General features: G+C 35.5%; 4 protein-coding genes across 4 annotated transcripts; 1 reads left to right on the top strand and 3 right to left on the bottom strand.

The window, feature by feature from the left end:
• Positions 1–29,823: 29,823 nt before the first annotated feature.
• On the bottom strand, positions 29,824–35,252 carry LOC148624976 (uncharacterized). The gene is made up of 3 exons (XM_088568148.1): positions 33,633–35,252; positions 32,588–32,884; positions 29,824–32,248 (listed from the first exon to the last, which is right to left on the bottom strand). Exon 3 carries the CDS (start codon positions 32,047–32,049, stop codon positions 31,456–31,458), a length of 594 nt encoding a protein of 197 aa, XP_088424274.1. The 5' UTR covers positions 32,050–32,248; positions 32,588–32,884; positions 33,633–35,252; the 3' UTR covers positions 29,824–31,455.
• Positions 35,253–35,578: 326 nt separating this feature from the next.
• On the bottom strand, positions 35,579–39,308 carry LOC148624977 (uncharacterized). Its single transcript, XM_088568149.1, has 5 exons — positions 39,183–39,308; positions 38,436–38,510; positions 37,776–37,867; positions 37,182–37,484; positions 35,579–36,257 (listed from the first exon to the last, which is right to left on the bottom strand). The coding sequence occupies exons 1-5, from the start codon at positions 39,184–39,186 to the stop codon at positions 36,171–36,173; spliced, it is 561 nt and encodes a 186-aa protein (XP_088424275.1). The 5' UTR covers positions 39,187–39,308; the 3' UTR covers positions 35,579–36,170.
• Positions 39,309–42,602: 3,294 nt separating this feature from the next.
• Positions 42,603–49,277, bottom strand: LOC148624978 (uncharacterized). Its single transcript, XM_088568150.1, has 4 exons — positions 48,448–49,277; positions 44,409–44,448; positions 43,994–44,074; positions 42,603–43,438 (listed from the first exon to the last, which is right to left on the bottom strand). The coding sequence occupies exons 1-4, from the start codon at positions 49,057–49,059 to the stop codon at positions 43,071–43,073; spliced, it is 1,101 nt and encodes a 366-aa protein (XP_088424276.1). The 5' UTR covers positions 49,060–49,277; the 3' UTR covers positions 42,603–43,070.
• Positions 49,278–52,475: 3,198 nt separating this feature from the next.
• Positions 52,476–60,647, top strand: LOC148624979 (betaine--homocysteine S-methyltransferase 1-like). Its single transcript, XM_088568151.1, has 7 exons — positions 52,476–52,577; positions 53,013–53,203; positions 53,524–53,718; positions 55,598–55,709; positions 56,276–56,454; positions 59,715–59,796; positions 60,062–60,647. Exons 1-7 carry the CDS (start codon positions 52,565–52,567, stop codon positions 60,340–60,342), a joined length of 1,053 nt encoding a protein of 350 aa, XP_088424277.1. The 5' UTR covers positions 52,476–52,564; the 3' UTR covers positions 60,343–60,647.
• Positions 60,648–60,948: the final 301 nt, after the last annotated feature.

Below are 60,948 nucleotides of genomic sequence, written 5' to 3' on the forward strand. Positions count from 1 at the left end.
CTTTACGCGGTTAACGCGAACCTCGCCGAAGGCACCTCTTTGACATGAACGAATTCAGTTTAATATTCAATTACGAGCTTGGGTTGTGTTTGTTTGTCAATTTCAATATAATATAATTTCTTTCTTTCTAAATATTTTTTTATGTTCTTTATACCAAAATGTGCCAAAATTATTCCCCTTTTCGATTATCTATTCGAATACAACTTCTCTTCACAGATTTGTAAACTATTTACGTTTTCGTAGTAACAGCCAATGTCCGAACACATACCCCGTATATATTTCACTGATAAAACAGAGTTATTTGAAGTCTTGGAAAGAAAATATTTAGACAGTAGTGAAGCAGAACAATACAACAAGGGTATAAACGCATTTTGAAATAATAAACTTCAAAAAGATAGAGTTAAGAGAATGTTAAGATCGGTAACTTGTCATTCTTGAAAACTGACCACGGACTTGATTTATTCACAGTGAAGGAGAAAACAAGATAGAGAATTAATTTAGGAAAGAAAGAAAAGACGGAAATAGGCAAATCTATATGGGACTAGCTTATTTTAATATTGCATATCAACTTAAGAATCTTTTTGAATAGTTTTGGTAGCCCTTAAAAGGGCTGTTATAATATGCGACAGTACGCAACAGCTTATTTCTTCTTAGGGGTCTTAGTCTTCTTTGGTTTAGCTGCGGCCTTGGATTTCTTTGGTGATTTGGTAGCTTTTTTAGCTGCTGGTTTCTTTGCAGCGGCTGGCTTCTTTGCTTTAGGCTTGGCAGCCTTCTTTTCGCCGGCTGGTTTCTTTGCTGTTGCTGTTTTCTTAGTGGTAGTTTTCTTTTTAGGTGTCTTTGCCTTCTTGGGTTTTGCTGCCTTTGGTTTGACAGCTTTCTTTGCTGGCTTCTTCTTAGCGGGTTTAGGTAATTCGCCTACCTTGAATGAACCAGAGGCACCTGATCCCTTTGCTTGCTTCAGAGTCTTGCTCTTTACACCGCTCTTGAGCGCCATTTTTAAGTGAGTGTTGACTACTTTAGCATCGCTACCAACGTTAAAGTTGGCCAGGATATACTTCAGGATAGCCTGCCTTGACGAACCACCACGTTCCTTCAATGCAGTAATAGCCTTTATCACCATTTCTACATATTTAGGATGAGCCGCTGGTTTCTTGGGTTTAGCTGCTGCTTTTTTCTTTGGTGACTTGACGGGAGTCTTTGCTGTTGCATCTGCCATCTCGAATTATTCTCTTGCTTACGACTAGCAATAAGATAAATTTGATTATGCATATCCACAGACAAAACGGTGGCTTTACGCGGTTAACGCGAACCTCGCCGAAGGCACCTCTTTGACATGAACGAATTCAATTTAATATTCAATTACGAGCTTGGGTTGTGTTTGTTTGTCAATTTCAATATAATATAATTTCTTTCTTTCTAAATATTTTTTTATGTTCTATATACCAAAATGTGCCAAAATTATTCCCCTTTTCGATTATCTATTCGAATACAACTTCTCTTCACAGATTTGTAAACTATTTACGTTTTTGTAGTAACAGCCAATGTCCGAACACATACCCCGTATATATTTCACTGATAAAACAGAGTTATTTGAAGTCTTGGAAAGAAAATATTTAGACAGTAGTGAAGCAGAACAATACAACAAGGGTATAAACGCATTTTGAAATAATAAACTTCAAAAAGATAGAGTTAAGAGAATGTTAAGATCGGTAACTTGTCATTCTTGAAAACTGACCACGGACTTGATTTATTCACAGTGAAGGAGAAAACAAGATAGAGAATTAATTTAGGAAAGAAAGAAAAGACGGAAATAGGCAAATCTATATGGGACTAGCTTGTTTTAATATTGCATATCAACTTAAGAATCTTTTTGAATAGTTTTGGTAGCCCTTAAAAGGGCTGTTATAATATGCGACAGTACGCATCAGCTTATTTCTTCTTAGGGGTCTTGGTCTTCTTTGGTTTAGCTGCGGCCTTGGATTTCTTTGGTGATTTGGTAGCTTTTTTAGCTGCTGGTTTCTTTGCAGCGGCTGGCTTCTTTGCTTTAGGCTTGGCAGCCTTCTTTTCGCCGGCTGGTTTCTTTGCTGTTGCTGTTTTCTTTTTAGGTGTCTTTGCCTTCTTGGGTTTTGTTGCCTTTGGTTTGACAGCTTTCTTTGCTGGCTTCTTCTTAGCGGGTTTAGGTAATTCGCCTACCTTGAATGAACCAGAGGCACCTGATCCCTTTGCTTGCTTCAGAGTCTTGCTCTTTACACCGCTCTTGAGCGCCATTTTTAAGTGAGTGTTGACTACTTTAGCATCGCTACCAACGTTAAAGTTGGCCAGGATATACTTCAGGATAGCCTGCCTTGACGAACCACCACGTTCCTTCAATGCAGTAATAGCCTTTATCACCATTTCTACATATTTAGGATGAGCCGCTGGTTTCTTGGGTTTAGCTGCTGCTTTTTTCTTTGGTGACTTGACGGGAGTCTTTGCTGTTGCATCTGCCATCTCGAATTATTCTCTTGCTTACGACTAGCAATAAGATAAATTTGATTATGCATATCCACAGACAAAACGGTGGCTTTACGCGGTTAACGCGAACCTCGCCGAAGGCACCTCTTTGACATGAACGAATTCAATTTAATATTCAATTACGAGCTTGGGTTGTGTTTGTTTGTCAATTTCAATATAATATAATTTCTTTCTTTCTAAATATTTTTTTATGTTCTATATACCAAAATGTGCCAAAATTATTCCCCTTTTCGATTATCTATTCGAATACAACTTCTCTTCACAGATTTGTAAACTATTTACGTTTTTGTAGTAACAGCCAATGTCCGAACACATACCCCGTATATATTTCACTGATAAAACAGAGTTATTTGAAGTCTTGGAAAGAAAATATTTAGACAGTAGTGAAGCAGAACAATACAACAAGGGTATAAACGCATTTTGAAATAATAAACTTCAAAAAGATAGAGTTAAGAGAATGTTAAGATCGGTAACTTGTCATTCTTGAAAACTGACCACGGACTTGATTTATTCACAGTGAAGGAGAAAACAAGATAGAGAATTAATTTAGGAAAGAAAGAAAAGACGGAAATAGGCAAATCTATATGGGACTAGCTTGTTTTAATATTGCATATCAACTTAAGAATCTTTTTGAATAGTTTTGGTAGCCCTTAAAAGGGCTGTTATAATATGCGACAGTACGCATCAGCTTATTTCTTCTTAGGGGTCTTGGTCTTCTTTGGTTTAGCTGCGGCCTTGGATTTCTTTGGTGATTTGGTAGCTTTTTTAGCTGCTGGTTTCTTTGCAGCGGCTGGCTTCTTTGCTTTAGGCTTGGCAGCCTTCTTTTCGCCGGCTGGTTTCTTTGCTGTTGCTGTTTTCTTTTTAGGTGTCTTTGCCTTCTTGGGTTTTGTTGCCTTTGGTTTGACAGCTTTCTTTGCTGGCTTCTTCTTAGCGGGTTTAGGTAATTCGCCTACCTTGAATGAACCAGAGGCACCTGATCCCTTTGCTTGCTTCAGAGTCTTGCTCTTTACACCGCTCTTGAGCGCCATTTTTAAGTGAGTGTTGACTACTTTAGCATCGCTACCAACGTTAAAGTTGGCCAGGATATACTTCAGGATAGCCTGCCTTGACGAACCACCACGTTCCTTCAATGCAGTAATAGCCTTTATGACCATTTCTACATATTTAGGATGAGCCGCTGGTTTCTTGGGTTTAGCTGCTGCTTTTTTCTTTGGTGACTTGACGGGAGTCTTTGCTGTTGCATCTGCCATCTCGAATTATTCTCTTGCTTACGACTAGCAATAAGATAAATTTGATTATGCATATCCACAGACAAAACGGTGGCTTTACGCGGTTAACGCGAACCTCGCCGAAGGCACCTCTTTGACATGAACGAATTCAATTTAATATTCAATTACGAGCTTGGGTTGTGTTTGTTTGTCAATTTCAATATAATATAATTTCTTTCTTTCTAAATATTTTTTTATGTTCTATATACCAAAATGTGCCAAAATTATTCCCCTTTTCGATTATCTATTCGAATACAACTTCTCTTCACAGATTTGTAAACTATTTACGTTTTTGTAGTAACAGCCAATGTCCGAACACATACCCCGTATATATTTCACTGATAAAACAGAGTTATTTGAAGTCTTGGAAAGAAAATATTTAGACAGTAGTGAAGCAGAACAATACAACAAGGGTATAAACGCATTTTGAAATAATAAACTTCAAAAAGATAGAGTTAAGAGAATGTTAAGATCGGTAACTTGTCATTCTTGAAAACTGACCACGGACTTGATTTATTCACAGTGAAGGAGAAAACAAGATAGAGAATTAATTTAGGAAAGAAAGAAAAGACGGAAATAGGCAAATCTATATGGGACTAGCTTATTTTAATATTGCATATCAACTTAAGAATCTTTTTGAATAGTTTTGATAGCCCTTAAAAGGGCTGTTATAATATGCGACAGTACGCATCAGCTTATTTCTTCTTAGGGGTCTTGGTCTTCTTTGGTTTAGCTGCGGCCTTGGATTTCTTTGGTGATTTGGTAGCTTTTTTAGCTGCTGGTTTCTTTGCTTTAGGCTTGGCAGCCTTCTTTTCGCCGGCTGGTTTCTTTGCTGTTGCTGTTTTCTTAGTGGTAGTTTTCTTTTTAGGTGTCTTTGCCTTCTTGGGTTTTGCTGCCTTTGGTTTGACAGCTTTCTTTGCTGGCTTCTTCTTAGCGGGTTTAGGTAATTCGCCTACCTTGAATGAACCAGAGGCACCTGATCCCTTTGCTTGCTTCAGAGTCTTGCTCTTTACACCGCTCTTGAGCGCCATTTTTAAGTGAGTGTTGACTACTTTAGCATCGCTACCAACGTTAAAGTTGGCCAGGATATACTTCAGGATAGCCTGCCTTGACGAACCACCACGTTCCTTCAATGCAGTAATAGCCTTTATCACCATTTCTACATATTTAGGATGAGCCGCTGGTTTCTTGGGTTTAGCTGCTGCTTTTTTCTTTGGTGACTTGACGGGAGTCTTTGCTGTTGCATCTGCCATCTCGAATTATTCTCTTGCTTACGACTAGCAATAAGATAAATTTGATTATGCATATCCACAGACAAAACGGTGGCTTTACGCGGTTAACGCGAACCTCGCCGAAGGCACCTCTTTGACATGAACGAATTCAGTTTAATATTCAATTACGAGCTTGGGTTGTGTTTGTTTGTCAATTTCAATATAATATAATTTCTTTCTTTCTAAATATTTTTTTATGTTCTTTATACCAAAATGTGCCAAAATTATTCCCCTTTTCGATTATCTATTCGAATACAACTTCTCTTCACAGATTTGTAAACTATTTACGTTTTCGTAGTAACAGCCAATGTCCGAACACATACCCCGTATATATTTCACTGATAAAACAGAGTTATTTGAAGTCTTGGAAAGAAAATATTTAGACAGTAGTGAAGCAGAACAATACAACAAGGGTATAAACGCATTTTGAAATAATAAACTTCAAAAAGATAGAGTTAAGAGAATGTTAAGATCGGTAACTTGTCATTCTTGAAAACTGACCACGGACTTGATTTATTCACAGTGAAGGAGAAAACAAGATAGAGAATTAATTTAGGAAAGAAAGAAAAGACGGAAATAGGCAAATCTAAATGGGACTAGCTTATTTTAATATTGCATATCAACTTAAGAATCTTTTTGAATAGTTTTGGTAGCCCTTAAAAGGGCTGTTATAATATGCGACAGTACGCAACAGCTTATTTCTTCTTAGGGGTCTTAGTCTTCTTTGGTTTAGCTGCGGCCTTGGATTTCTTTGGTGATTTGGTAGCTTTTTTAGCTGCTGGTTTCTTTGCAGCGGCTGGCTTCTTTGCTTTAGGCTTGGCAGCCTTCTTTTCGCCGGCTGGTTTCTTTGCTGTTGCTGTTTTCTTAGTGGTAGTTTTCTTTTTAGGTGTCTTTGCCTTCTTGGGTTTTGCTGCCTTTGGTTTGACAGCTTTCTTTGCTGGCTTCTTCTTAGCGGGTTTAGGTAATTCGCCTACCTTGAATGAACCAGAGGCACCTGATCCCTTTGCTTGCTTCAGAGTCTTGCTTTTTACACCGCTCTTGAGCGCCATTTTTAAGTGAGTGTTGACTACTTTAGCATCGCTACCAACGTTAAAGTTGGCCAGGATATACTTCAGGATAGCCTGCCTTGACGAACCACCACGTTCCTTCAATGCAGTAATAGCCTTTATGACCATTTCTACATATTTAGGATGAGCCGCTGGTTTCTTGGGTTTAGCTGCTGCTTTTTTCTTTGGTGACTTGACGGGAGTCTTTGCTGTTGCATCTGCCATCTCGAATTATTCTCTTGCTTACGACTAGCAATAAGATAAATTTGATTATGCATATCCACAGACAAAACGGTGGCTTTACGCGGTTAACGCGAACCTCGCCGAAGGCACCTCTTTGACATGAACGAATTCAGTTTAATATTCAATTACGAGCTTGGGTTGTGTTTGTTTGTCAATTTCAATATAATATAATTTCTTTCTTTCTAAATATTTTTTTATGTTCTATATACCAAAATGTGCCAAAATTATTCCCCTTTTCGATTATCTATTCGAATACAACTTCTCTTCACAGATTTGTAAACTATTTACGTTTTCGTAGTAACAGCCAATGTCCGAACACATACCCCGTATATATTTCACTGATAAAACAGAGTTATTTGAAGTCTTGGAAAGAAAATATTTAGACAGTAGTGAAGCAGAACAATACAACAAGGGTATAAACGCATTTTGAAATAATAAACTTCAAAAAGATAGAGTTAAGAGAATGTTAAGATCGGTAACTTGTCATTCTTGAAAACTGACCACGGACTTGATTTATTCACAGTGAAGGAGAAAACAAGATAGAGAATTAATTTAGGAAAGAAAGAAAAGACGGAAATAGGCAAATCTATATGGGACTAGCTTATTTTAATATTGCATATCAACTTAAGAATCTTTTTGAATAGTTTTGGTAGCCCTTAAAAGGGCTGTTATAATATGCGACAGTACGCAACAGCTTATTTCTTCTTAGGGGTCTTAGTCTTCTTTGGTTTAGCTGCGGCCTTGGATTTCTTTGGTGATTTGGTAGCTTTTTTAGCTGCTGGTTTCTTTGCAGCGGCTGGCTTCTTTGCTTTAGGCTTGGCAGCCTTCTTTTCGCCGGCTGGTTTCTTTGCTGTTGCTGTTTTCTTAGTGGTAGTTTTCTTTTTAGGTGTCTTTGCCTTCTTGGGTTTTGCTGCCTTTGGTTTGACAGCTTTCTTTGCTGGCTTCTTCTTAGCGGGTTTAGGTAATTCGCCTACCTTGAATGAACCAGAGGCACCTGATCCCTTTGCTTGCTTCAGAGTCTTGCTTTTTACACCGCTCTTGAGCGCCATTTTTAAGTGAGTGTTGACTACTTTAGCATCGCTACCAACGTTAAAGTTGGCCAGGATATACTTCAGGATAGCCTGCCTTGACGAACCACCACGTTCCTTCAATGCAGTAATAGCCTTTATGACCATTTCTACATATTTAGGATGAGCCGCTGGTTTCTTGGGTTTAGCTGCTGCTTTTTTCTTTGGTGACTTGACGGGAGTCTTTGCTGTTGCATCTGCCATCTCGAATTATTCTCTTGCTTACGACTAGCAATAAGATAAATTTGATTATGCATATCCACAGACAAAACGGTGGCTTTACGCGGTTAACGCGAACCTCGCCGAAGGCACCTCTTTGACATGAACGAATTCAGTTTAATATTCAATTACGAGCTTGGGTTGTGTTTGTTTGTCAATTTCAATATAATATAATTTCTTTCTTTCTAAATATTTTTTTATGTTCTATATACCAAAATGTGCCAAAATTATTCCCCTTTTCGATTATCTATTCGAATACAACTTCTCTTCACAGATTTGTAAACTATTTACGTTTTCGTAGTAACAGCCAATGTCCGAACACATACCCCGTATATATTTCACTGATAAAACAGAGTTATTTGAAGTCTTGGAAAGAAAATATTTAGACAGTAGTGAAGCAGAACAATACAACAAGGGTATAAACGCATTTTGAAATAATAAACTTCAAAAAGATAGAGTTAAGAGAATGTTAAGATCGGTAACTTGTCATTCTTGAAAACTGACCACGGACTTGATTTATTCACAGTGAAGGAGAAAACAAGATAGAGAATTAATTTAGGAAAGAAAGAAAAGACGGAAATAGGCAAATCTATATGGGACTAGCTTATTTTAATATTGCATATCAACTTAAGAATCTTTTTGAATAGTTTTGGTAGCCCTTAAAAGGGCTGTTATAATATGCGACAGTACGCAACAGCTTATTTCTTCTTAGGGGTCTTAGTCTTCTTTGGTTTAGCTGCGGCCTTGGATTTCTTTGGTGATTTGGTAGCTTTTTTAGCTGCTGGTTTCTTTGCAGCGGCTGGCTTCTTTGCTTTAGGCTTGGCAGCCTTCTTTTCGCCGGCTGGTTTCTTTGCTGTTGCTGTTTTCTTAGTGGTAGTTTTCTTTTTAGGTGTCTTTGCCTTCTTGGGTTTTGCTGCCTTTGGTTTGACAGCTTTCTTTGCTGGCTTCTTCTTAGCGGGTTTAGGTAATTCGCCTACCTTGAATGAACCAGAGGCACCTGATCCCTTTGCTTGCTTCAGAGTCTTGCTCTTTACACCGCTCTTGAGCGCCATTTTTAAGTGAGTGTTGACTACTTTAGCATCGCTACCAACGTTAAAGTTGGCCAGGATATACTTCAGGATAGCCTGCCTTGACGAACCACCACGTTCCTTCAATGCAGTAATAGCCTTTATCACCATTTCTACATATTTAGGATGAGCCGCTGGTTTCTTGGGTTTAGCTGCTGCTTTTTTCTTTGGTGACTTGACGGGAGTCTTTGCTGTTGCATCTGCCATCTCGAATTATTCTCTTGCTTACGACTAGCAATAAGATAAATTTGATTATGCATATCCACAGACAAAACGGTGGCTTTACGCGGTTAACGCGAACCTCGCCGAAGGCACCTCTTTGACATGAACGAATTCAGTTTAATATTCAATTACGAGCTTGGGTTGTGTTTGTTTGTCAATTTCAATATAATATAATTTCTTTCTTTCTAAATATTTTTTTATGTTCTATATACCAAAATGTGCCAAAATTATTCCCCTTTTCGATTATCTATTCGAATACAACTTCTCTTCACAGATTTGTAAACTATTTACGTTTTTGTAGTAACAGCCAATGTCCGAACACATACCCCGTATATATTTCACTGATAAAACAGAGTTATTTGAAGTCTTGGAAAGAAAATATTTAGACAGTAGTGAAGCAGAACAATACAACAAGGGTATAAACGCATTTTGAAATAATAAACTTCAAAAAGATAGAGTTAAGAGAATGTTAAGATCGGTAACTTGTCATTCTTGAAAACTGACCACGGACTTGATTTATTCACAGTGAAGGAGAAAACAAGATAGAGAATTAATTTAGGAAAGAAAGAAAAGACGGAAATAGGCAAATCTATATGGGACTAGCTTGTTTTAATATTGCATATCAACTTAAGAATCTTTTTGAATAGTTTTGGTAGCCCTTAAAAGGGCTGTTATAATATGCGACAGTACGCATCAGCTTATTTCTTCTTAGGGGTCTTGGTCTTCTTTGGTTTAGCTGCGGCCTTGGATTTCTTTGGTGATTTGGTAGCTTTTTTAGCTGCTGGTTTCTTTGCAGCGGCTGGCTTCTTTGCTTTAGGCTTGGCAGCCTTCTTTTCGCCGGCTGGTTTCTTTGCTGTTGCTGTTTTCTTAGTGGTAGTTTTCTTTTTAGGTGTCTTTGCCTTCTTGGGTTTTGCTGCCTTTGGTTTGACAGCTTTCTTTGCTGGCTTCTTCTTAGCGGGTTTAGGTAATTCGCCTACCTTGAATGAACCAGAGGCACCTGATCCCTTTGCTTGCTTCAGAGTCTTGCTTTTTACACCGCTCTTGAGCGCCATTTTTAAGTGAGTGTTGACTACTTTAGCATCGCTACCAACGTGAAAGTTGGCCAGGATATACTTCAGGATAGCCTGCCTTGACGAACCACCACGTTCCTTCAATGCAGTAATAGCCTTTATCACCATTTCTACATATTTAGGATGAGCCGCTGGTTTCTTGGGTTTAGCTGCTGCTTTTTTCTTTGGTGACTTGACGGGAGTCTTTGCTGTTGCATCTGCCATCTCGAATTATTCTCTTGCTTACGACTAGCAATAAGATAAATTTGATTATGCATATCCACAGACAAAACGGTGGCTTTACGCGGTTAACGCGAACCTCGCCGAAGGCACCTCTTTGACATGAACGAATTCAGTTTAATATTCAATTACGAGCTTGGGTTGTGTTTGTTTGTCAATTTCAATATAATATAATTTCTTTCTTTCTAAATATTTTTTTATGTTCTATATACCAAAATTATTCCCCTTTTCGATTATCTATTCGAATACAACTTCTCTTCACAGATTTGTAAACTATTTACGTTTTCGTAGTAACAGCCAATGTCCGAACACATACCCCGTATATATTTCACTGATAAAACAGAGTTATTTGAAGTCTTGGAAAGAAAATATTTAGACAGTAGTGAAGCAGAACAATACAACAAGGGTATAAACGCATTTTGAAATAATAAACTTCAAAAAGATAGAGTTAAGAGAATGTTAAGATCGGTAACTTGTCATTCTTGAAAACTGACCACGGACTTGATTTATTCACAGTGAAGGAGAAAACAAGATAGAGAATTAATTTAGGAAAGAAAGAAAAGACGGAAATAGGCAAATCTATATGGGACTAGCTTATTTTAATATTGCATATCAACTTAAGAATCTTTTTGAATAGTTTTGGTAGCCCTTAAAAGGGCTGTTATAATATGCGACAGTACGCAACAGCTTATTTCTTCTTAGGGGTCTTAGTCTTCTTTGGTTTAGCTGCGGCCTTGGATTTCTTTGGTGATTTGGTAGCTTTTTTAGCTGCTGGTTTCTTTGCAGCGGCTGGCTTCTTTGCTTTAGGCTTGGCAGCCTTCTTTTCGCCAGCTGGTTTCTTTGCTGTTGCTGTTTTCTTAGTGGTAGTTTTCTTTTTAGGTGTCTTTGCCTTCTTGGGTTTTGCTGCCTTTGGTTTGACAGCTTTCTTTGCTGGCTTCTTCTTAGCGGGTTTAGGTAATTCGCCTACCTTGAATGAACCAGAGGCACCTGATCCCTTTGCTTGCTTCAGAGTCTTGCTTTTTACACCGCTCTTGAGCGCCATTTTTAAGTGAGTGTTGACTACTTTAGCATCGCTACCAACGTTAAAGTTGGCCAGGATATACTTCAGGATAGCCTGCCTTGACGAACCACCACGTTCCTTCAATGCAGTAATAGCCTTTATGACCATTTCTACATATTTAGGATGAGCCGCTGGTTTCTTGGGTTTAGCTGCTGCTTTTTTCTTTGGTGACTTGACGGGAGTCTTTGCTGTTGCATCTGCCATCTCGAATTATTCTCTTGCTTACGACTAGCAATAAGATAAATTTGATTATGCATATCCACAGACAAAACGGTGGCTTTACGCGGTTAACGCGAACCTCGCCGAAGGCACCTCTTTGACATGAACGAATTCAGTTTAATATTCAATTACGAGCTTGGGTTGTGTTTGTTTGTCAATTTCAATATAATATAATTTCTTTCTTTCTAAATATTTTTTTATGTTCTATATACCAAAATGTGCCAAAATTATTCCCCTTTTCGATTATCTATTCGAATACAACTTCTCTTCACAGATTTGTAAACTATTTACGTTTTTGTAGTAACAGCCAATGTCCGAACACATACCCCGTATATATTTCACTGATAAAACAGAGTTATTTGAAGTCTTGGAAAGAAAATATTTAGACAGTAGTGAAGCAGAACAATACAACAAGGGTATAAACGCATTTTGAAATAATAAACTTCAAAAAGATAGAGTTAAGAGAATGTTAAGATCGGTAACTTGTCATTCTTGAAAACTGACCACGGACTTGATTTATTCACAGTGAAGGAGAAAACAAGATAGAGAATTAATTTAGGAAAGAAAGAAAAGACGGAAATAGGCAAATCTATATGGGACTAGCTTGTTTTAATATTGCATATCAACTTAAGAATCTTTTTGAATAGTTTTGGTAGCCCTTAAAAGGGCTGTTATAATATGCGACAGTACGCATCAGCTTATTTCTTCTTAGGGGTCTTGGTCTTCTTTGGTTTAGCTGCGGCCTTGGATTTCTTTGGTGATTTGGTAGCTTTTTTAGCTGCTGGTTTCTTTGCAGCGGCTGGCTTCTTTGCTTTAGGCTTGGCAGCCTTCTTTTCGCCGGCTGGTTTCTTTGCTGTTGCTGTTTTCTTAGTGGTAGTTTTCTTTTTAGGTGTCTTTGCCTTCTTGGGTTTTGCTGCCTTTGGTTTGACAGCTTTCTTTGCTGGCTTCTTCTTAGCGGGTTTAGGTAATTCGCCACCTTGAATGAACCAGAGGCACCTGATCCCTTTGCTTGCTTCAGAGTCTTGCTCTTTACACCGCTCTTGAGCGCCATTTTTAAGTGAGTGTTGACTACTTTAGCATCGCTACCAACGTTAAAGTTGGCCAGGATATACTTCAGGATAGCCTGCCTTGACGAACCACCACGTTCCTTCAATGCAGTAATAGCCTTTATCACCATTTCTACATATTTAGGATGAGCCGCTGGTTTCTTGGGTTTAGCTGCTGCTTTTTTCTTTGGTGACTTGACGGGAGTCTTTGCTGTTGCATCTGCCATCTCGAATTATTCTCTTGCTTACGACTAGCAATAAGATAAATTTGATTATGCATATCCACAGACAAAACGGTGGCTTTACGCGGTTAACGCGAACCTCGCCGAAGGCACCTCTTTGACATGAACGAATTCAGTTTAATATTCAATTACGAGCTTGGGTTGTGTTTGTTTGTCAATTTCAATATAATATAATTTCTTTCTTTCTAAATATTTTTTTATGTTCTATATACCAAAATGTGCCAAAATTATTCCCCTTTTCGATTATCTATTCGAATACAACTTCTCTTCACAGATTTGTAAACTATTTACGTTTTTGTAGTAACAGCCAATGTCCGAACACATACCCCGTATATATTTCACTGATAAAACAGAGTTATTTGAAGTCTTGGAAAGAAAATATTTAGACAGTAGTGAAGCAGAACAATACAACAAGGGTATAAACGCATTTTGAAATAATAAACTTCAAAAAGATAGAGTTAAGAGAATGTTAAGATCGGTAACTTGTCATTCTTGAAAACTGACCACGGACTTGATTTATTCACAGTGAAGGAGAAAACAAGATAGAGAATTAATTTAGGAAAGAAAGAAAAGACGGAAATAGGCAAATCTATATGGGACTAGCTTGTTTTAATATTGCATATCAACTTAAGAATCTTTTTGAATAGTTTTGGTAGCCCTTAAAAGGGCTGTTATAATATGCGACAGTACGCATCAGCTTATTTCTTCTTAGGGGTCTTGGTCTTCTTTGGTTTAGCTGCGGCCTTGGATTTCTTTGGTGATTTGGTAGCTTTTTTAGCTGCTGGTTTCTTTGCAGCGGCTGGCTTCTTTGCTTTAGGCTTGGCAGCCTTCTTTTCGCCGGCTGGTTTCTTTGCTGTTGCTGTTTTCTTAGTGGTAGTTTTCTTTTTAGGTGTCTTTGCCTTCTTGGGTTTTGCTGCCTTTGGTTTGACAGCTTTCTTTGCTGGCTTCTTCTTAGCGGGTTTAGGTAATTCGCCTACCTTGAATGAACCAGAGGCACCTGATCCCTTTGCTTGCTTCAGAGTCTTGCTCTTTACACCGCTCTTGAGCGCCATTTTTAAGTGAGTGTTGACTACTTTAGCATCGCTACCAACGTTAAAGTTGGCCAGGATATACTTCAGGATAGCCTGCCTTGACGAACCACCACGTTCCTTCAATGCAGTAATAGCCTTTATCACCATTTCTACATATTTAGGATGAGCCGCTGGTTTCTTGGGTTTAGCTGCTGCTTTTTTCTTTGGTGACTTGACGGGAGTCTTTGCTGTTGCATCTGCCATCTCGAATTATTCTCTTGCTTACGACTAGCAATAAGATAAATTTGATTATGCATATCCACAGACAAAACGGTGGCTTTACGCGGTTAACGCGAACCTCGCCGAAGGCACCTCTTTGACATGAACGAATTCAGTTTAATATTCAATTACGAGCTTGGGTTGTGTTTGTTTGTCAATTTCAATATAATATAATTTCTTTCTTTCTAAATATTTTTTTATGTTCTATATACCAAAATGTGCCAAAATTATTCCCCTTTTCGATTATCTATTCGAATACAACTTCTCTTCACAGATTTGTAAACTATTTACGTTTTTGTAGTAACAGCCAATGTCCGAACACATACCCCGTATATATTTCACTGATAAAACAGAGTTATTTGAAGTCTTGGAAAGAAAATATTTAGACAGTAGTGAAGCAGAACAATACAACAAGGGTATAAACGCATTTTGAAATAATAAACTTCAAAAAGATAGAGTTAAGAGAATGTTAAGATCGGTAACTTGTCATTCTTGAAAACTGACCACGGACTTGATTTATTCACAGTGAAGGAGAAAACAAGATAGAGAATTAATTTAGGAAAGAAAGAAAAGACGGAAATAGGCAAATCTATATGGGACTAGCTTGTTTTAATATTGCATATCAACTTAAGAATCTTTTTGAATAGTTTTGGTAGCCCTTAAAAGGGCTGTTATAATATGCGACAGTACGCATCAGCTTATTTCTTCTTAGGGGTCTTGGTCTTCTTTGGTTTAGCTGCGGCCTTGGATTTCTTTGGTGATTTGGTAGCTTTTTTAGCTGCTGGTTTCTTTGCAGCGGCTGGCTTCTTTGCTTTAGGCTTGGCAGCCTTCTTTTCGCCGGCTGGTTTCTTTGCTGTTGCTGTTTTCTTAGTGGTAGTTTTCTTTTTAGGTGTCTTTGCCTTCTTGGGTTTTGCTGCCTTTGGTTTGACAGCTTTCTTTGCTGGCTTCTTCTTAGCGGGTTTAGGTAATTCGCCTACCTTGAATGAACCAGAGGCACCTGATCCCTTTGCTTGCTTCAGAGTCTTGCTCTTTACACCGCTCTTGAGCGCCATTTTTAAGTGAGTGTTGACTACTTTAGCATCGCTACCAACGTTAAAGTTGGCCAGGATATACTTCAGGATAGCCTGCCTTGACGAACCACCACGTTCCTTCAATGCAGTAATAGCCTTTATCACCATTTCTACATATTTAGGATGAGCCGCTGGTTTCTTGGGTTTAGCTGCTGCTTTTTTCTTTGGTGACTTGACGGGAGTCTTTGCTGTTGCATCTGCCATCTCGAATTATTCTCTTGCTTACGACTAGCAATAAGATAAATTTGATTATGCATATCCACAGACAAAACGGTGGCTTTACGCGGTTAACGCGAACCTCGCCGAAGGCACCTCTTTGACATGAACGAATTCAGTTTAATATTCAATTACGAGCTTGGGTTGTGTTTGTTTGTCAATTTCAATATAATATAATTTCTTTCTTTCTAAATATTTTTTTATGTTCTATATACCAAAATGTGCCAAAATTATTCCCCTTTTCGATTATCTATTCGAATACAACTTCTCTTCACAGATTTGTAAACTATTTACGTTTTTGTAGTAACAGCCAATGTCCGAACACATACCCCGTATATATTTCACTGATAAAACAGAGTTATTTGAAGTCTTGGAAAGAAAATATTTAGACAGTAGTGAAGCAGAACAATACAACAAGGGTATAAACGCATTTTGAAATAATAAACTTCAAAAAGATAGAGTTAAGAGAATGTTAAGATCGGTAACTTGTCATTCTTGAAAACTGACCACGGACTTGATTTATTCACAGTGAAGGAGAAAACAAGATAGAGAATTAATTTAGGAAAGAAAGAAAAGACGGAAATAGGCAAATCTATATGGGACTAGCTTGTTTTAATATTGCATATCAACTTAAGAATCTTTTTGAATAGTTTTGGTAGCCCTTAAAAGGGCTGTTATAATATGCGACAGTACGCATCAGCTTATTTCTTCTTAGGGGTCTTGGTCTTCTTTGGTTTAGCTGCGGCCTTGGATTTCTTTGGTGATTTGGTAGCTTTTTTAGCTGCTGGTTTCTTTGCAGCGGCTGGCTTCTTTGCTTTAGGCTTGGCAGCCTTCTTTTCGCCGGCTGGTTTCTTTGCTGTTGCTGTTTTCTTAGTGGTAGTTTTCTTTTTAGGTGTCTTTGCCTTCTTGGGTTTTGCTGCCTTTGGTTTGACAGCTTTCTTTGCTGGCTTCTTCTTAGCGGGTTTAGGTAATTCGCCTACCTTGAATGAACCAGAGGCACCTGATCCCTTTGCTTGCTTCAGAGTCTTGCTCTTTACACCGCTCTTGAGCGCCATTTTTAAGTGAGTGTTGACTACTTTAGCATCGCTACCAACGTTAAAGTTGGCCAGGATATACTTCAGGATAGCCTGCCTTGACGAACCACCACGTTCCTTCAATGCAGTAATAGCCTTTATCACCATTTCTACATATTTAGGATGAGCCGCTGGTTTCTTGGGTTTAGCTGCTGCTTTTTTCTTTGGTGACTTGACGGGAGTCTTTGCTGTTGCATCTGCCATCTCGAATTATTCTCTTGCTTACGACTAGCAATAAGATAAATTTGATTATGCATATCCACAGACAAAACGGTGGCTTTACGCGGTTAACGCGAACCTCGCCGAAGGCACCTCTTTGACATGAACGAATTCAGTTTAATATTCAATTACGAGCTTGGGTTGTGTTTGTTTGTCAATTTCAATATAATATAATTTCTTTCTTTCTAAATATTTTTTTATGTTCTATATACCAAAATGTGCCAAAATTATTCCCCTTTTCGATTATCTATTCGAATACAACTTCTCTTCACAGATTTGTAAACTATTTACGTTTTCGTAGTAACAGCCAATGTCCAAACACATACCCCGTATATATTTCACTGATAAAACAGAGTTATTTGAAGTCTTGGAAAGAAAATATTTAGACAGTAGTGAAGCAGAACAATACAACAAGGGTATAAACGCATTTTGAAATAATAAACTTCAAAAAGATAGAGTTAAGAGAATGTTAAGATCGGTAACTTGTCATTCTTGAAAACTGACCACGGACTTGATTTATTCACAGTGAAGGAGAAAACAAGATAGAGAATTAATTTAGGAAAGAAAGAAAAGACGGAAATAGGCAAATCTATATGGGACTAGCTTATTTTAATATTGCATATCAACTTAAGAATCTTTTTGAATAGTTTTGGTAGCCCTTAAAAGGGCTGTTATAATATGCGACAGTACGCATCAGCTTATTTCTTCTTAGGGGTCTTGGTCTTCTTTGGTTTAGCTGCGGCCTTGGATTTCTTTGGTGATTTGGTAGCTTTTTTAGCTGCTGGTTTCTTTGCTTTAGGCTTGGCAGCCTTCTTTTCGCCGGCTGGTTTCTTTGCTGTTGCTGTTTTCTTAGTGGTAGTTTTCTTTTTAGGTGTCTTTGCCTTCTTAGGTTTTGCTGCCTTTGGTTTGACAGCTTTCTTTGCTGGCTTCTTCTTAGCGGGTTTAGGTAATTCGCCTACCTTGAATGAACCAGAGGCACCTGATCCCTTTGCTTGCTTCAGAGTCTTGCTCTTTACACCGCTCTTGAGCGCCATTTTTAAGTGAGTGTTGACTACTTTAGCATCGCTACCAACGTTAAAGTTGGCCAGGATATACTTCAGGATAGCCTGCCTTGACGAACCACCACGTTCCTTCAATGCAGTAATAGCCTTTATCACCATTTCTACATATTTAGGATGAGCCGCTGGTTTCTTGGGTTTAGCTGCTGCTTTTTTCTTTGGTGACTTGACGGGAGTCTTTGCTGTTGCATCTGCCATCTCGAATTATTCTCTTGCTTACGACTAGCAATAAGATAAATTTGATTATGCATATCCACAGACAAAACGGTGGCTTTACGCGGTTAACGCGAACCTCGCCGAAGGCACCTCTTTGACATGAACGAATTCAATTTAATATTCAATTACGAGCTTGGGTTGTGTTGTGTTTGTTTGTCAATTTCAATATAATATAATTTCTTTCTTTCTAAATATTTTTTTATGTTCTATATACCAAAATGTGCCAAAATTATTCCCCTTTTCGATTATCTATTCGAATACAACTTCTCTTCACAGATTTGTAAACTATTTACGTTTTCGTAGTAACAGCCAATGTCCGAACACATACCCCGTATATATTTCACTGATAAAACAGAGTTATTTGAAGTCTTGGAAAGAAAATATTTAGACAGTAGTGAAGCAGAACAATACAACAAGGGTATAAACGCATTTTGAAATAATAAACTTCAAAAAGATAGAGTTAAGAGAATGTTAAGATCGGTAACTTGTCATTCTTGAAAACTGACCACGGACTTGATTTATTCACAGTGAAGGAGAAAACAAGATAGAGAATTAATTTAGGAAAGAAAGAAAAGACGGAAATAGGCAAATCTATATGGGACTAGCTTATTTTAATATTGCATATCAACTTAAGAATCTTTTTGAATAGTTTTGGTAGCCCTTAAAAGGGCTGTTATAATATGCGACAGTACGCAACAGCTTATTTCTTCTTAGGGGTCTTGGTCTTCTTTGGTTTAGCTGCGGCCTTGGATTTCTTTGGTGATTTGGTAGCTTTTTTAGCTGCTGGTTTCTTTGCAGCGGCTGGCTTCTTTGCTTTAGGCTTGGCAGCCTTCTTTTCGCCGGCTGGTTTCTTTGCTGTTGCTGTTTTCTTAGTGGTAGTTTTCGTTTTAGGTGTCTTTGCCTTCTTGGGTTTTGCTGCCTTTGGTTTGACAGCTTTCTTTGCTGGCTTCTTCTTAGCGGGTTTAGGTAATTCGCCTACCTTGAATGAACCAGAGGCACCTGATCCCTTTGCTTGCTTCAGAGTCTTGCTCTTTACACCGCTCTTGAGCGCCATTTTTAAGTGAGTGTTGACTACTTTAGCATCGCTACCAACGTTAAAGTTGGCCAGGATATACTTCAGGATAGCCTGCCTTGACGAACCACCACGTTCCTTCAATGCAGTAATAGCCTTTATCACCATTTCTACATATTTAGGATGAGCCGCTGGTTTCTTGGGTTTAGCTGCTGCTTTTTTCTTTGGTGACTTGACGGGAGTCTTTGCTGTTGCATCTGCCATCTCGAATTATTCTCTTGCTTACGACTAGCAATAAGATAAATTTGATTATGCATATCCACAGACAAAACGGTGGCTTTACGCGGTTAACGCGAACCTCGCCGAAGGCACCTCTTTGACATGAACGAATTCAATTTAATATTCAATTACGAGCTTGGGTTGTGTTGTGTTTGTTTGTCAATTTCAATATAATATAATTTCTTTCTTTCTAAATATTTTTTTATGTTCTATATACCAAAATGTGCCAAAATTATTCCCCTTTTCGATTATCTATTCGAATACAACTTCTCTTCACAGATTTGTAAACTATTTACGTTTTCGTAGTAACAGCCAATGTCCGAACACATACCCCGTATATATTTCACTGATAAAACAGAGTTATTTGAAGTCTTGGAAAGAAAATATTTAGACAGTAGTGAAGCAGAACAATACAACAAGGGTATAAACGCATTTTGAAATAATAAACTTCAAAAAGATAGAGTTAAGAGAATGTTAAGATCGGTAACTTGTCATTCTTGAAAACTGACCACGGACTTGATTTATTCACAGTGAAGGAGAAAACAAGATAGAGAATTAATTTAGGAAAGAAAGAAAAGACGGAAATAGGCAAATCTATATGGGACAAGCTTATTTTAATATTGCATATCAGCTTATGAATCTTTTTGAATAGTTTTGGTAGCCCTTAAAAGGGCTGTTATAATATGCGACAGTACGCATCAGCTTATTTCTTCTTAGGGGTCTTGGTCTTCTTTGGTTTAGCTGCGGCCTTGGATTTCTTTGGTGATTTGGTAGCTTTTTTAGCTGCTGGTTTCTTTGCAGCGGCTGGCTTCTTTGCTTTAGGCTTGGCAGCCTTCTTTTCGCCGGCTGGTTTCTTTGCTGTTGCTGTTTTCTTAGTGGTAGTTTTCTTTTTAGGTGTCTTTGCCTTCTTGGGTTTTGCTGCCTTTGTTTTGACAGCTTTCTTTGCTGGCTTCTTCTTAGCGGGTTTAGGTAATTCGCCTACCTTGAATGAACCAGAGGCACCTGATCCCTTTGCTTGCTTCAGAGTCTTGCTCTTTACACCGCTCTTGAGCGCCATTTTTAAGTGAGTGTTGACTACTTTAGCATCGCTACCAACGTTAAAGTTGGCCAGGATATACTTCAGGATAGCCTGCCTTGACGAACCACCACGTTCCTTCAATGCAGTAATAGCCTTTATCACCATTTCTACATATTTAGGATGAGCCGCTGGTTTCTTGGGTTTAGCTGCTGCTTTTTTCTTTGGTGACTTGACGGGAGTCTTTGCTGTTGCATCTGCCATCTCGAATTATTCTCTTGCTTACGACTAGCAATAAGATAAATTTGATTATGCATATCCACAGACAAAACGGTGGCTTTACGCGGTTAACGCGAACCTCGCCGAAGGCACCTCTTTGACATGAACGAATTCAATTTAATATTCAATTACGAGCTTGGGTTGTGTTTGTTTGTCAATTTCAATATAATATAATTTCTTTCTTTCTAAATATTTTTTTATGTTCTATATACCAAAATGTGCCAAAATTATTCCCCTTTTTGATTATCTATTCGAATACAACTTCTCTTCACAGATTTGTAAACTATTTACGTTTTCGTAGTAACAGCCAATGTCCGAACACATACCCCGTATATATTTCACTGATAAAACAGAGTTATTTGAAGTCTTGGAAAGAAAATATTTAGACAGTAGTGAAGCAGAACAATACAACAAGGGTATAAACGCATTTTGAAATAATAAACTTCAAAAAAAATAGAGTTAAGAGAATGTTAAGATCGGTAACTTGTCATTCTTGAAAACTGACCACGGACTTGATTTATTCACAGTGAAGGAGAAAACAAGATAGAGAATTAATTTAGGAAAGAAAGAAAAGACGGAAATAGGCAAATCTATATGGGACTAGCTTGTTTTAATATTGCATATCAACTTAAGAATCTTTTTGAATAGTTTTGGTAGCCCTTAAAAGGGCTGTTATAATATGCGACAGTACGCATCAGCTTATTTCTTCTTAGGGGTCTTGGTCTTCTTTGGTTTAGCTGCGGCCTTGGATTTCTTTGGTGATTTGGTAGCTTTTTTAGCTGCTGGTTTCTTTGCAGCGGCTGGCTTCTTTGCTTTAGGCTTGGCAGCCTTCTTTTCGCCGGCTGGTTTCTTTGCTGTTGCTGTTTTCTTAGTGGTAGTTTTCTTTTTAGGTGTCTTTGCCTTCTTGGGTTTTGCTGCCTTTGGTTTGACAGCTTTCTTTGCTGGCTTCTTCTTAGCGGGTTTAGGTAATTCGCCGACCTTGAATGAACCAGAGGCACCTGATCCCTTTGCTTGCTTCAGAGTCTTGCTCTTTACACCGCTCTTGAGCGCCATTTTTAAGTGAGTGTTGACTACTTTAGCATCGCTACCAACGTTAAAGTTGGCCATACGGATGCGGAAATCAGTTGCATCATTTTAGCTATCTGTCAGGAAGAGTTGTTGTCTTTCGACTCGTTTGAAGTAGGACTTTGCTACATCGATTCAAAGTAATAAAAAAAATGCACTGAATTAGTAGAAATTGTTTAGATATTGTAAGGAAATATTTTTGTAATTTTTTACATTGTATATAAATTGGGGAATATAATTGAGGGTCCCGAGAGGGTCTCGCTATATTCATTACAACCATTTTTCGTACAATGCAAAAAAATTAGAAGGTTGTCCATGTAAAAAGCAGGCAATGCTATGATACGGGTGGCGCTGGGTAAATTTCATCCCACTTTTTTGTGTAATGTATATACCATATGTATGTCAAATAATATAAAGTTATTTTACGTCGACCATGGATGGCTCAAAAAATGATTTTAAATATTTCCCTAACAAAGGAAGAAAATTTTTGTTCAAATTAAAGAGTTATCTCCTTTCTTTAATGAATTTCAATGCTTTCTATGTAATTTAATTCTCTAGATGTTACAGTTAATCAAAAACAAACATCAAACTTTGAGGAAGGATGCATTTGTGACGTGAAATGGATAAAAAATATTTTGAAGGCAAATTTTGCCATGGGTACGGCTGGTTTTTATATGGACACCATCTTAATGAGATTAACAATTAACGTGTTTTTGGTATGAACAAATGTTAGTTTAGATATCTATGGTAGTTCTGATTCGAAATAATTTCCTTGGCAATCGAGATCATTCGCCGTTCATTTTTTGTTGTTTCTATTTGTTCATCGACTTTGGACGGGGCATATATAAGAACAATTATTAAAGAAAAGCCTCTATGATGGCTTTATCAAAGACTTATACCCTCCTTTTGGAACGTACTTTTCATTTTGTTTTTTTTTTCATGGTGATGTTTTAAGGCAATCTTTAATTGTTTATTCTAGTGTGTGAACGACAATTAAGTCAAAGTTACATACATATAGAAGCAAGTACCTGGTCAAATGGTTAATGCAGACAGATGGAGCACCGGAAGGGGAAATTCAGTTAATATATAGAATTCCATCCCACTGTATAACATAAGAATGTCACAGGAGCTACATTATTTAAGCTATATCTATATGTTTGTTTTACTGTTGTATCTACAATATATCTTTTTTCATGTAGATTGCACATTGGTACAATCTTAAACTTTTTATTACAGTAAGCCAAACATTAATAGAAACAAACCAACAAGGCATATAGAGTACCAGTGTTTCTACATAGGTTTAGCAGAAGAAAGTATATAACAGTGAAGTACAAATGGATGAAAACAAATTCTAATATGGCGTGCTCTTTAGACCACAGCCATAGTAAAAAAAGTAATAAACACATGACCAAAATTTCGTGCGATACATAGGTGCGTTTATTCAAAAGTATGAAGAAACTAGTCATATTAGAATCGAAATAAATCAGGAATTTCCATTTTATCATTATTTTGCCACGGGATGGCCGTTTATTTCGTTATTTAACCCCTCGCTATCGCTCGGGGTAAAACAATGCGACATAAATTGCCAGCCCGTGGTAAAACAATGATAAAATTGAGTTTCCGTGATTTATTTCTTAATCATTGATTAATTAATGAAAGGTTAACGTCCTGAAGCAGGTATTTTTATCCATTTCAGGATATGAATGATTGACCGATCGAAGAGATCACAGATATTATGATCAATGAGATGAAAAGAAAAAAAAAACAAATATGCCCATGTCATGTTGAAGTGAGTATTTATAATTGTATAACAAAGTGAAATTTAAAAAACGGTACAAATATAATTGAATTAAGGGGTGATGAAATTATTACAGACAATTCACACTATACATGTATTTTCTAAGTATCACTGCGTATAATTACAAGTTATTAAGCTTTGCCAGTTTTGTTTGGTGTCGTCCTGTTTCTCCCACTTTTAATTACATACCAAAATAAAAAACATGGGATTGATTTAATCAAAAAAGTACAAAAATAATAGTATTTCATATAAAAATGCCATTCTTAGAGGTTAAACATGCAAAAAAAATTATTTCAATACTTTACTTCAATAAAACAACTGTAAAAAAAAAAACAAAACAAAACAAAAAACAAAATGGCTAGTATTAGAATCTTTTTTTTACTTGTTATTGTTATGCTTAATTGAATTTATGAAAAAACTTGATATTTTTGCATTTATCTTCTTAAATTTGTTTTGCATCATTATTGCAGTGTATTAATTATCCATTTTTTTTTCGAATTACAACTGTTTAGTACCCAAGCTTTATTACTGACAGTTACTAATATGTAGTCTGCATCCAAGCTATAGCATTCTGAATTAAACATTTGAAGTAAAAGAGTTGCAGCTTACCCAAGCTGCAATTAATGTCAATGTTGAACATTTCTCACCAAATATTATTATAAAAATGGAGCTGTTTTCTCATTCAATCAATTAAAGTATGGCAAACCTTCAAGTTCAAAACAAGTTTGGTAGAGTAAGTCCTGGTAGGTCATTGATACATTGTCAAAAACAAACGCAACAATAGGGTTTACCGGCATTGTGCCATCTCAGCATGTCCAGCAACAGTAAACACACACGAGGAACATTTAGTAAAATTAGGCCCACTGCACAACCATCAATATAATCAACCTAAGGTTGAGATCATGAAAATTATCCGGACAATGAAGCAACGAATCAAGACAGATTCCAACAAGGACTCATCGGTGTGACAGCCTACACAGATGCAGCTTCCCACCTACTGCACTGAGATTAATTGACTTTGTAGAATTGTAATTCAAATATTCAGTGCTTATATTCTTTATATTGATTATTATGATATATCATAAAATTGTCAGTTATTTATTTATTTGTTGACTCAATATTGAATTGAATGGTCTAATATTATGATGATAAAAAATAAATATTTAATCTTGACTTAGTATTTACTTATGATTTTTTTACACGAAAACCATAGGATGAAATTAGTCTTTATTTACATACTTACAGTGAAATGTATATATATATTTTAAAATGAAAATTTATTTTTACATAAAACAGAGAGAATATAAAGATATAATCCTGATTTAATATTTATTAATTTATTTCAATTTGAAAATCCATACCAGAAAATGGTCAATCTACATACACAAAACATATATATAATACCTGTATTCATGAAACAGACTATACAATTTTATGGTCAGTAAACCCTTTGTCTTTTTTGTTTACTTAACTAATTGTTAATTGGAAGGATTAAAAGTGGGAGAAAGAGGATTAAACCGTTTTGTTTATGGTTATCACTCCTATATGTCAGTATGTGTACGTTTCGTTCGTGATCATGCCCTTCTGTCGCATTTTGTACCTGAACATCATGAATGATCTTTATTTGCATAAAGCATGTACATGCTATTGCAACAAAATAAATATAAAAATAATAACAAAAACACACAGAGAACAATATTATCAAATTGAGGTATTTATTAAGTGAGTTCTAGTATTCCAAGCAACTTTAAGGTAGTTACAAAGTTTAACTGTTAGAGATCTGTTTGAAGCTTGAATCATTCTGTAAAACATAAACACAAACGACTCTCTCTATTATTATTAAAAAAAAACGACCAATTTCCACATTTAACTTTCAAATGCCACTCCGTAATTTAGTTAATATATAACATTATTATGAGAATTTCAATAGTTTTCTGGACAAAATGAAGATTTCAAATTTCAAAGTATACGTAGCTTGCTACTTTCTTGGGTGGATGAAACCAGTGCTGTATAATTGATCATTAGTACGATTCTTAATCATTTCAAATGAGACATTTCTGGTTTCTACAAGCAGCTATACATAATTTAAACCTAGATCGCTTGAGAGCTCATTTGAAATCCAATATATCACACCATTCTTTGCATCATTATATAGAAGTTAATAAACATCAAATACAACCTTTGTTTTTTCTGATACAATATTTCAATAAAGGATGCTTTCGCAAGACGCCTAAGGGTAAAAACGTTAAATATTAGTTAAATTGTTGATAATATATATGAAGATATATAATTTCGAAAGCTTAAATTATAAAATCTCCAAACCTTCACTGAAGGTGAAACAAAAGAGACAAAGAAAAGAATTCGCGATCCGGGAACAAAAACTAGACCAAGAAGCAGATTAAACACCACAAATCACATTAATTAACTACTAGAATACTCTTACAAACAATATAATAACCGAACAAGCTGGCCTTCATTAAAAGTGTGAGAACAGTGACTGATCCAGAGGATGGGGTAGGGGTGGATGCTACCCCCTTTTGATTGGAAAATTTGTCATTTTTATGGGTAAATTTGATAAAACAAAAATGGCAAATAATGACCTAGCACCACCACTTTTCTGAGGAACCCCGGCTGGCACCCCTTCCTTTCCTATATGGGCCCTCCCATCCTTTAGGTTAGATACGTAAATGCCACCTAAAAATCGTTCTGCCGGAAGTGACTTACTTAGGAAGTGACGTATGGAGTTAGTATATGATTGTTGAATATTTAACACAGGAACACAGTGGGTTCTAATCCAGATGATATATTTGCTATTTCAAGGCTTTATGCTCCCCTATCCCACTCAGTGATACACCCTATGCACCTTTTTACGCAAATAAGTACAGTACACTGGAAACAGAATAGTAGAACGTATAAGGGTAAATAAAATAACGTCATATTCGTTTAGCTAACCAAAAGACAGCAGACGTCACTGGTGACCCGGGGTTATAGGCTAAAAACCACTAATTCCACTTTCCATAGGCTTCTATGCTAATTTCACAATATTCAATGGCTTCTCTGGACTTTACCTTAACTTTAACCTGCAGAGGACTATATATCAGCATGATTCTACATATGTCAGCTCACAATCCTCAGAATGGCATGTGGGGTTAGCAGACTTGCAGTGCAGTACTGGTCACCGGAAGTGAAGGGTCTATAAATAGCATGGGAAATCCCAGTGTTTTCACAAGATAGGGGTATATTTAAAAATCATTATGGAGATTAGGCTTCACATCACAAGAAGCAAAATGCACCTATAAAATGTACAGAAATGTTTTTCCTTTCAGAAACTGTTTAATTTTTTAAAATAAGATGAGAACTTTTTTCACAGCACTATGAGGAACAGGGGTAATTTCTGCGTAGGACTATTTTTGCGTACGTTCCAAATGCTCATTGGTTGAATTGGTGGTCTGTAACCTAAACAGTCACTTTTTGTCTTAGAAAAAATAAATAACTATACAGGTATCTTCCTACACACATACTGAATGCATTTGCAAAGTTTCAGTGAAATGTGACAAGCACTTTTTTAAATATTTGACTTTTAAATATAGGGTAACCAAGTTGTGCGAGCAAAAAAGTGACAATATTCTACCATACTTAAATGCATTAAATATTTGCAAAGAACTTTTTCTGACTTTTCAAATAAAAAATATCAATCACAATTTGTTTTTTAACAATATCAATGAAGAAATAGTTTTAAAAGTAATCATTTTCTGAGAAATTGGTCTATTTTTAAAAATTTATTTCTGACATGCCTCCCCCTTTTTCTTGATCACATGTCAAAAATCCTAAATCTTTAATTTTTCACAAAAGGTGATATATTTGGCTTTAAATTTGTAAATACAGTGTTTTCACATTAAAACATGACCAGTAAAGGGCACCTAAAGCAAAAAAAGTACTCAATAATGGATTTTCTATGTTGCCATAGGGGAATGCTGATATGGCCTTAACCCCAGTAATGAAAGTGAGTTTTTCCTCATTTCTAACCTAATTTTTGCTCAAATCTACACAAAACTTGATTTCAAGTGCTTATTACCACCATATTTAGGTAAATATAGCCCTCAAAGTTTAATATTTGATATTTTTACTAAATTTTCTACACTTTTTACAAGATAGGACATAAAAATCAGCCAAAAAGACCAATTTTCCATAATTTGGACCTATAACTTAAAAAAATGCATATTTTGAAGGATTTTTGTAGTGTATTCCTCTCATGGCAAAGTTAACAAGATCTTCAAGTAGTTTAAAGCTATTTCAAGAAACTTTTCATTTTGCCATGGCTTGATCTTCAGGCTAAAAACCACTAATTCCACTTTCCATAGGCTTCTATGCTAATTTCACAATATTCAATGGCTTCTCTGGACTTTACCTTAACTTTAACCTGCAGAGGACTATATATCAGCATGATTCTACATATGTCAGCTCACAATCCTCAGAATGGCATGTGGGGTTAGCAGACTTGCAGTGCAGTACTGGTCACCGGAAGTGAAGGGTCTATAAATAGCATGGGAAATCCCAGTGTTTTCACAAGATAGGGGTATATTTAAAAATCATTATGGAGATTAGGCTTCACATCACAAGAAGCAAAATGCACCTATAAAATGTACAGAAATGTTTTTCCTTTCAGAAACTGTTTAATTTTTTAAAATAAGATGAGAACTTTTTTCACAGCACTATGAGGAACAGGGGTAATTTCTGCGTAGGACTATTTTTGCGTACGTTCCAAATGCTCATTGGTTGAATTGGTGGTCTGTAACCTAAACAGTCACTTTTTGTCTTAGAAAAAATAAATAACTATACAGGTATCTTCCTACACACATACTGAATGCATTTGCAAAGTTTCAGTGAAATGTGACAAGCACTTTTTTAAATATTTGACTTTTAAATATAGGGTAACCAAGTTGTGCGAGCAAAAAAGTGACAATATTCTACCATACTTAAATGCATTAAATATTTGCAAAGAACTTTTTCTGACTTTTCAAATAAAAAATATCAATCACAATTTGTTTTTTAACAATATCAATGAAGAAATAGTTTTAAAAGTAATCATTTTCTGAGAAATTGGTCTATTTTTAAAAATTTATTTCTGACATGCCTCCCCCTTTTTCTTGATCACATGTCAAAAATCCTAAATCTTTAATTTTTCACAAAAGGTGATATATTTGGCTTTAAATTTGTAAATACAGTGTTTTCACATTAAAACATGACCAGTAAAGGGCACCTAAAGCAAAAAAAGTACTCAATAATGGATTTTCTATGTTGCCATAGGGGAATGCTGATATGGCCTTAACCCCAGTAATGAAAGTGAGTTTTTCCTCATTTCTAACCTAATTTTTGCTCAAATCTACACAAAACTTGATTTCAAGTGCTTATTACCACCATATTTAGGTAAATATAGCCCTCAAAGTTTAATATTTGATATTTTTACTAAATTTTCTACACTTTTTACAAGATAGGACATAAAAATCAGCCAAAAAGACCAATTTTCCATAATTTGGACCTATAACTTAAAAAAATGCATATTTTGAAGGATTTTTGTAGTGTATTCCTCTCATGGCAAAGTTAACAAGATCTTCAAGTAGTTTAAAGCTATTTCAAGAAACTTTTCATTTTGCCATGGCTTGATCTTCAGGCTAAAAACCACTAATTCCACTTTCCATAGGCTTCTATGCTAATTTCACAATATTCAATGGCTTCTCTGGACTTTACCTTAACTTTAACCTGCAGAGGACTATATATCAGCATGATTCTACATATGTCAGCTCACAATCCTCAGAATGGCATGTGGGGTTAGCAGACTTGCAGTGCAGTACTGGTCACCGGAAGTGAAGGGTCTATAAATAGCATGGGAAATCCCAGTGTTTTCACAAGATAGGGGTATATTTAAAAATCATTATGGAGATTAGGCTTCACATCACAAGAAGCAAAATGCACCTATAAAATGTACAGAAATGTTTTTCCTTTCAGAAACTGTTTAATTTTTTAAAATAAGATGAGAACTTTTTTCACAGCACTATGAGGAACAGGGGTAATTTCTGCGTAGGACTATTTTTGCGTACGTTCCAAATGCTCATTGGTTGAATTGGTGGTCTGTAACCTATATTTAAGAAAAAAACGTGTGGAACGAAAATATTACCCGGGCTTCCAGGATAAGCGTAACGTGTATTCCCGATAAAACTACAAAGCGGTACAACCAAATATCATTTGATATACAAAATTTAGCACCGTCCCACAAAGCCTTAATCAATTTATTATCACTGACTGGATGCTCATTCTTGTATTCAGTATTGACCAACAATTTGCTTACACGTATTTTGAAGGCAAACATGTCTAGATATTTTATGTTTTAATTCATATATTCTACAATACAAATACTAAGAAAGAGATACATGTCGCCAATAATGGCTTTTAACCGTCGTAAAAATTGCAAATTGTGACTTTTCTACTTTCAAAACTTTCAAACAATTACATGTACTATAATAATTGAAACAAACCCAATACATAAGCAGTGGCTTTGTTTAAGTCTAGTATATACCGTCATTGGTTTGGTATGCTTTATATCTGCAATTCAAGCGCTAAATAGAAGAAACATTTTGAAAACGACACATCAATTTGTACGTTGACAACAGTGTAAATGTTGGTACATTGTACGAACATTCATGTACAGTTTAACCTATTTAAAACAGCTTACGAGTTGTACACTGTACGAACATTCGTGTACAGTAATATTCAATACAGCCCGTGAGTGGTACATTTTACGATCATACGTGTACAGTAAAATTTGAAACAGCCCTTGAGTGGTACATTGTGCGATCATACGTGTACAGCAAAATTTAAAACAGTCTATTAGGGTCCATTTTACGACCATAAATGTACACTTGAACTTTTCAATAGAAAATAAAGATAAAATTTCAAGATAAAAATTTTGTAAACAGGCTAACTATTGAAGTCAGAAGTCGCTATAGACAGGTTTAACCTATACATGTACATTCATATTTCATATGTATGATCAATCAAAATCAAGATGGTGTTTACAATAGAAAGTAATAGAAAAAAGTTAGTACAAAATATTTTGTTTGATAGAATCTTATTGTTTTTTGTAAAAAAAAATCATATAAATGAAATATGATATGGATGTAATACCTTTTGAATACTGCGTTTAGAATTACATGTACAAACGTAGTAACCTTCACATCAATTACATACTATTTCATTAATTAAAAATTATGATACAAAATGTACTTCTAACCCATCATCCATTATACAATTAAAATCTAATCACCATTCCTGATCATACTTTGTCGATTGTTCTAGTACAATTCAAACTTAGAAAAACTTTTTGTCTGTATGAGATGTAGAGATCCTATTGTTCTTTGACAGTTGCTCTTTTCTAACGGACTATGTTCGAAGCTTGAAGACTCAGCAATATTTCCTATATATGTACTTGCACGTGAGTCATACATCGATCCAGTTAATATCTGGAATGTGTTTCCATCTGTGAATGTTTGGAATGTGTTTCCATCAATACAAACATCGGTTACCGGTTGAAACAATTCGCATTTAGATCCAGCAATCAACTTTAAAGGTTCCCATATTCGATACTGTGGGTGCCACGAAGATCCTTTATATAGGTCATTTGACTAGGTTCATTTTGGTCCTCATTTTTTTCTTTCAAATGATTTACTTCTATTTGAGTCAGTTTTGTCCTCAAAATTAACAGATTATTCCCTGTAAGAGAGAGGCTAGAAACTTACTCAATCTGACTGTTCCCATAGTGACCTGCTATTATATCATTGTTTTTCTTGCTGTTATAGTTGACATTTGTATGCGAAACATCAGAATCAGAAGAATCGTAAGAATTCATTATAAAGTCGTCATCCATCCTACCTACAGTTCTGGTAGAAGACCTATGATAAGATTCCAAAAAGGCATTGTAATCATCTCTTACGAAGTCGTCTGCCATATATCTATTTACTCCTCTGACGTCAGACGGATGGTTGATACCCGTTCGTAACATTTCGTTTGACCTCTCATTTATTCGAGAATTACCACGTTCATCCATTTTTAGCATCTCTGCTAACTTTCTTTTCCATTTCCTTTTTTGTTCCTTTCTTCTTTGATGATTTGACCTTAGGTGATAAAACATCCAGCGGAGCAAGTGGTTTGAATGTCCCTTGGCGCTGCAGAGGCTTTGCAAGAACATCATTCAAAGGTTGCAGGGGTGCTAATTTTTCAGGTTTCTGTAATGGCACGAGTTGCAATGAATCCACTGGCTGTAACTTACCCTGTACATGATTATTATGTAACTGGATTGGTGCAAGACTTTTCTTTTTAAGAGGGGTATCCAAGCATGACGGAAGCAGAACAGGAACCTGTCTATTATCGGTTATTTCCGGCATTGATCCAAAGGGTTTAGGCTGTGATGAAAAGTCTTGGGTGTCACTGTTATATGGATCGCATGATTGGGATTCAATTGGTTCAACATAACTGGTTTCTGCAACTGCGGCTAGAAATTGAGCTTGAGCCATTATGAAATCACTGCTAGGAGGTGTTTCGTAATAATAACATTCGTTGAGCTTGCACTGCCCCTCTATGTTATATTGAGGCACGTATCTAGCATTCCATTTCTCTAATTCATTTGGAGGCATATCAATGACAGAGTCGTCCTCTGATGTGTCATCCCCAAATCCGCCGTCTCTAATAACTAACTAGCCATTGTTTAAAACTTCAGTTGCCTTTTGTTTTCCAGTGACCTGACTAGTAAGAGGATTGTCCCCATCTTTTACAGATGCATGTAGGCCACATATTCAAGAGTAGAAATATTATTTTAACATATGCTAACAAAACCTAGAAGATAAAAAAAACAATATAGGTCCTTATCATTTTGTAACTGCATTTGCATTTAAAACATTTTAACGCATTCCAATATTTTCTAGTCCAATATTCTACGTAAGGAATGAAGTAAAAGCAATAAATGCTGTTGAGATCAACTCCTGTGTTGTCAACAAGTTCATAATGACGATTTAAGAATTATGGCTTATATTTTATCGTACAAAACTTCGTTTTGTATGCTCATGGAAACCAAAAGATTATCTTTGGTTATGACTCAAGATAGAAAATATAACAACAAAAATGATAATCAAAACAACGACAATGATAATTCAAACTGAACAATTTTGAAAATACCTTCTGAAGTGACCGCTCTTTGCTTTTCTGGAGTTTTAATCTGCCAGGAACCAGATGTCCCATTAGACAAGTCACTCTCACTCTCAACATGGTGTTTCTGACTATGGATAACTACAAGTGGTTCATCATTGCTTTTATTAAACTTCTCCATTTGAGCCTTGTCGAGTTGTACTCTTTCCTGCTGTAACTGTATTAATGTGGGCGTTCCAATTGATAGGTCACTATCGAACTGTAAATTATCTCCTTCGGTTTTTAGAGATTTATCGCAAATACTTTCGTCCGTTTCCTTTTGGTTCTCTGTAAAATCAGTTTAAAAACATAAATTGACTAGAACAATCTAAATAAATCCCGGTTATAATGTTTAGATAAAAAATATAAAAAAAAATAAGCGAAAGTGAGACTGAATGATCACAATTCAACGATCAGAGACAAAGTAAAATAGTGACAGAAACAACAAACACTGTGCAGATACGTTTACACCCAAACACAGAACTCTAAATAAACATTCTGCACCGGGATCATGAGAAAATAACGAAAACTAAAACTGGTTGGTCATTTTCAATAACGTGTTTTAAGTCTAATCTGATTTTCTTTGTGTGTTGACTTTATGCAGTTTTACTTTTAATGATTTCTTGATGTCGTCAGAGAAAGCATTTTTCAAACGTTATCATAGCCTTCATCGCTACTACTATCAAATCCTGAAGAAGTATCGCTGTTTGCCGCCTGGCATTGCCTCATCATCATTTTTATCTCCTGAGGTTTTAGTGGCGGTTGCTTTCTTTTAATGGTTTCTTTGTATCATCTACTTTAACTGTTTCCCTTAAAGAGTGGACATTTACTACTCTTTGGGTATTATCCCCACTTCGAGGGCTGCTTTCTGCATGTTGTTGTGCTTCAATTTCTTATTAATCATTGTCCCACGGGATTTCGATTTGATCGTCAGCTTCATGATCATCCGATGAGGAATCGGATTCATTTTGTTCATTTCGATCAACTTTGGGAACGACTGCCTCATTTAGTTGGACTTCAGTTTCAATTTTATTACCTTGCAATGTGGATTTAGCATTATTCGCGCTTTTCGTGTCAATCGTTGTGACATTTTCTCCATTCGACGGGGCTTCATTTTCATTGTCATCGTTGTCCCAAGCAGATTCAGCATCACTGTCTTTCTCGTCAAGGGAGCCATGTCCTTATTGTTTTTCCTCATCTTTACCATCATCGCTATCCCAAGCAGATTCAGTATCTATGTCTCCATTTAATTTGACATCACCACAGTTTAATCGTGAACCAACATCATTGTTTCTACAATTTAAAAGGCTTTCAGTATATCCTGGATTTAAATGTCTATCCGTAGTATCAAGTAAATTAAATGATCTTTAATCCCTGTTTTCACCTTCTGCTTTCATTTGACCTTGGGTGTCCATATTTGACCTTAAAGTCATGACTTCATCCGGATCCATAGTTAAATCTGGCAATGACTAAACTTTCAAATCATTCTTAACGTCAATCCCTTCGTCGACACTTTTGATTCCAATGGACTCTTTGATGGCTTTACAATTCTTGGCTTCCCTTTTTATGTCCTTCTGTGTCATGTACAGACCGTTTTCTTTTGATTTTTCAATTACCGGACTTGGTAGAGACACATCTTTAATATCTAGAAGGTGACCATTACATGCCTCTCTGTCCAGAGTTACAGACGTGTTGGAATCAAGACTAGTGAGAGGTATGAAAGCAACATTTTCCTTCTCTCTTGTCTCTTTTTTGTCGACAGTGAAAGTAATCGGTGTGCTCTTTTTAGTATTATTAGTCACATTTCTTATTTTGAAGCCAACTTGTATCTGACGAAGCACATTGGGTCCTGGTAAAAACTGTTTCGGTAAATCCTCTGGTACTATACTATTCTTGTATGCATGGTCTCTATAAATTTCTCTGAATTCGTCATGCTGACGACCATTAGTGCTCCAAGAGCCATAGCTACTCGGTATCAACACATTGTCTACGATATCTCCAGCATTAGCTTTCAGTGATTGCAGATCCACGTGACTGTCATATGAATCGTCACTACGTTTGCTTGAAAATACAAGCAGGGCTCTACTAACTTCCTCTATATTATATTTTCTCTCAACGGGTCTTTGGTTATTAGCCCATATATCTTTTGTGTTTCTTATGTGTGTTGGTGAATCTTGTTCCCCAACTGAAAGAAAAAAGATATATAGTTCTATATTTATATAAGTTAATTGATTAGTAAAACTTGTTAATGATTGAACTAGATCATCGTGTTAGTAGTCATTTAACGATTCGGTCTTTAAACTTAGTTTTATAAGATTTACTAAGTATTCAAATTAATACTTTGAGACAGTTCTAATGTTTTTTTTTAATTTTAAAGATTTTTTTTGCCGTTACTCATCAGTTTGTATATTAATTTTGTTAAGGGTAGTGCAGATGCTATTTCAGACAGATGCGTGGAAGGTATGTCACTTTGAAATCAGGAGGAAAAAACACAGCCCCAAAATTCATCCTTAAGTCTTCAAGTCTACGAAAGCGACCCCAACTATCAACACCGAATCCACCAATGTTTCATTTCCACCTGAACTTTATCGTTAACATCTCGCCGTTCATCCCTGGGATCGCTATTATTCTCTGTCATCAGAGGTATTTCATCCTTCCGTGATGGAGAGAGTATCGGGACATTTTTCTTAAATAAATTGATTCCAATTTTTAGTCAATTTATTCTGCCATGAACAGAAAAAAATCTCACTTAAAAACATAGATTTTCAAATAGAAATTCACACTCTTGGATTTTTTTTCACTCAACACAAAATCCCTTCACCACCCCTTTCCTAATCCCGCAAAAAAGAAAATTGTCTGTATCTGGATAAAACACAATCACAAAGATTTACCTATTTCTCGCACCATCTTGTCATGGTCTTGTTTACCAACATAATCATAGACTCCTTTCTTTCTGCGCCACTCTCTAAACATTCCTTCAGATGACAGACTTTCGGACCAGCAGGAGCTGTAGGTGGAGTGATGAGAAACGTCAATTTTATCCTCATATTTAGTAAAGCCAAGATTCAGCCTCGGAACCACCAACCTTTCTCTTTGGTAATGATCGTCCGTCAAGTCATATTCAGAGTTTGTTTTCTCTACCCAATTCTTTGGTACGGCACTTTCTGGTAGATAGTAGGAGAATCTAGAGGGGTACGATAAAACAGAATCAGTCGTCTTTGGTATTCTGTGTGATTTGTCTTTTCTACATACATTTATTTTACCTAATATTTGCCTATCATAGGTTTCCTTTACAGCGCGGTCTGTATTCGGTATTTAAGTGGTTTATGTTCAATATTTACTACTTTTGCAAGTAAAGAAGTCCTTGTACAATTCCCACCATGTTCAATATATTTATTTCCTTCTTTATATGTTTCTGGATTTAAATTTAGAGTTTCAGCATTGACATTTTGTTTATGAACAAGGTTGTCATCTTGTCCCATGCATCCTTGATTCCTTTGGACCGCTTTGTGGATACGTTCAATTTTCCGCATGTGCTGTCTACATGCATTTAGAGTAGCTGCCACGACAGATGTCATTTTTGTGTCAATTCTTCATCGTTTTTCTCCTTTTCTTTTGCAGCATTTCTGTGACTATCACATGCTTGATTTGAGTCTTCGTCCTGCAAATTATTTTTCTGTCCAGATTAATTGTTCCAGTATAATACAGTGCCGACTTGTTATAAGTAATCTGTTTTATATAAGCAATTTGTAATGCAGAAAACAAAATTAATTCGTTTGCATCATTGAAAAATGTGCATCCGTTGACAGTTGATAAAAGCTAGTTTCATTAATGGTCAACATCAATGTTTGTTTTCAATGTCAATGACCTTTTATATTACCTTTCAGCAAGAAAGCAAAGAGTATATAAAAGTATATATAGCAAGAGTTCAAATGAAGAAAGGAAACAGACAGCACACTTATTCAAAGTCATTATTCTTGATAACATTGTAGTTAAGCTCACGATGATATATCATGCTTTTAAAGGTTGTAAAAACGAAAAGACCTTGTTTTTACTAGTCTAACACTCTGATCTGAATTTCTAATGTACAAGCCCACGTCCGCCAGAATTCATGTCACCCACTATATTACCGAATGCAGGGAGATCCAGGGCTATTGTTGAAAATTCAGTTAGTGACATTTTGGACCAAACAAAAAGCAAAGATTGACTGAAACCCTTACTCCCTATATGAATTTCTTTATGAATCCGCTTTCCTTGATAAATTTCTGGATCCACCCCATCCTACCAATTGTTTTTTTTACTCCACTGTATAAATGTATATTGTAATTTAGATATAAATGTGCCAGATCATTCTCAAATTCTCCAAGACAGACTTTCATAAATTCTTCAACTTCCACAATAGATGATTCTAAACATATAAAATAAACATGTATAAATATCATTTTAAGTACAAAATGTGTGATCTATTATTTATAATTCCATTAACGGAAAATAAGCCTTTAATTGGATTTTAATAACTTCTTTATTCATCTGATGGTTGTAAACTTGAGGGAAAGTATTGTAAATACAAAGGTAATTATTATACCAAGTAACTTTTGAACAGCTCTCTCATCAGTTGCTTTATCTTTGTAACATCTAAGGTATTTCCACTCTTATCTGTTACTTTTTTCATTTCAGGATTTTCTCCCAGCCCTCTGTCTTCATTAAGTTCATTATTGTTTTCCTCTTCGTGCGTCTGACAGAAATATTTAGGAAGTAGTTCTCGGAGGATGTTCGTGGCTTTTAGCAATTTCTCTGCTTCCGTTTCATAATTGAAGTCGTATTTTCTTGGTGACGTCCATACATTGGTGATTATTGTTTTTGCTCTAGATCTATTGTTGTTAAAATTCTGTGAGAGAAGATGACAAATTCTTCATTTTAGCGTAGTAAATATGGCCTGCTCATTTTCATTTTCATTTTCTTTCACCAATTTCTTAGTTAAGCATACAAAGAATAGTTATATTCTATTTATACCAAAAGAGGGAAACTAATGTATTTTTAACATTAAATTCATTTCGGTAAAAAGTAACTTGAAAGTCTGTTTTTGTGATTTACAATTGAAGGAATAATTAAATCATTCATAGATTCATTCCTAAACAAGAAATCCTTGTTTTCAAAATTAGATTAAAAAAAAGCATACCATGGCCCTGAATTCTCTGCCGATTCTTTGGGCGTCTACAGCAGAAATTCTGGATTCTTGTATTTCCGAAAGATGTTTGAATGCATCGATTTCTGCAATTTAAAAAAATAAAATCCTATATCTACAGTTGTAACTGATTGCAAAAATGTAGTTGGTATTTATAATTTTTAAAATTTTGATAATTCCAGGTTAATTAAAATATAAGACATATATACATAGTAAAAAAAAAACAAGAGGCTCCCAGGAGCCTGACTCGCTCACCTGGTTATTTTATTGCTTTTCAAGGGCAATAACTCTAACAAGAAATTGTCCGACGATGCAAAAAACTTCTGTACGACCCCTATGTTCTATTTTTAGTAACGGCGGCCATGTTTTTTCACCGATCAAAAATCCAAACAGTCATTTTGTGCAGGATACTCTAAGGAACAGACATTATGAGTTTCATGCTAATCTATTCAATAGTTTCAGAAGATGTTTGAAGAAATTGTTGACGACGACGACGACGGACGTCAAGTGATGGCAATAGCTCACCCGGCCAGGTGAGCTAAAAAACACAAAAAATAAACCTTGTAAAATCGTTAGATTCCGTGAAGTAGCGAATTCAGCCGATCTTAACCGAATATAAACGATACATAAAGTTTTATGAGACATTTTACTTACGATCTTCGGACAATGACTCTGTGATCTTTTGGATGTAATACATATACCTGGATATCCGACATTCGGCGTGGATATCTGAAAAAGGACCAATAGACAATAAACGATACATTATGATATTAATATACATGTAATAGCAAAGCTGTCTCACTCAAAAGTCAAACCGTGTTGTGAAGTCTTGATGAATTTTTGGTATTGCTATTTCGTCTTTCGTGTTTATTGAGTTTTACTCGGAATCGTTGATTATTTTTTAATATTAAATTCCTTACATTCAAAGTTTATTTGTCCGATGTGCACAACACATCGACACCCTCTCTTTCCCCCATCCATTACTAATTTCACCTATGTATATCTCTTAATGCAGATTCTATCCACTGAACTTTCATTAAAATTTTAAACACAACTGTCATAAAAATCGAGACGAATAGGACTCTCAAATTCATCACTATCACCCCACCCCATTATTTCTCCCTGCTCCATACATTATGAGAAAGGTGTTTATTCCATTCATTGACTATAAACCAACGTAAGAAATATTAAACCAAATTTATACTGATAAATATATCTTTTTTGTTTAAGCGGACAGACTTGTTTAAAACTTGATGCAGATCTAAATAGACTAAATAGATATAAGAACCCCAGTCCTCCTATCTGGCAAACAGTCCATGTATGTTTAAAGCGATATACAAAAAGCTTTTTTGACAATATCAGTGACCTAAGAATGCTGTTTGGCCAGATAAAAATACTTACCCATGATACAGGCTTCAAATTTCCGCTACAGGTTGCGATTACGAATTGAATATCTCAAACCGCTACACGGAGCTCTTGCTGACGATCTTTACACGGCAAAAACTTCATCGCAAATGCGGGACGGATGTTTGTGTCGACGTTGGTAACGTCTTGTGACGATGCGCCGTCTTTATGACCAACACGGTGCATAACGGCGAAAATAAAAACGGAGAGACGACGCCGAAATAATGCGGCACGTACAGATCAACCGTTATTTTTTTTAATGTTTAAGTGGTTTCATTGAACAGTTTTTCGAAAAATATATCAAGTAAACAAAAAAGCATTGAACGGTAAAGATGCTTGAACTCGCGCTTTCAAGCAGAAGAAATGGATTTTTTTTGTCCCAATTCCTTAATCATGCTGGCTTTCGTGTGTTCGTAAAAAAACCCCAAATATGTTAGCAGCTTTAAATAGAGATAACTTGCATTTATTTTGTTCATATATTGCATCATTCAACAGAATAGCCATCCCTTAAAATTGAACACAATCAGAGATATACCGTTAATTCAGAAATTATTGCGATGATTTTATTATTGCAGAAAATGCGACTTACTTCAATTTACACAATAATTTTAACTAGCTTTAAAGATTAGTTTGATCACTATTGATCCTGGGTACAAATCAAAACTGAAAAAAAATCATATTCTAGCATTTATTTTCGAATACACACATACAACCTGGAAGTAGATTAACCCTACTTATTGTTGATATATTTCAAACAGGTTTTTTTTTAGGATAACCACAAAATTGCAGATTACTAATCAGATCCATAATCAAGTCAAGTCCAAAATAAATCTGGCAAAATACATATTATACTACCGATGCAGCTATTACAAAAATACCAAGTAAATATTATGTTGAAAGTTCAAAGAGGAACAACTCTAACCGTCAAAGAAACATTCGAATTTTTTTTTGGATGCGTTACTTGCAGGACAAGAAACTTGCTTTCAACCATATTTTTCCATGTTTGTCCAATAAACTAACTTAAAGATCAATTTTGTTTTATCAATTTGATAAGAATCCATACAAACAACATTACAGAGCTGGGTCTGTAAAATGTACCACCAAACCTCTTTCAAAACGTTTAACTTTTATACTCACAGCTGTCAAAGAGGGTTTGCAGTCCTACCACAACACTTGTTACTCCCGTACTGGTATCAATTCAATGTGGATCCTGAAAAATTCGAAAGATCTTTCGGAGACAATCAGTTCAAGACTATTATCAGAATATAATAGCATTAAAACCTTTGATTTTTCAACGCTGTATACTTCTATTCCACATACTCAGTTAAAATCCCGACTTAAAAACATTATACATCGTTGTTTTTCCAAAAAAGAGGGTACACCTAGATACAAATATATAGTTCTTGGTAGAGATTCCTCATAATTTGTAAGAAATAATTCCAAATCATCATCCAAATATACAGAAGAAGATGTTTACAAAATGCTGGAATTTTTAATCGAAAACATATTTGTCCAGTGTGGTGGACGCGTTTCTCAACAAACGGTCGGCATTCCAATGGGAACAAATTGTGCTCCTGAACTTGCTGACCTATTCCTTCACTCTTATGAGGCTGATTTTACAGCTGATCTGATTCGAAAGAAAGAATATTGTTTAGCTAGATCCTTTAATCTCAGTTTCCGCTATATAGATGACGTATTATCTTTAAACAATCCTAATTTTGGGGATTTGATACATCGCATCTACCCCAAAGAACTTGAGATAAAGGATACTACAGACACTGTAAAGTCAGCCTCACATCTTGACCTACACTTAGAAATCGATGGTAAACTTTACGACAAACGTAATGACTTTTCATTCAAAATTGTCAACTTTCCTTTCATCTGTGGCAACATCCCTTCAGCACCTGCGTATGGAGTGTTCATATCACAAATCATACGTTATGCCAGAGCTTGCCGAGACTACGCAGACTTTTTGTATCGCGTTAGAATTCTAACAAATGGGGTTCTGGAGCAGGGTTATGTTGCTACAAGATTGAAGTCATCACTACAAAAGTTTTATGGCCGTCATCATGAACTCGATCGTTACGGTGTATCCATCTGCGCCATGAAAACTGATTTGTTCAACGAGTCATTTTCCTTTCCTACCCCGGACTTGACTTTTTATGAGCAACTCGGCGGGTGTTTCTAGAAAAGCAGAGGACGCTTACCCTACCGGTATACCTGGTCCATGCTCCCAGTTTTTAGTGGAGTCCGAGTTGCTCATTTTCTTTTGTTACTTTGTATATCTGATTTTAGTTACTCTTGTTCTTTATTGTGTGTGTCTGTTTTCCATGGGTGGTCTTTGTCTCTGGATTGCATTCTTTTGATTACTGCTATAACCGTGGTTCCCTTAATTACTCTTGTACCATCTTTTCTCTTCGGAAAATGACATTTGCATATCTAAGTTTGTCGATCTCAATATTCAAATAATCAGCAATGCATTGTTTGAAAAATAAATATCTGGTCCTGAATCATACGGGCCTACAGAAAAGTGTCTAATTATGATATTCTTAACACTGTTTCGGCAAGAAAACTCTATGGTTATTTCTTTAAAAAAATAACCTGCCCATTCAACCCGGGCGATCTCCTTTTGCGCCAAAAAGGGATTCTTTTGCACAACACCTTATTAACACCAGTATCCCTTTTTGCGCCAGTTTATATTTCAATTTTCGTAGTTGAATTGCGCAAAAAAAAGATGAAATTACAAGTATGATGTTAGCTTCACGTCCCAGTATTATCGTATCGGATCAGGTTTATTTACCAACACAAAATTCTCATATTTTTTGGTTATAGTTTATTTTTGATCTACTGACCGACCTTATTTTTTTAATTTTTAATTTATTGTACCTACAATAATGTCTATCAATAATGTCTATAATATATAATGATTTTTTTAAATCACACATGTACATTTGTCAACTAGTGCGACCGAGTCGAACAAATACTATTTTTAGTACCTACAGGATTAATCTAGATCCATGTTGCCAAGGGTGATTTACATATATTTTAGATGTATTCCTAACTTGTATTTTATTTTCATATTTTTTGTGAAATATTTGATATCGTTACCTCTAAAGTTATTTTACAGGTAAACTGACGAATCTTTGACAACATTATTTTATTCAATTGGCGCAAAAGGACGATGGACTTCATCACCAAGTTCTGGGTTGTTCTTTGTGTATACTTAGTTTTTTTTGTTGTTGTTTTATTTGATTTTTCATTCATTCGATAAATTTTTTGTGTGTTTTGTTTGAATTTTCAACATCTGGTCTGCAAATACTGTAATACACAAAATATGCAGTTACTAAATATGTAGATTCGGAATTCGTAACTTTTTAAAGTGAAAAAAGCAAAATCGATATCATATAAACAAAAAAAAACCCAAAAAACAATTTAATACTCTACAAACACTGTACAAACAGTATCTTATTTTGTTCAAAATTTAACAACATTTGTATATACAAATGTACAGTACTATGGTATAGCAATGCTTTGCAAGAATCACATATTTTACATTATTCACAGACTATGTACAAATTTAAAGTTTTCAGAAAGCGATATATATATATTCCATCTATTTTTTTATTTTCAAAAATGAATATATTTCCAAGATACACCTCACATATTACGGAATTAAACTAGCCTCACATATTTTCACATCCACTTCCATATTTAAGATCACCCATAAGGAAATAATTACATCTTCACGCTAAAGACCAATTGTGAATGTTTACATATCTAACAAAAGTAGGAACTTTTTCAATACAAACATGGAACAATTTACTTTTTATACAAAACACACACACACACACACATACACACAAACACACACACTTTTAAAACAAATCACGTCAACAAGACAGTGTACAGTTTATTATGAGTTGATTTTCTGTCTAATGAAGCTGAGGTCGTGATGTATGCATGAATACCCGTACCATTTTTGAGATAGTCGAACTTAAATATTTCGAAGGGAACCATCATATTTTCAGAATGAGTGATGAGTTTGCATTCTTCTTGAGTCCTTCCGCCAGGCAGGTCAAAAACGATACACGCATTTGCACGGAATGAATTTTGCGTTCCGTGGTACGTATCTGTAGTCAGAGAAAGCATAATGGCATAGTTCCCGTCTTTCAGGAGCTTGATTGTGTTCTGTCCATTTTCAAATCTCGCAAAACTATTTTCGATACTTGTCACATCTCTCCAAGGGATGATATCTAAAATATATGTTGTAAACTTCATTAAAAACGATGACTTTTCAATTTTTGCATCATTTTCACATACATATAAGAGTGAGTTCTATAAATTATCTATGCTTGTATTATGATATCGGAAGACAATGTGATTCTTTGCCAGTTTGGTGGTATTTTTTTTCAGAAGCAGAATATTTATTTTCCATTCTTGTAGGCATAATTTTCTTTAGCTTATAAAATACAAATGGTCTTGTTTTACTTATTAACTTATGTTAGAATCTATACTTTACGTCCTCCCTTTCAACTATGGGTAAGCCAAGAAATATTTGTAATAAGCTTTAAGATTTTCAGTTACCAAGATATTTATTTACAAGAAGTATGGGTACCATAATAATATCCAATAACTGCATGGTCACCCCTAAATCAAAAATACAGCAAAGGAATTCGATATGGACGTGGTATAATCTACATATCTTTCTTTTATACTTGATTCGCAATGGCTGGTTAAGCTTTAATCTAGCAATTTCCTCCGCCATCTCAATTGTTAAAAGTATTTACTGGGATAATAAATATAACTACCTTTTCTATTCATGTGCTTCCATTCCTTAAAGAAATCCGCTTGAAACTCCAAAATTCTTGTGCCATTATATTTGGCGGATCCTGAAAATGATTTAACAATATTTTTCAATATTTGTTAAGATTAGAATACGTATACTTCGTTGTGGCTCCTGGGTTAACAAGATCAACACATGAAAGAAAGCTTCATACGTTTAATATTGATATTTTATATCATTTGTTTCAACTAAATAAATGTAAAATGTACTAGATATTCCGTTCGTTACGCGTAAGCTTACATCCCCATTTTTCCATTTTAACAAGCAACCTTTCCAAAATTTACAATTTGTCCCATAAACTTTGTAACGGTGGCAAAAAAAAAACAATAACAAAAAACCAAAACAAAACAATAACAGCATTAATAACAGTCTGTACTTACCAACATCCGGTTTATCTCCGGCTAGAGTCACGGCACCAGTCTAAAAATTAAATACATTAATATAAAACAAAGTTAAAATTCTTAAACTGAAGAAATGTAAAGCTTTGTATTGCTTGAGGGTTTATATAAACACAAACGTCTGGGGGAATGCATATTATTCAGATAAATTATTCGGAAATTACACTGCATGGACACCAAGAATATGTAATGTTGATAATACAAGCAAAAACTCCACCAGATTGTGAAACTCCAGACGGACTAGTTATGTCAAAATAACATTTAGAAGACCAAAACCAAAATCTACAAGAAAATGATATAGTCCATTAGCTTGGAGGGTCCACCGTGCACCTCCCACGCATCAACTTCATGGTGACCTTTAGATACCTTTATACCTCCCATTACCGAATCAATTTGTCGCCAAAGAATATTCTCGGATTCTTTTTCAGTATAAGCCAATATTTGTACCCCACTGGGTTAAAAAGCCAAGATTTTTTTGACTCATTTGGTTGACTGTCTAAGTCTTCCTGTGATAGCATGTGTGAACAAACTAAACATATTTAGGTATTATCATATAGCCCAATGTCTTAGCTTTCCAATGATACCAAAACAGTTGCGGGTTTAGGGGTAAAATGAGAATAATGTACCCCTACCCCGCCGAAAAATCGCTTAAATTGGCACATTTTTCAATGTCAAAACCCCTAGAGTATTTATACTTCAGTAAAAAATGACTTATTTGGTATTTTCTGTTTAGTATTATCACAATTTATAATTCTGGGGTTCTTTTGATGAATAATTTATCCAAATATGCAAAAAACGGGATTTTCGACTTTTCCGTAAAAGTCAGATAAATTCTACTCTACAAGTTATTGCTCGACTGAAACGTCTCAAATGGTATCATTCGATTACCTTTCCCATGAACCAAGACAATGCACACTTTAACGTATTCCAGGCCAATTAAGCGAAAGGATGGTACCTCATATCCACCAAAATTTCCGTAAAAAAACCCCCACAATTCGTATATGTTAGATTAGCATTTTTAAAATGGCGTTGGATACATATATGCCAGTCATTCATCGTAGCTGCTTCTTTGAAACCTTATCCTTATATGTATAAAAATAATGATAGCAAACAAAATCAAATGTTGTTAAAACTGTGATATCTTAAACAGAAATATACAATTTACGTTCTAAAATGCTTGAAAATCTGTTTTATTCTTAAATTTCCCTTTTTTAATATTTTGTCTTCTTCGGGACAACAAAATTTGCTTGACAATATGATTGATACAAGATCTGCATAATAAATGCAATATGATCATTTTCTTCCACATTGGGGCAGATTATAGTGGTTAGGGGTACCATTCTTTCGCCAAATGGCCTGGAAAACGTTTAATTATGCATTGCCTTGGCTCATTAGAAAGGTAAGTTGCACCATAAATGTGTCTGAATACACAAAAGCTTGTTCGAAGTAGGTAACTTGAAAAACAATAGTCATTACATGTGAGAGGGAAGAACATATGAAATTCCAAAAATTCCCCATTTAATGAAAAAATTCATTATTGTCAGCTTCAAACTGAAATATACTCGCCTGAAATGAGAACATATGTTTAATACATCGATGTTTAAAACACAAGTACCCAACATGCCTTTTTTGCATCGATTATATGCTTAAAATTAACATTTTGGTCCATGTTGAGGTATTCTTCTCATGGGTAGGGGTGGCAATTTTTCACCTAATTGGTCTTGGAAAAGTTCAAATATTTATTACTAGGGCTCATTAGGAAGCTAAGACACAATTATATGTGAAATTGAAGAAAATATTAAATTCCGGAAATTCTCCTTTTTACGAAAAACTCATTATTGTCAAAATAAAACTGAAAAAATGGCGCTTGAAATGAGAAGATATTTAGATACATCGCTAATTTGAACAAAAAAACCCAACGTGTCTATTGTACACCCTTTTTTGCTAAAAATTAACATTTAAATTCATGTTGAGGCATTTTTTTCATGGGTCGGGGTGGCATTTTCCCACCTAACATGACATGAAAAAGTTCAAATATTTATTGCTTAGTCTCATTGTAAAGCTTAGACATAATATGAATATGCTGTATCACATAAAAGCTTGTTTAAACTACGGAATTCTGAAAAAAGACAATAACGGGTGATATAGAAGAAAATTATGAAATTCTGAAATTTCCCATTTTTCCGATTTTATAGTAATTGTCACCCTAAAAGGAAAAACTAAGCGCCCGAATTCATCAGATTTATTTTATACATCTTTATCTTAATAATGAATGCTTACAATATGAGTTCTACAATCTCGGTATGATGTGACTGAGAATTCTGTTTGATACTGTGACCAGTTTTCTAGAATTAGGGGTAATATTTTTTTTAAAAATCTTTCTTGAAAATTAGGTTTGTGTGATTTATTTATGTAGAAAATAAAATTATCTATCGAATGATACCAAATTTGAGACGTTTCAGTCGAGCAATAATTTGTAAAATAGAATTTATCTGACTTCTACGGAAAATTCGAAAATCCCATTTTTTGCATTTTGGATAAATTCTGCCTACGGAAATCGGCAAAATTTTTAAAAAGAACCCCAGAAGTATAAATTGTGATGATACTAAACAGAAAATTCCAAAATAAACCGTTTTTTACTGACGTATAAATACTCTAGGGGTTTTGACATTGAAAAATAAGTCAATTTAAGCAATTTTTCGGCGGGGTAGGGGTACATTTTATTCATTTTACCCCAAAACCCTAAGTGCTACTGCAACAATTGTGGTACCATTGTAAAGGTGAGACATTGGGCTACATGATGATTCATACATATGTAAGTTTATTCGTAGAATCAAAATACCCAAAAAATTGACTATTGCCTCAACGAGGTATAAAAAGTAGCCGAAAAATACAACAATACGTCAGTGAATTTTTTGGCAACAAAAATATTCTGAAATTGGAGGGGATAAGGGTACCTGAAAATCATATTTTGGTCAATGAGTTTGGGGGTGCACGGGGGTTATTTCAGCCCACGTACTAATATGTAAATGTTTTGCTTTCGAAAATGTCTTTAGAAATTAAAAAAAAAGTGTCATGGACAATGAGCACAAAAAGCTCATCCTTTTCCCAGTCCAGAAAGACTACGTACATGATAAATCCAATTCACCACTCCAAGTATCACAACATGTCAATATTTTAATATCAGAAAGAGGCCCCATGATCGTGTCCTATGCTTATATTGCCGAATAGTATGTCTGAGCAGGGGCGGATTCAGGCGGGGGCGTGGCGGGCGTGCGCTCCCCCTAAAATTTGCAAAACATGGATTGTCAGGGGTAGATTTAGGCGGTTTTAGGATGAAACTTTAATTTCTCGCTAATTTTATACCAAGATATCTACACTGCACCCACTCTAGAGGAATATTTCAAGAGTTTGACCTTTGCGAAATTTGGACTGTGCACCCCTCTAACCTAAATACTGGATCCGCCCCTGCTTAGTGTTAAAATTGTCATCACATCAAACTTTTAATTTTTACAATGAAGTTGTTAAAATCTGTATTTATTAAATATCAATGCACGTTTGTAGTACAATCTAAGACATTTTTGTTACCATAACCCAACTGGTTTAGTCTTTATTACATTGTACTTGATGTTTGCTAAAATATATATACAATTATTATCAAATAGGTTATCGTATTAGATACATGTCAAAATGACCATATATCTCAAAAATAAAATACCCGCTCCATAACCTTACCAAGTTTTACAACATTCCCTGATTACCATCTATTTATTTATAGATCTGACGAAATGTAAAACAATTCATCAATCAATCTTCATACAAACCCGCAAATTTCATTACAGACATATTCACCTGTATATCATATTGTTGTTGATCGTGCACTATTTTACATTTAATATATCAAAAATCTGTATATTTTTAGAAACAGGTCGTGGTATTTATATGGGAGATTCCCCATTTTTTAAAACTCTAGATGAAAAGTTTTACCTATATTTGACCTGTGTATTTAAAAGCAACATACCTTAGGTGATGGGAATTCCGCAATAGGATCTTCAGTACAACACATATCCTTGACATGTATTTTATTACGGATTGTCCCAATATTTTGGCAGTGGTAACAATACAAATATCTCTTCGAGTGCTCTCCTTCTGTGTCTTTAAATAATGCTCGAATTCCTATAAATAATGCTGACATAATAAGAATGCCAAACACTATGTTAAGTAGTGTTTGTTTTGAGCATTTTGATTTTAAAAATAAATAAATTCCTTTTTGTTTTTTTAAAGTTTCATAATTTTCTAAGTTAACTTCACGACAACAACCATTGTTGCAACATCCACTGTTACTTATAGAAGCGTTCGTATTCGTGCTTGGAATGGGAATAAGTACGTCTCCATTTCTGGTTTGTCTTTTGGTATTTTCATCAACTGTTTCATCAGTTTGGCTCAGTGCTCTCACCAAAGCGTTAGACACCGGCGAGTTTTCCTTTATATTTGTTGTTTCAGTGTGTTGCGGACAGTGGTGCTCATTTGGGAGTTCGTCACTACTCTTTTGTTGCAGAAGCCCTTCATGTTCGTCGTCTGGAATTTTTTCCACTTTGCTTGTTTGGCGAACTAATAGTTGCGATTTTTCCATTTTCAAATAAAACGATTTTCCCCCCAATTTGTTCTGTTATCTTACACATCCATTTAATATGCACACGGTAGTGGTGAGAGCCAAGTACATCTCTTCCTAAAGATAGCCTGGATTATTCTAAAAGAACACGAATTCTACCAGTATTTGTTTTTATTAAATACAGGTAACGATTTCACTTCCGAAACACCTCTTGTGACTCATAACACAGCTTTATGAATGAAGCAAAATTTAGTAGTATCTAGACGTTGTGAAATACGATGGGAAAACCCCATTAAATTCGGTAATTGAACTTTGACCTCAACCTTGGACAATCCTATCTACCGTTATTTGCGCGCGCATGTATAGATATAGGTATCTATTAATGTGTACTTTGCGGTTTTAAACAGTTTAAATTTAACGCCTATTTCATGCATAGGAATTTCCTGTCCTAAATACCTAATCTGTTCTGTTGTAAATATATTGGACCTCATAACATCAAGGCTATCAATTTACCGTTTAACACCTATGAAAGGACATAATTGAATTCCAAAGACTTTATTCATTTCAGGTATTTCCTTAGAATGATCTTTGACCTTGACTACCAGGTGTTTGAATACTTCAATAAAATTACCAAAGTTCTGTGTATACCCTATTTATACACAAATATTTGCAATAATGATTTAAAGAAGAATATATATATATATATATATATATATTCCTATTGTGGATCCAGAGTGGGTTTTAGACTCCTGTTTTTTTTTTAATTTTAATTAAATATAAAATTTGGAGAGGGAATAAGCAAATGTAAGCTAGAAACCCTTTATTTATATGACTTTCTAGATCGGAACCAATTTTTCAAATACCTTGGTCCGCCCCTGATACCCTCTAAGCTTTCGTTAATGAAAATGCACTTAACAATACCTGCATGTTTATTGTATGAATGACACAAAAAGTCCGATGCATACATGCACATGGAAATTTGTTCATTTTTCGAGGAATTGTAAAACTGTCTTCGTCTAAAAGTACATACATCATAAACAAAAACAAAAGACAATAGTCAGATTGTTTTTTTTTTCATCAGATTGTCTTTTCATTGCGTAGTGGACGATTATCTTAAGTGGCAAACAAAATTAAGTTACAACTTAGGAAATGTAATGTTTAAATAAGCTCTTCAGAGAACAATCACTATCTTTGTTTTTTAGTTGTATAAATGCCATCTTTGTGCTCCATCTTAATCTTCTCAATCTGTAAAACAATGCTAATGTACTTTTTGCCCGAGGAAATCAGTGTTAATAGCAAAGATCCTGGTGCGGCTGGAATCCGGGGTTGAAACATGCCAGGTGCTTGAGAGGGGTCAAATACAGCGTAGGGGTAATTTTTTCCTTGCCCATAATAAATTGAGTGTTCACTATTCTGACCGTTATACAGTATATAAGAGAATTTTAGAATGTATTTTTCCCGTCAGCAAATGGTTTGCAACGAGCCAGATTATATGGGTTTTACCAAGCCTGCAATAGGAAAACGGCCAAACAGAACCTCAGTACTAGTTTTACATATTGAATGGTTATACTGGGTAACACTGGGTAAAGCATTACCTTAGTTTAATTGTTTCTTAAGTTATAAATACTTCTAAAGCAAGACTTTAAGATAATGAATAAATAATTAATCATGTGATCGTTTCTATTTAGAAAGTAAGAAATACTATGTTAAACAAGATGCTCCGAAGAGCTTGAATCGCTCACCTGGCAAACAATGCCCTATTAACTAAGTAAGTTAAAGTATCATGTTTTGTTACCATGTTTGACAAAAAGTTGCTGAAACAGAGCATATATTGAGGAATATTGTAAGTTCAAAAGAGTACCTAAGGCACTGTAAAATGTTGGAAATGCCTTCAAAGTGTTATTAGAACCTCTGGAAAAAAATTGGGCAGGGGCCCATCTATGGCCTGTTATTCCACCGGGTATGAGGGGGCATTAGCCCAGTATACATCTGCTGAAAAAAAAGAACATAAAATGAAGTTAAACCATGGCTATCCAACATGTTCATCTTCACCATTCACATCTGGAGACCATGTTTACTATATTAACCAACCATTGTTGAAATCAAGCTATTATAAATATTAGTGGGGGAAAATGGCCGCCCAGAACGATCTTTTGTCATCCCCATTCAACTTAAAACACTCAGTTTCCAAAATGAAACCAAAACTCATTGGAATCTGAGCAACTGATGAAAATGGTCACAAAATGGCAGCTTCTTTGAAACATGGCCGCCTGAAAAAAAAGTTCAATACTGCCAGTCAACTCAAAATATCATTTTTATCTATGAGTAACTTTCATTATTTTAGTTGAGAAAAAAAAAGCAAAAAAAGGATTTTGATCCCTATGTCCTATTTTTATTAACGACGGCCATGTTTTTTGACCGATGAAAAATTTGAAATGATCAGTCTGTGCAGGAAATCCCCCCCCAAAAAAAAATACGCCATCTGTTATTATTTTTTGTTGGAATAGAGTTGTACACGTGGAAAAATGCCAAAAAAAAATCTGTTTCAGGGGCCATAACTCCTACAACAGGCAATAAATCATTTAGAAAACTTCGGCAAGAGTCCGTCTTTTAATGGTGAACAATGTGAATCTCCATCAGAATTTTGCTAAATTCAACGGTTTTTGAGTTATTCTGTACAGTAGTTTCTGAGGAGAAGATTTTTGAAAGCGGCGATTGGGATCAGAAAAAAAAATCTTTTACTTGAATTAACGTCAAAATCTTATTTTTGCGGGTTCAGGCGGTGAGTTATTTTCTTACCTTGACTAACTGGCTGACTAAGAAACTATTTTTGAGCTCCGCCATCGAAAATTGTTCCTTTAAACTACTTCCCGACCCAATAGCTATAGACTACATTATGTTAAAGCAAAATTTGAAATATTGGTCAATATTGTATTTCTTCTTAGCTTTCCCAAAATTCGACGATGATTACATATCGCAATTTTACTATTTCTCTTTTGTTTTTTTAAGAGCAGATGTACAGCGCTGCTTCATTGATATGCCTACTGACCTCCGGGGGACTACTTCTATTAGAAATGGGAGTTTGTATGTGCCGCAGAACAGAGCCTTTTTTTCACAGATCAGGGTTGCAATTTTACCCTTGTCAATTTCATAATTTCATCATGACACAGAAAATCTATGGATTTGCCATCAGAGGGATACATACAATCAACAAACTTTTCCTTGTAGCAAGTCTAATTAAATTACTGCATTAACTGGGTTACCTTAGAACAGAGAAGATTTTCCAAATTTCAGGTTCTGATTTGACCACCCCAACCGACATGTATGTACCAGTTTTTTTTCCAACCATGTAACTTGAGATTTATATACATGCAACACTGGTACCGCTCTGAAAAAAAGGTCAAAGAATTCCGCCGGTATCATTTTTTCCATCCCCCTTTTAATAGGCTTCAACAGTTATTGCTGATAAACATCTAGATGAAAGGTTAACAATTAGAACGGTCAAGTAAACCACCGACATACCAGCATGGCAGCAAATGGTAACGGATTTTCTACAATTTAAGCTTTAACTTAGTGCATGTAGCGTTGTTGCAAACCTAACGAAGCAATTTAAACTTTTTATACCATGTTTTACGTGTATGACTATGACACACACTGAAAATGTGTATTATTGTCAACGACAACTCTTGTAATATGTGTGCGCGATATAATAGAACACGCACAAATCTATACAATTCGAAGATGAGTGATCGATTAAACATTCCAGAATGCATCGACGCGGTAAAAGAGTTAAAAAATCCTTTTCATATTGCTCGGTCGAAAAAAAATTAAAATGTAACATGTGTATTCTTGATAAATATCACTTGATTCCTTTATCATATAACACAAACATATTACTTTTAACATTTCATAATTGATTACGCTGGCGTTAATTTTGTGTTTGGATATTATATAACTATTTGATTACCATGCAGGCTTTATAGAAAGATTGCAAAATGGAGAAACGATCCTCATAGCGGAAGGATATATGTGGGAATTCGGTCGCAGGGGTTACCTGAAATTTGGCGGTTACATTCCAGAAGTAGTCTTAGATCACCCGGAACTGGTTGAGGTCATGCATGAAGAGTTTGTTCACGCTGGGACCGATGTTGTAGAAGCCTTTACTGTAAGGAGTAACAATCCATACAAAAATTCAATTAAGCCATACACTCACCATTTTATCACGGTGAGCAGCCGCAAGAACAGCTTTTGTCCTATTTTCAGCAATGATCCTGTCTTTTTTTTACCGATGAAATTTGCATTCAATGGTATTACAGTTAATATGATTTCATTACTCATATTTTATTGAGTAAATGAAATTTAACATCTTGATCTTTTCAAAGTGTTGATTTCACTATCAAGGAATCAGATCAGTGTTTTCCTCCTATGATTGGGTTATGTTATTTTACTTCAGTCTATATTTTTTATGGTTTTAAACGTTTTCAGTATTACGGAAATAGGGCTAAACTTCGCTCTATTGGTAGAGAAGATGACCTTGAGAAGTTAAATAAGACAGCTTTAGCGTTAGCCAAAAAGGTGGCCAAGAAGCACAATAAACTCACAGCTGCTGGACTGTGTAATACTACTGTTTATAAACCAGATGATGAAGACTGTAAACAAAAAGTAAAGGATATATTTAAGGTATGTAAGTCATAGCACCGTTTAGGATTTACCATTGTATAACTGATCGATAGAAATCTGTTGATGGTTTATACGTTATTAGGTATGATACATGTCTCATTTGTCACATGGAAAGGTACTTGTATTTTTGTTTTTGTTAACACCCCACTGGAAGCGTCAATACGAACGAAAACGATACCGTATGAATCAATTTTATAATAAATACTTAGTACCATTTCGCATGCCTCCGTTGCGGGTTTTCGGGTTATTAAAAGGGGTATACGTCTGAAACATGTTTATCATTTCTTTTTCGTTATATATATAAAGCCTTTTGGACTGTATGGGACTTAGACCCAAGGTCAATGTCAAAGAATCGAATTTCGACATGGTGATGAAAGCTTCTTTTCTTTTTGCTGTCCATTTCCAGTTTTTTTCAATTCTATATTTATTTTGATCTTTGATTCTGCTTTAATAATTGAGTAGAAGCATGATCCAGACGGTTGACAAGCATTCAGCCTACCAAAAAAGGTTTGTTGTGAAAAAAAAAAACAAAAACAAAAACAAAAACAAATGTAGGATAATAGTATGTTTGTTCCCTTAACAGAACTTTCAAATCGACAGATATGATTAATCTTAATTTGGGGTACAGCACCTATATTTTCAGTTCTAATCATTAACCTGGATTAACCAGAATTATCATTTCATATTATTAGTTATATGAAAACATTAAAAGTTACAAAATTTAACTGTACGTTATCAAAGAATTCAAATTTTCATTTAACAGATTTTATTATACAAAATTTCAAAACCCATAAATAATAAATTACAAATCGAGATCTATTACAGTAACTGTAAAATAAAATTTGAATATGAAAGAAAAAAAATCCAGTTATACATAACTATTAAATCAGCATAATATTTGATCTCCAAACAAACAAAATATACTTCCGTAACCAAAATACTAGAAAAACACATCCTTAAGGACAAAAAGGGTTGAATTACAGAACGATGGCCTTGGAGTCCAAGGTAAAAGTTAAGAGATCCAACATTAAAAAAAAAACATTACATTTGTTGTAGACATACGACCTTTATGAATTTCGTGTCCTCACCATTTTCATGACTCCTTGATTTTCATCGGCCGTTCACGCTTAAATATCGTCATTCGGCAAAAAGTACCGAAGCCTGAACAACGGGGCAATTCATTTGTGTCAAATTCTAAATACATGGCCAGCTTCTGGAAAAACAAAGACGTTCTACAAACACAATGTAGTGAACCAAATAAAATAGATTACATATTAAAACTGAAGATAAGGAAAACAAATCATACCTCCCCCCCCCCCAAAAAAAAACAAAAAACTAGAAAAACTGAGAAATGCTCACTAAATTGATACCCCCACTCTGCCATTTAATAAAATGCACCTTTTAACCTTCAAATTAATTTGGATCAAAATTTTAAAAAGAAGGTGCACAATGGGATCATGTAATAATGATTCTGTGAAAATTTCATTCAATTCTACTCCTCATATAAGAGGAGTATTGGATAAGAGATGGGTCCCTATGTCCCCATATTCCCAAACTGATTCGGATCAAAATCAAAAATATGAAGTGCTCAATTGGAACATGTAATAAAGATTTTGTGAGTTTCATTCAATTCCGTACAGTGGTGTAGAAAGAGAGACGGATTAGGAATGTCCCCCCTCCCTTGTGTAACGGAAAGACCGAAGTACGGATATCCCATCACTATATACCACAAAAAAACTAGCAATATCATCTTTTACAATAATAGTCGAAAGAGAAAGAAAGAAATAAAATGGATAAATTTCAACACTCAATTTTCGGATAAAGGTATTCATTACTTTATTCACATGAACTTAAGCATAATCACATCTTGAAATGGCAGGAACAATTAAAATGGGCCATGGAAGAAGGCGTTGATTACATCATTGCTGAAACATTCAATGACCTAGGAGAAGCAATGCTGGCCTTACAATGTATTCAAGAGTATGCAAAAGGTAACTGACTAAACAATATTCGTATTTAACTTTCCCTTCCTTGCATACTAAAGCACGATAAGTTAAGAAAGAAAAGCCTGTACTGGTAATTAATAATTATAGAAAGAGGATCCTAATCCAAATAGCACGTACATTACACATAATTTCACATAGCTACTTATAAGCAATGTGGATTACTTTGAATAACTTTGGAGGTAACAGGCCGGATCATGCACAATGAGTGTTTCATTGAGTTTCCTATTTTAGAGAGACTTATACTATGTGTAACTCGAGTAATTCGCTTTCTTTAATAGTTTTTGTAGCAGTACTTGGTGAGATCCACTTCTTTTAAAAGATACACATGACAACTGCACATCCTCAGTCAATTTGTAATATATACTAGTGTAGAATATTTTGAATATTTTCTTCCTTCTTTTCACGATTTAAATTTTATATGCTGAGGACGAAGAAAGAAGTTTTGAAATAAGTACCGAGGCAACCAATTTAGAAGCAGGTGTTACCATTTCAGATTTCAGTCTCTAATATTGCATGCTTTTGAGCCCTCTTATTTTGTATATTTCAAAAAGGTTTGCCAGCAGTCATCACAATAACGCCATATGGCCCAGATAAAACTACAGACAACATACCTATACCGGAAGCTTGTAAGCAGTTAGAAGACGCAGGTGCCGCAGTTGTTGGTTTGAACTGTGGCAGGGGCCCGACAACAATGATTCCTTTACTGAAAGAAATTAGGAAAGTTTGTAAGGTAATCTAGGTTTTCCTTTACCGAATTTTCACAACTCGATTGATAGTTTTGGAATGAAATATATAATTTTACCATCATATGGAGATGTTGAACATATTTAGACACATATATATAAACATCTAAATATGTTCAACATCTCCATATGATGGTAAAATTTACATTGAATGTTTCTGAAACCTGATATCCTTCTTCAGCATAAAACTAACAAAATTCAAGATCAAAACATTGATTATGAAGCTGAATCACGCTGTGGGTGATTGTACCCTTATCAAAGGCACAACAATTAAGAAAGTCAAATTATAGTAGTACGATCTACATGTATGATCGTAACAACAATGTTGTGGAGATTCTCTTAGGTGTGTCCGGCAGATTTAGAGGGAGGTCTGGTTTACATTTGTAGTCATTGAGATGACCATTCACGCGCCTAGTGAAAGGTTGTTCTGTTTCGCCAACTTACTGCATACCACATCGGCACTGGAGAAGGTATATGGTGTATTCGGTTTTGCAAGTCACGTTGCAAAAATTGCGTATTCCTTTCCAGTGAAGTAGCTTTTAAACGTTTGTGTGTGCAGTGTCTGGGTACAGGTCTAACATCGTTTATCTCCACATGGTTGACACTGGCCCGTTGTTTTTTGATTGGGCTGAGATGAAATATCTGCTCTTACCAGGGCACCCCTTAGACACCTAGGTCTACGGAATGCCAGAACGGGTGCCTCAGGAAAGACTTTTGAGAGTTTAGGATGTTTTTGAATGGCTTCCCAATTCGAATGAAGTAGCTGAGGGAGTTTCCCATAGGCTGGATGGTAGGTCAGCACAAAAGTAACCCTTTTGTTCTTTTTCTTGGGTTTGTACTCGTCGACGAGGAGATCATTCCGGCTGCGGCTGATGTTGTTAGCGCGTTCAAATTCCCGATCTATGTTTGTTGATTTGTAGCCACACGATAACAAATGACCACGGAGTTCATCTAGACGTTTGTTAGTGGTATCGTCAGATGAGCAAATGCGCCGAATTCGTAGTGCCATGCTGTGTGGTATGCTTTTAGTACAATGTTTTGGATGACAACTATTGGGAGATAAGTATTGGTGACTATCAGTTACTTTTGTGTGAAGATCAGTTGACATTTCACCGTCTCTTACAGACGTAGTAGTATCCAAAAATGTAATTTTAGTGTTAGAAATTTCATGGGTGAATTTTATTGATGGATGAACTTTTGTAGGCATGTGCCATTAATTTTTAAAAATTTTGTTTAGACTCATTCCATTTCACGTCGACATCATCGGTGAATCGAAACTAAGAGAGGGGTTTCGATATAGATGTTGAAATTATTTGATTTTCCAATTTACCCATGAAGATGTTAGCATACGAAGGAGCCATTTTTGTTCCCATAGCTATACCATTGATTTGGAGGTAGTGTTCGTTCGTTGAAAGTAAAGTTGTTATACTTAAAAACTAAAGTGAGTAAATTTACTAGGCAGTCAGTAGGGGGGTCCCAAATATCTCGTGATTCCCAAGCTTCTCTACAAGCTTCTATACCGTCATCATGTTGGATATTAGTATAGAGTGATGAGACATCAAGGGAGACCAGAAGCGTTTCAGGAGGTAAAGGATTCATTGATTCCATTTTTTTCATATAATCCCTGGTGTCTTGTAAATATGACGGGAGCTTTTTTGAACAAGTGGTCGGAAATGGGAATCAACAAATTCAGAAATATTATGGTCGGGTGACTATTAGCAGAAACTATGGGTCGTCCAGGGATATCTTTTTTGAGAATTTTAGACAGAAGATAAAAACGTCCGGGTCCTTGCACATTTTGTTCAGTTCTGAAGTGATTTTTTTACTAAAAGATTTGGTAGAGTCGCTGGGTAGTTTTTTTTATTAAAATATTTCACCCGAAAGTTGACGCATAGCATCTGAGATGTAGTTAGTTTTATCCATGACTACTATGACACTGCCCTTGTCTGCTGGTTTTATAACGAAATCCTCATGGTTTTTAATGATTGTACTATACATGTACGCCTCAGAATGTGATGAAACTATTCGCTACACTGCTAATCGGATCAAATTGATACAGGAAAGATAACGTAAGCATAGAAAGGTCTGAAAGAGTAATCAAGGGAACCAAGGTTATAGCGGTAATCAAAAGAATGTAATCCAGGGACAAAGACCAGACATGGAAAACAGACATACACAACAAAGAACATAAAGTAACTAAAATCATACATACAAAGTAACAAAAGTAAATGAGCAACTCGGACTCCACTAAAAACTGGGAGCAAGGACCAGGTGCACCGGTAGGGTAAGCGTCTTCTGCTTTTCTAGAAACACCCGCCGAGTTGCTCATAAAAAGTCAAGTCTGGGGTAGACAAACGAGGAAAGGAAAACTATGACCCGTTGAATAAATCAGTTTTCATGGTGCTGATGGATACACCATAACGATCCACGAGTTCATGATGACGACCATAAAACTTCTGTAGTGATGACTTCAATCTTGTAGCAACATAACCCTGTTCCAGAAGCCTATTTTGTTAGAGTTCTAGCGCGATACAAAAAGTCTGGGTAGTTTCGGCAAGCTCTGGCATAACGTATGAGTTGTGATATGAACACTCCATACGCAGGAGCCGAAGGGATGTTGCCACAGATGAAAGGAAAGTTGACAATTCTGAATGAAAAGTCATCACGTTTGTCGTTAAGTTTGGTCAGTAGTTTTCCTTTACCATCGATTTCTAAGTGTAGGTCAAGATATGAGGATGACTTCACAGTGTCTGTAGTATCCTTTATCTCAAGTTCTTTTGGGTAGATGCGATGTATCAAATCCCCGAAATTAGGATTGTTTAAAGATAATACGTCATCTATATAGCGGAAACTGAGATTGAAGAATCTAGCCAAACAATATTCTTTCTTTCTGATCAGATCAGCTATAAAGTCAGCCTCATAAGAGTGAAGGAATAGGTCAGCAAGTAAAGGAGCACAATTTGTTCCCATTGGAATGCCGACCGTTTGAAAAATTCCCAACGATGTTAAAACTATCAAATAGGCGAAGCAAATTTTTGTTCGTTCCCTCCGTGGGTCTCTAACCCGTACCACTGTGACATCTATAAGCGCTCTAGAAAAAACATGAGACTTCATGGTACGTTAAATAGTATATCTTCAAAAGAAATTTAAATACTTATCTGTTCATACCTACAACCTATACGATAGCGACAATAATTTGTTCAGCATTATTTTCTTTCTACCAAACTCATTGTTATGACATTTTCAGGGACCCATTGCAGCTCTGCCTGTTGCTTACCGTTGTTCCGACGAGTGTAGAACATTTCAATCACTTAAGGATCCACTGACAGGTACTTAAATCAAATTTAAAAAGGACACCAATTGCATGCTAACTTACTGAATGAAGCACATGCAGTGATTTCATTTGTAAACATCAGTTCTTACAGTCAAGAAAGAACATGAAAAGAAAACCTATATTTGCAAATATGAGTTATCTCGCTTTTGACATTTTTAAAAAAGAAAAAAAAATCAATGCTTGTGAAAATAATAAAAAAAAAATGCACAAATTTACGAATACCTGCAATTCTAGTAATAACAATAGTATTCTTGTAATAGGCAAGTACCTTTATCCCGATGATTTGGATAGTGCACGATGTAATGTGTCAGATTTTAAAAGATTTGCCAAAGAAGCTTTAGAAATTGGTGTTCAGTATCTTGGAATATGCTGTGGAAACTGCGCTGTATATTTTCGAGCTTTGGCCGAGGCATGTGGTCGAACCCAACCTAGTTCAAACTATTCAACAGATCCGTCGATGAGTCACGTGTTTGGTAATAAGTTCGCAGATCATCGGGCGGAAAAGATTCGTGACTACATGTTGGATAATAAAAAGTACTGAATTAATTGATTGGAAATGATCCCATTTTTGAAGTAACATTCGAGAATTTTTAATATTTTGGCAATATTTTGTTTGAAAACTGACTCATTTTGTAGAGGAAGACAAACATTGCAGCTTTGTACAGCACCATTACTTACCATAAAAGGAATAAATATCGAGAGCATGTTGATATGTCAAACATATTTTTTTTTGAAAAATAATAAAATTCCGGAGTGGGAATATATATACTTAGAAATAAGTATTGCAACACCAAATACAAAATGAATTATGTAATGTTTTTTTTTAAATAAAAAAAAAATAAACGAGCTTTGTTTGCTAGGGAAAAATGCCACACATGGTTCATGATATAATTGGCACATTTCTGGTTTTGTTTCTTTTAGTTTCGGTGTGTTTCATACGTGTAATATGCATTGTTGTACCCTTATCATTGGTCAGTATTGATGGTAGTTCTGATCATTTACATGAGAGCTTACTCTTTAAAACATGTATGCAGCATAACAAAATATTATGTGATTGGTATTTTTGAATTTATCAATCACAGAGTCGATGTCGGGGTATTCAGCAACCCAATACTCAGACTTGTCGGACCACGAATCTTTTCATTTA

Source organism: Perna viridis, chromosome 2 (genome assembly GCF_037379345.1).
Source record: "Perna viridis isolate PV_CMFRI_1.1 ecotype Kerala chromosome 2, ASM3737934v1, whole genome shotgun sequence".
Lineage (NCBI taxonomy): Eukaryota > Metazoa > Mollusca > Bivalvia > Mytilida > Mytilidae > Perna > Perna viridis.

Coding starts and splice junctions, on each gene's coding strand:
- LOC148624976 (XM_088568148.1), bottom strand. CDS start 32,049: ATGCCTCCAAATGAATTAGAGAAATGGAATGCTAGATACGTGCCTCAA.
- LOC148624977 (XM_088568149.1), bottom strand. Junction 37,868..38,435: donor AGAGTCATTGTCCGAAGATC/GTAAGTAAAATG, acceptor TTTAAATTGCAG/AAATCGATGCATTCAAACAT. Junction 36,258..37,181: donor AGCTGTTCAAAAGTTACTTG/GTATAATAATTA, acceptor AATAATTTGCAG/GACGAAGACTCAAATCAAGC.
- LOC148624978 (XM_088568150.1), bottom strand. CDS start 49,059: ATGGAAAAATCGCAACTATTAGTTCGCCAAACAAGCAAAGTGGAAAAA. Junction 44,449..48,447: donor CGGAATTCCCATCACCTAAG/GTATGTTGCTTT, acceptor TTTAATTTTTAG/ACTGGTGCCGTGACTCTAGC. Junction 43,439..43,993: donor GAAGCACATGAATAGAAAAG/GTAGTTATATTT, acceptor CATATATTTTAG/ATATCATCCCTTGGAGAGAT.
- LOC148624979 (XM_088568151.1), top strand. Junction 53,719..55,597: donor AAGTAAAGGATATATTTAAG/GTATGTAAGTCA, acceptor TTGAAATGGCAG/GAACAATTAAAATGGGCCAT. Junction 55,710..56,275: donor TATTCAAGAGTATGCAAAAG/GTAACTGACTAA, acceptor TATTTCAAAAAG/GTTTGCCAGCAGTCATCACA.